This window comes from Lactuca serriola, chromosome 1, assembly GCF_051521515.1.
Source record: "Lactuca serriola cultivar US96UC23 chromosome 1, Lser_US96UC23_V15, whole genome shotgun sequence".
Taxonomy (NCBI): Eukaryota; Viridiplantae; Streptophyta; class Magnoliopsida; order Asterales; family Asteraceae; genus Lactuca; species Lactuca serriola.
Genome location: NC_136408.1, coordinates 114,587,576 through 114,659,664, shown reverse-complemented (window position 1 = coordinate 114,659,664; position 72,089 = coordinate 114,587,576). Strand labels below are relative to the sequence as shown.

General features: G+C 36.0%; 4 protein-coding genes and 1 long non-coding RNA gene across 5 annotated transcripts; 1 reads left to right on the top strand and 4 right to left on the bottom strand.

The window, feature by feature from the left end:
- Positions 1-18,609: 18,609 nt before the first annotated feature.
- LOC145097520 (uncharacterized) lies at positions 18,610-34,354 on the bottom strand. The gene is made up of 5 exons (XM_079035098.1): positions 33,370-34,354; positions 33,229-33,270; positions 22,254-23,245; positions 20,459-21,361; positions 18,610-19,706 (listed from the first exon to the last, which is right to left on the bottom strand). The coding sequence occupies exons 3-5, from the start codon at positions 22,995-22,997 to the stop codon at positions 19,026-19,028; spliced, it is 2,328 nt and encodes a 775-aa protein (XP_078891224.1). The 5' UTR covers positions 22,998-23,245; positions 33,229-33,270; positions 33,370-34,354; the 3' UTR covers positions 18,610-19,025.
- LOC145060308 (putative receptor-like protein kinase At5g39000) lies at positions 32,901-34,274 on the bottom strand. The gene is made up of 4 exons (XM_079008003.1): positions 33,885-34,274; positions 33,370-33,837; positions 33,229-33,270; positions 32,901-32,966 (listed from the first exon to the last, which is right to left on the bottom strand). Exons 1-4 carry the CDS (start codon positions 34,272-34,274, stop codon positions 32,901-32,903), a joined length of 966 nt encoding a protein of 321 aa, XP_078864129.1.
- A 2,788-nt stretch (positions 34,355-37,142) lies between the features above and the next one.
- On the bottom strand, positions 37,143-38,570 carry LOC145060300 (uncharacterized). The gene is made up of 2 exons (XM_079007995.1): positions 37,976-38,570; positions 37,143-37,837 (listed from the first exon to the last, which is right to left on the bottom strand). The coding sequence occupies exons 1-2, from the start codon at positions 38,568-38,570 to the stop codon at positions 37,143-37,145; spliced, it is 1,290 nt and encodes a 429-aa protein (XP_078864121.1).
- Positions 38,571-38,945: 375 nt separating this feature from the next.
- Positions 38,946-40,372, top strand: LOC145060293 (uncharacterized). The gene is made up of 3 exons (XM_079007986.1): positions 38,946-39,540; positions 39,679-39,940; positions 40,057-40,372. Exons 1-3 carry the CDS (start codon positions 38,946-38,948, stop codon positions 40,370-40,372), a joined length of 1,173 nt encoding a protein of 390 aa, XP_078864112.1.
- Positions 40,373-44,116: 3,744 nt separating this feature from the next.
- Positions 44,117-44,582, bottom strand: LOC145070552 (uncharacterized). Its single transcript, XR_013689989.1, has 3 exons — positions 44,541-44,582; positions 44,338-44,439; positions 44,117-44,161 (listed from the first exon to the last, which is right to left on the bottom strand). It is a non-coding gene; the product is annotated as an uncharacterized LOC145070552 (long non-coding RNA).
- Between the last annotated feature and the right edge of the window lie 27,507 nt (positions 44,583-72,089).

Here is a 72,089-nt window from a genome sequence, read left to right as displayed (position 1 = left end):
GACCCGTACTTTCCAAATGAAGGAAACACAGGATGGCTCGAAGCAGAGTCCGATGATGAACACCAAATTCTGTTGGATGATCATCAAGCTGAAGGCTTCTCGGATGGATCGGACTCTGAGCCCGAAGTCAACAACCTACCTCCAGTAGGTCAAGCCCCGAACAACAACCCTCGACCAGCTTTTCCAGGTCCCACTCCCTTGTGGATAAATAACTTGAATCGCTGGAGTGACGAACAGGGTCAACCCTTACCATACATTGGGGACCGAAGCTTTTACAACGTCAGCGAAGGAGGTTCTGCTGACCGAGCTCTGCCCGTCATTATCCGCAGAATACCTCGTAATGTTGAGCAGGGTCGAGCAGCCATCGACCGGGTCGTGGAGATTGATGCCAATTCTGGCGTCAACATAGTCCGCATCCGCCGTCTTGAAGAAGACATGGAATGGACCCGAAGAACCAATGAAACCCTGCAGCAACATCTGGTTGCCTCTCAAGCAGAAGTCATGTAACTACGAGCTCGTCAAAGGGCTCATGAACGACACCTTCAAGAGGTGATCCGTCAAATGAGAGACCTTAGGGTTCTCCCGAGGAATACTCATCGCCGTTAGAAGATGTCTTGTACATCTTTATCTTTTGGGTTAAGGATTAGCCTTTAACATCTGTGCTCTAAGTAGCACTTGTCTGTAAAATATTCCTAACTTTCAGTACTCTAATTAGGAATCTAAGGACTGTCAAACTTTTCCGTCTGGTATGATGTAAGACCTACTATTAGGCCGATTTTCCCTGAACTTATTACATCGGTAATACCAGTACTATTGACATCTATCTAATCTGTGGGAAAAATCTTTACACTTGTGTTTTCCTACTAATATTCTTCGTTGTGATCTCAAACACTCATTCAACTGTTGGGCTATGGTTAGTTAGTCCATGTGTCACTCTCACCTTACTTACAAATTGATTCTTACCACTTTGCTTATCTTTATAAACTTATAGCTGAAAGATGCCTCCTCGCAAATCTCCCCGAAATAACCCTACACCTCCACCGCCTCCTCCACCTCCGGTCATCGATACAACAACCCTAAATACTGTCGTAGCTGCAGTAGTGTCAACTGCCATGGCACAGTATTACTCTACTGATGCCAGCAGAGGTGGAACCCCTGTTAACTCTATTCCGGTGGAAACTCCTGTGCGCTCGAGAGAGTGCTCCTACAAGGATTTCACCAACTGCAAGCCGAAGTCCTTCCATGGCACCGGCGGAGTCATTGTCCTCTCGCAATGGTTCGAGAAGACTGAATCAGTCTTCGAAATTTGTTCATGCCTTGCTGCGAGGAAAGTCAAATATGCCGCATGCACCTTTGAAGGAAAGGTCCTGACGTGGTGGAACGGCCACGTTAAAGCTCTAACCCTCGTCGTAGCCAACGACATAGGCTGGGAGACGATGAAAGACCTCATGATTGAGGAATACTGCCCAAGGGGCGAAATCCAGAAATTGGAGCAGGAGCTTTGGAGCCTGACCATGAAGGGCACCAACATTGTCGCTTATACCGCCAGATTCAGCGAACTGGTGGCCCTCTGCCCCAATATGGTTCCCACTGAAGGGAAAAAGATCGAAAGGTACATATGGGGGCTAGTGCCTCCGTATCAGGGGAATGTCCTATCATCAAACCCCGCTACCTTCGACAGTGCCAAGCGACTGGCACAGCGACTCAATGACCATGGAGTCAAAACCCCTGCAACAATAACCACCCTAGCCATCCCGGAACCCTCCAAACCCGCTGACACTAAGCGGAAGTTCTGGGAAGACAAGAAGAAACAACGAGCTGCTAAAAAGCAGCAAGTTGTGGTTGTTCATGCCGCGATAACCCCTGCTGCTGATACTGTTCCGGTGAGGCAGTATGCTGGAAGTTTGCCTAAGTGCAATAAATGCAACTTCCACCATAACGGCCCCTGCCGTGAAATGCTGTGCTCTAACTGCAAAAGGAAGGGACACACAGTCCATTTCTGTAAATCTCCGGCACAACCGATCACCCAAGTCCCCCACTCTGGCGCGAGCCCGACCTGCTATGGATGTGGTGAAGCAGGCCACTATAAGAGGGACTTCCCCAAAGCGAAGAATGTTGGCGGAGCAGGGAGGGTACTGGCAATAGGCCATGGGGAAGTAGTTGCTGACCCGACGGTGGTAACTGGTACGTTCCTCCTCGATAACTCCTATGCATGCATTCTGTTCGATAGTGGAGCGGAGCGAAGCTTCGTGAACCATAAATTTGCTCGCATGCTTAAACAACAACCACACGCACTTAAAGAACAATTCACAGTAGAAATGGCTAATGGAAAAACAGAAAACACCAATAGAATATACTTAGGATGTACCCTAACTCTAGATAACCATTCATTCCCAATCGACCTTATGCCGGTCTCGATTAAAAGCTTCGACGTTATCATCGGCATGGATTGGTTGAGTCTTCATCGCGCCGACATCATGTGCTTCGAGAAAGCAGTCCGTCTAAACCTCCCGTCTAACGAAACTCTTATCCTCTACGGCGACAAACCCGGTGCGATTCTTCGTATTATATCAAGTATTCAAGCACAGAAATATCTACATAAAGAATATCATGCATTCCTTGCTCACATCGTCGACACGAACCTCGAAACGAAAGAACTAAAGAACATTCCAGTAGTGAGCGACTTCCCCGACATTTTCCCAGAAGAGCTACCAGGATTACCTCCGCAACGACAGGTCGAGTTCAGAATCGACTTAGTTCCAGGAGCTACCCCAGTAGCCAAATCGCCCTACCGTTTAGCACCAGCAGAGATGCAGGAACTATCTGGTCAACTTAACGAACTGCTCAACAAGGGCTTCATAAGACCAAGCTTCTCACCTTGGGGAGCACCAGTTTTGTTTGTTAAGAAGAAAGACGGATCATTCCGTATGTCATTCGACTACAGGGAACTCAACAAACTGACGGTCAAGAATCGTTACCCTCTGCCGCGCATAGACGATCTATTTGACCAACTGCAAGGGGCGAGTAACTTCTCCAAAATTGATCTAAGATCTAGATATCACCAGTTACGAGTGCTAGAGGAGGATGTTCCGAAGACAACCTTCTGAACTCGTTACGGACACTACGAGTTCGTGGTGATGCCATTCGGATTGACCAATGCGTCCACAGTTTTCATGGATCTGATGAATAGAGTATGCCGACCTTACTTGGATCAGTTCGTCATCGTTTTCATTGACGACATCCTGATCTACTCCCGAAGTAAGGAAGCGCATGGCGATCACCTGCGACAAGTTCTAGGAACTATATGAACGGAGAAACTCTATGCGAAGTTCTCGAAATGTGAATTTTGGATCCGAAGAGTCGAATTCTTTGGACACGTGGTAAGCGAAGAGGGAATCCACGTGGACCCATCCAAAATTAAAGCCATTGAGAACTGGTCAGCACCGAAGACGCCTACTGAAATTCGTCAATTCCTAGGCCTCGCTGGCTACTACCGCAAACTCATACAGAACTTCTCCCGAATAGCGAAACCTCTTACAATCCTGACCCAGAAAGGCGTGGCCTTTGACTGGGAAGAGAAACAAGAAAGAGCGTTCCAAACGCTCAAGCGAGCCTTGTGCACCACACCAATACTATCTCTCCCCGAAGGGATAGAAGACTTCGTAGTCTATTGTGATGCATCGAACCAAGGGCTCGGGTGTGTTCTGATGCAGCGAGGTAAGGTCATCGCCTACGCCTCCAGACAATTGAAGACACACGAAGTTAACTACACGACCCACGACCTTGAACTAGGAGCAGTAGTGTTTGCTCTAAATATCTGGAGACATTACTGTTGGGTTTTGAGCATTCTAACACTCCTAAGTGTACATGCAACCCTAAATACCTTGGATCTATGTTTTCTCTATTATACATGCAAATAAGAACATCCAAGGTATTATCCTAATCTAGCATACAAAACAATGACTATAGCAAGATAGAATACATACCTCTTTGGTGTAGAAAGTCTTCATGAAGCTTGAGTGCCTAGTGCCCCAAGTGTGACACCTCAAATGGTTCACACAACACCAAATACAAATGGAATGACTTGAGAGAATTCTACACTTCATGAAAATCGGCTAGCCCTTTCTTACTCTCTCTAGTGGCCGATTTTTCCCAAGAATGTGATCTTTATATAGTGTTATAATTAGGGTAAACCCTTAATTGTCATGGCTTTCAATTTCCTTGGATCCATGGGTTCAAATACACCATGGAGCATCCATGGACCATCCTATGGATTTTAGCCCAACTTGATTATCCATGGAGCATTAGCCCACTATACAAGTATGGATGATTTACACAATCAACCCATATATTTAATTAGTCTTCTTTTGATCACTTAATTAATCCTAGATTAATTCTTGATCAATACTAATTAAATAATCTCATTATTCTTATTATTAATATACTAGAACTTATAATATATTAATAACCATAAGTGTCTTATTTCTCTCATTTAGTCTATCCAAGTGCATGATGCCATGCAACCCAAATGGACCATGCCGGGTCGGGTCAAGTCTTACCAATTATAGTTATGGACTTAGACATTAATCCAACAGTCTCCCACTTGGATAAGTCTAAAACTATTATTGCGTATGACTTCAGGAACCAACTGGCAATCGTAGCTCTCAAAAGCTTCTGTTGAACTCTGACCTTGTCGATGAACTCTGACCTTTGTCAATGACTTGTCCATTAGATAAGGGATCATATATTCCTCCATTCTAGATATCATATGGACTGAGACATGGATTATAATCATTCTCTCTGTCCATTTGTTGTTTCCCGATTTCCGATTTATGACGACTGACTAATTGAACAAATCAAATCAGTCCTGGCTCGGCCGAGCACTTCCATTTGTCATCATCAAATCATCAAGGGGCCCACAGATATCGCTTTTATCCCGAAGGTAAAAGGAATGGATAAACTTCGACTCATATGGCTTGTTCTACTACTTGTTGAATCATACACAAAGGCACATTTTATAGCACCGAGTTACCAAATGCATTTTCGTGCAATCAATGTACAACCAACTCATAGTAACAACTCATATCTCTAGGTTTGAAGAATATAAGATATTATCGTCTCATGATCACTCATGATAAATTCCATGAAGTGATTCCAATGAGCGCGGGTTAAATCCAATACTCAGAACTTATGAGCACTCATGAGTGTTGTAGCCCTTTGTCCAACACCTTAGACCTCTACAAGCCAACCCATGACAGTCTTAATTCATATCTACTTCCAACATATGACCGACTGTGGATGGTTTGAATAACTTAGTCATTCCGGAAGAATAACCAGGTTTATTCGGGAAGTCAAAACATGCAAAGTGAAACACAATAATAATTGAATCCAATATGGTATCAAAACCTATGAACATAAATAAAACACCTTTTATTTATCACCATATGATTACACATTAATCATTGTATACTGTTTCTGCTATCAACTTTATTCTTGAATTTAAAACAATAGTTGTCCCATACTCCAAGCATGTACATTATGTTTTCTAAACACTAGTCATGCCATACACCAAGTATACATACTATGTTTGTCTATGATCTTTACTTTGTGAACTAGATCAATTGAACATAACTTCAATGATTCTCTTTTCACACTCCCAAATCCTTACTGCAAATACAAGAATTCCAAATTCATGTCATTTACTGAAATCTGTTAGATTCTAAACTTATATGCATTGATCCTCTTGTAATGATTATGCACAAAGTCAGAAAGACTTGACAACAATCATTACAGAGTATTCCAAAGGAGATCAACTCCTTGGAAACATCCTTCTTGCATTAAGTTTCCTTAATCTTAAACAGATTGAAAAATCCTAACTTTGAAACATTTCCAGATTCCATTTTGACTATCACTTCTGAACAAGAGTTGCCTCCTTATAGATTATGTCAATATGGTCCTTCCAGAATTATCACTATACTTCCAACTGTCCTTGAGCAACCAATCTTTGGTACACCTTAGATTGTCATCGACAATTGTTTAATCCTTTTAGTCATATCTAGTTCTAACCCTTTTCCCTTCTTAATGCCCCAGGCATTTGGAAAATTTTAGAAAGGATGAATATAGCACAAGTAATCGATCCTATATCCGAAGCATATGGGACACGATTCATGATGTCTCACATAAAGACTAAACCAGTCTTTTGCTATAATGTTTCCATTTCAATTTGCCAAGTTCTCATAATTCAGATTATGAAAAGGGATGCCGTAATCATAATCAAATTTAAGAACGCAAATAATGGACCCATATACAGAATTTCCTTATGTTGAGCCATTCCAACATGAAATTCATATATATATCCTTGACTAAATGATTAAAACCTCACGATCTAAGCTTATAGATTTAAGATGAAGTATAATTTCCTCTCCCTTAATTATAGCAAAACAACTCTTTCCCAATTGAAACTTTTGTTTTCTATAATTAACATTGCTAGCTTGCAATACCTATCATAATTATCATGCTCCCACTAACATGATGATTATTAGCATAACACTTATGCTCCCACTAGGTTTGACATGTACTCAGAAATCAATTGGACTTCTAGAAATCAATAATTCATTGACTTTCTTACCAAAGTTTAGATTTATGATACTAGATTGTTTTGATAAGACTTTATCAAAATCATACACCTTCCCTTAGATAGCACACTTGTGTGTCTAAACAATTATGAAGAGATATGTCGTAATCATAATGGTTAGACCTTTTTGCCACTTCTCACAAGTCCAGGTTAGTGTGCCGGTAAACCACACACGCTCCACTAACGACTTTGAGAATGCAAATATCACAATTGCTATCTAGATAAAATCTACTTAGTGAAAGTGTTTCCTCACCATCATTTTCATGAATCGGAGAGAAACCTTATGACACTTAGATTTATATGGTGTATGAGTTCCTACCCATATGAATTTGTCAAAACCATAATCACAAGACAAAGATAATGACAAATCCAAAACCATATGGATTGAACTCAATCTTAATTTCTTGCCACCTGGCAGCTCAAGGGCCTGCCATTGCTTCCAAGTTGTTGTGCAACCAATTGAGAACTTAAAAACTCATATGCAAAGCCAACTTTAACTGGAATGGGCACAGAATATGTCAACACGATAGGTTATAAACCTCAAGTCGTGTACTAGTGAAGAACTTCAGGTTCTATTCTTGATTAGTTCTTGAGACTTTCAAGACCTTTAAGACTCCCACTATCCTCTTGACCTATAAGACTCCCTTGTCAAACATCCAAGAGATAGTGCGGATTCTAATCAAGACAAACACTTCACACAATTGGCCTAAGTTGGTCTTTGTTTTATCAAAAACATCACAACTTACCAATTTCAAATGTACAAGAGTAGAAAACTTTTACTCTTACATTTGACAAGTGTTTTAAACCTTCTTTAAGACATGTCACTCAAGTTACAATCTTGGAGTATGACTCTAAGACTTGTATTGGAACGAAGTATGACTCATCTTCTTGATTTAACCATTTCAACAATTCAAGTTCCTCTTCTTAGTCATAAGATGATTTCCTTAGAGAACTAATTGTGCTATGGTTTCTTAATCATTAAGATGAACACAAAACTGATACTAAAGTACTCTCCCATCTTTTCAGATTTGAGAAACTTTTATCCTTCTGCCTAATTTGATTCTTCTTATTCGCTCTGCCATACATTGGAACCTTTTCCAATGTCTCAGAGTTACACTTAAGCTTGTAAGTATAATCATATTTACTGAGCTTTAGTAAACTACGCCGAATAGTTTTATCAATCTTTTGTGGTGGACTAGACCAGTGCACAAGAATGTGTACTCGATCCCTTAGTCCTTTACTTGACTCACACATCCATGTGAACAAGTAATTAGTCTTAATTTCCAATACTTGAAAGTTCTCATTCATCATGCTATACACCTTGCATGATTCCAAGTCCCGGTCCAAATGAAACTTGGGTGATGAGAATCTTTCCTTATTTGGTAAATTTTGACATCACCACAAGTGAAAGAATCAATTTCATATTTCCACTCTTGCTATTAATGGAATCATATAAGCAACAATTTTCCTCAAATGCCATTGTAAGGATATTTTTAAAATAAATAAAATCAAAAATTTTCTTTTATTTTAAAACTTTGCGGAAAAACTTATCCTTACAATCCATATGAAAACTTGTTGTTATCTATTCCTAAGCAATATCTCATAACTCCTAAGAAGTAGCTCAGGAATCCGATCTTCAAACTACGCGATAGAAATCCATCTACGCGATCAGATTCAGCATATTCTTTCTTTAAGTTTCTTCACTTTTCTTTGATTCTTAAAACATCACCATGTGACCCAGTCACATCATGTATCAAGAATCTCAGAATAGAAACTTCACATAGTTAGATAGTGGACTTTACCTGAAGTAGAGTCAAACTTATTGACTTTAACATCCTTAGGTAAATCTGGCAGCTTCGCAACTAATGACCCTTTCCTTTGGCAATATAAACATATGGACCTTTTGATAATGGTACACAGGACTATCATAGACTTAGCTTTTCTCTTTACCATTTGGTCAACCGATTTGACTATGGCCGATCCCTTTCCATTAGGAAGAGAATGCTTTACTAGATATCCAATGTCATCATTGTCAATGTCCATCAAGTTTTAAGGAAGTTGATCTTAACAAATAGATAAGATCATTAAGGGTCTTGTCATAGTCTGTTTCATAGGTGTTCCAAAAGAACTCACTATGTGACTTAGAAAGTAGTTGAACCACCAACTTTCTCAAGACTTTGACACCCAACTCTCCCGGCTTGTCAATATGTGACTACATCTCCAAGATGTGATCACACCTAAACCTTGCCTTGCCAATAGGGCTTGAGTGACCTTAAACTTTTCAAGAACTTGTGGGTTAGGGAGAATAGTTGGAGGAGGTGAAAGAAGTATGATTTCCAAGGGACATCATCTTCATTTAGGAAACCTTGTTTCAAGAGATTTGGGAAGATCATAGGTGCCTAAACCAGACAACTTTTGGGAGATATTCAAGATAGTTGATTTAAAGTCCTTAATATGACACCCAATATGAAATATTAAGGCTAGGACCCAACAAACTATTTTATAACTTAGAAGAGGTATGCCGTAATCCAAGCTATAAAATATTTGAAGGTAGGTGAATGACGATTCACCAATTTCCACCAAGATAAACGAAATGTATTATTAGGTTTTAATTGGTTTTGAAACTCCTAGATCTTTGAGATTCATTGAACTTTTCAAAGGCATGTTTCAATCTCGAGTGTGCCCTTCAGGTTTTGTGACTGGGATGCCGAGGATCACAAAACAAGGTGTGAAGTAACCATGCAAATTTCTTGGTACCCTTAAGTGTTTACCCCTTAATCGATGTGCCGGTTAACCACACACGCTCCATCGATACTATGATAAACATTAAGTTACCCTTTGCCTACCTTGTTAAATACGCGTTAGTGTGCCGGTTAACCACACACGCTCCACTAACCGACTTAAACAAAGTGCAAAGTGTAATTTCATGGATTAGCACCTTATTCACATTTTTCCTAAGTAACTAAGATTGGGTATTATTAAGAGTTTAGTTACTTAGTATTTATCATTAATACTTTTAATGAAGGGAAAATTATAGTCCTGTCAAACCCGTTCGGCTAACGACCCTCCACCGGTCAAGCAAGCGGTGGGTGAGAGTGGACACCCATTAAGTTGCCATTTTATAGGCAACAACCTTATACCCACCTTATAGACCGGCTTCGTGAATGAGGCGTACTAGCGGTAAGACTGACTTTACTCTTATACATATATATATTATTAACTTATAATATTATAAAGTATAAGGGTTGAATTTTAACTTTTAAAATTCTAAGGGCTAACTTGGAATTAAAGTATTCATAAGGAAAACTTTTCAAATTCCAAAACTTGAGGGCAAGTTTTGAAACTATTCAAAACTAATTAATTCCATAACTTATGTGTTTAAAGTAGTTTTAATCCAAAAACTCTTCAAGTTCCATAACTTGAGGACAAGTTATGGAAGACTTTAAACTAATAAAAGAACTAACTTTTCTTTATTTTATAACTTATGGATTTAATTATGGTTACATATTTTTCTTTAATGAAGTGACTCTTGAACTTCCATAACTTGAGGACAAGTTATGGAGTCATAAAAAAAATATTCAATGACACAAGACCCTTCATTTTGTAACCATTGCCAACTTTTATGAATTTTATGAGTCTTTAATGTGACTCTTCATGTAATTTGAGGACAAGTTACACAAACACATTTTATACTCAACTCTTAGATTAAAATGGATTGAAAACAACTATTTCAATTAACTTTTCTATTAATCTAAGCAACTCATAAGTACAAGATAATTCAAATCAAACTTTTTCATGTAATTAGTCTAAACCATAAACTAATACAAAACATGAATCTATTGACAATTATCTTTGAAAATGGATTAGCATGAACATCACCACATCAAAAACACGTTTATAAGTTCAAAAACAACTTAGGGTAATGTTCCTAGTCCATTTCTAGCCAAAAAACTCGAAAATATGCTGTCTGGGGGTCCAACTCGTCGAGTGCATGAACCAACTCGGCAAGTTGGATCGAATTGATCACATTTTAGGCATGGACTCGCCGAGTCCTCTAATGGACTTGCCGAGTCCTCTAATGGACTCGCCGAGTCTGATGATCAGACAGCACCAAATTCGTTTTTTCAGCTTCTATTGCAGGTATAACAAGAAAACAAGCCTAGGCTCTGATACCACTGTTGGGTTTTGAGCATTCTAACACTCCTAAGTGTACATGCAACCTTAAATACCTTGGATCTATGTTTTCTCTATTATACATGCAAATAAGAACATCCAAGGTATTATCCTAATCTAGCATACAAAACAATGACTATAGCAAGATAGAATACATACCTCTTTGGTGTAGAAAGTCTTCATGAAGGTTGAGTGCCTAGTGCCCCAAGTGTGACACCTCAAATGGTTCACACAACACCAAATACAAATGGAATGACTTGAGAGAATTCTACACTTCATGAAAATCGGCTAGCCCTTTCTTACTCTCTCTAGTGGCCGATTTTTCCCAAGAATGTGATCTTTATATAGTGTTACAATTAGGGTAAACCCTTAATTGTCATGGCTTTCAATTTCCTTGGATCCATGGGTTCAAATACACCATGGAGCATCCATGGACCATCCTATGGATTTTAGCCCAACTTGATTATCCATGGAGCATTAGCCCACTATACAAGTATGGATGATTTACACAATCAACCCATATATTTAATTAGTCTTCTTTTGATCACTTAATTAATCCTAGATTAATTCTTGATCAATACTAATTAAATAATCTCATTATTCTTATTATTAATATACTAGAACTTATAATATATTAATAACCATAAGTGTCTTATTTCTCTCATTTAGTCTATCCAAGTGCATGATGCCATGCAACCCAAATGGACCATGCCGGGTCGGGTCAAGTCTTACCAATTATAGTTATGGACTAAGACATTAATCCAACAATTACTTGTACGGGACGAAAAGCATTATCTTTACCGACCACAAGAGTTTACAACACATATTCGATCAGAAGGAGCTCAACATGAGACAACGACGGTGGGTCGAGCTACTCAGTGACTACGAATGCGATATTCGTTATCATCCGGGTAAAGCCAACGTAGTAGCAGACGCCCTAAGTCGGAAGGAATATTCTGGTCGCAGGGTCAAGTCATTGTCAATAACCATCCATTCACACTTGTCTAAACAAATGCAGGCGGCCCAACTTGAAGCCATGAAACCTGAAAATGTGACGAGTGAATCCCTCAGAGGAATGGACAAGAATTTAGAAGCCAAGGGTGACGGAGCCTTATATTTCATGGACCGGATCTGGACACCGAAACACGGTGGTTTCTGAGACTTGGTCATGACCGAGGCGCACAACACTTGGTATTCCGTTCACCCAGGTTCAGATAAGATGTATCTAGATCTTAAAAAGCTATACTGGTGGCCTAATATGAAAGCAGAGATTGCTACGTTCGTAAGTAAATGCCTTACTTACGCAAAGGTTAAGGTCGAGTACCAGAAGCCCTCCGGTTTACTACAACAACCAGAGATTCCAGAATGGAAGTGGGAGCGGATCACTATGGATTTCATAACCAAGTTGCCCAAGACAACGGGTGGACTTGATACCATATGGGTCATCGTCGATAGATTGACCAAGTCTGCACACTTCCTGCCTATCAAAGAAACCGACAAGATGGAGAAACTTACGAGAACATACATTAGGGAAATCGTACGACTACATGGTGTGCCTATATCCATTATCTCCGATAGAGATAGTAGGTTCAACTCAATATTCTGGCAATCACTACAACATTCCCTGGGAACAAGGATGGACATGAGCACAGCCTACCATCGACAGACCGACGGACAAAGTGAGAGGACCATCCAAACACTGGAAGACATGTTGAGAGCCTATGTGATTGACTTTGGAAAGGCATGGGATACTCATTTACCCCTTGTTGAGTTTTCTTATAATAACAGTTGTCACACGAGCATCAAGGTTGCTCCATTTGAAGCCCTCTACGGCCGAAAGTGTAGATCCCCTCTGTGCTGGGCTGAGGTGGGTGATACCCAATTAGCCAGGGGGCAGGCTTCTGACAGTACTCTCACCGGTCCGGAGATCATTCGGGAAATGACAGAGAAAATCGTTTAGATCCGTGAACGATTGAAAGCCTCTAGAGACCGACAGAAGAGCTACGCTGATAAGCGAAGAAAACCTTTGGAATTTCAGGTGGGAGACCGAGTCCTTCTTAAAGTCTCACCCTGGAAAGGCTTGATACGCTTCGGTAAGCGTGGAAAGCTTAATCCGGGGTACATAGGGCCTTTCGAGATTCTCGCAAGAGTCGGCCCCGTAGCTTACAAACTCGACCTACCTGACACACTTCGTAACGTACATTCTACATTCCACGTATCTAACTTGAAAAAGTGTCTATCCGACGAGAATCTTGTAATCCCACTCGACGAGATCGAGATCAACGAGAGCCTCAACTTCGTGGAAGAACCTGTAGAGATCATGGACCGTGAGGTCAAGTAGACGAAACAAAGCTGTATGCCGATTGTGAAGGTTCGCTGGAACGCCAAGCGAGGACTGGAATTCACTTGGGAACGCGAGGATCAGATGAAACTGAAATACCCTCATCTTTTCTCTTAGTTATTTGTAACTTTTTATTTGCTTAATTTCTAATTTCGGGACGAAATTCCTTCTAACGGGGGGATGATGTGACAACCCGAAATTTCCATTCTATTCAAATAGTATCACTTCAATAGAAGTTATAATAGTCATAGTTGATTTTCAGACTTTTCATATAAGTTGGAGTAATTTAGGGTTTACACTTCAGTAAATATCAGGAGAGTGGATGCACTAGGGTTTTGTGCAACACTGTTATTCCAACACCCTGCTATATTAGAAATCATTTCAGGAATAAATATATTTTCTTACCAAGAACATGTTTTTAGTCTAAAATAGTAATTTCCTTCTTAACTAAATACTACCTCATGACTTTTGCTTTCATAACAAAGTTTTGATAAGAAAGACCAACTATTCTATTCCATGTTAAGGTTAGTTTTTGGTATTACTAAAAGTTTTTTTTTACATACTAATAAAATAATTGTCTCCTATGGACTAAGGTTGAAATGCAGAACCTGATGGTAACATGAAGTCAAGAACAGCCTTAGGAGTTTCTTAAAATCATCCTTTAAAGTATCTCGGATGTAAAACCAAACAACTCAAGAAACCTTCTTCAGGTAACTTCTCAAGAAACAAACAATTCACAAGATTGAGAGATTCCACTTGCTTCCAAATAGCAATGAAGTTCATTCATTCATTCCATCAAACACTTGTTATGCACATGTTTCGTAAAAAAAATCAAAGTTGTTACTTGTCACACCCCAAAACCGAGAATGGTGGAATACGTTCAGGGGTGAAGGACGTCATGTACAATATCATAACAATTGCATAATAGTAAAAACAAGCGACAACAACCATTGCATTAATATAGTGATTTTAAATACAAACGTGTTCTGTACAGTTGATAGACACCGAAAGTATAACAAAACTAAAAGATGAGTCTTGTATATGGTCCATCTTTCCAAAAGCTGCACCAGTACCTGTCTATCTTTGACCTGAGGATACAAGTTATTTTGAATATGAGTATCAGCATAAAGCTGGTGAGTTCATAAGATTTTAGTTTCATTTGTTGTATAAAAGTGTTTACAATTAGGTAATATAAAAGCTGAAATAAATGTTGAGAGTAGTAGAAATCCCTAGAAAATCCTATATTTTCCAGGATAGTATATTTGTAAGTTAAATCCTTTGAGTGTGTAAAAGTGTTTTCATTGAAACTTTCAGTGTTAAAAATAAAATAATAATTTCATACAAATAACGTAGATGAGTAAAAGTATTTCTGATTGACTGTAGTAGTGTTGCAACTTCAATATATGTTTATTTACTTCGGGAATTAGCTTAGACTTTAATTCTTAGTGTGTTAATTCGGATATGCATATGATTTCTCATGTAACCAAAATGAGTGATTATAGAGGGTCTGATGACCTTACCGGTCATCTGTAGTGTAGTGATGTAGTGCCATCACTGGGCCTAGTCGGCTCGGACTGTAAATAACAGTCGGGATGTAATAGCATCCATCCTGTATAGATCTATACATGTAGTGTTGCTTTCCTTTCGGGAAGCCCTGGTTACATGGTATTTACGTAGTAGAGTGTCGTATAGAGGGATAGTATGTTATATTCTGGATTAGTGTATTCTCTTGAATTATAGTATAGTAACTTTTAGTTATAGTATAGAGAGTGTTCTCTTAAACGTGTCTATACTCGTGATAATAGTAATTATAGCGGGTATCATAGTGATAGAGGTAACAAGCAGTAGTATTAACTATACCTATTATAGTTATATAGAGTGTAGAGTCGCATGCCTTTGATTTACAAAGGTATTATATAAGATGAAGACTTTCATATCTAACACAATATATATGATATATATGTAAGAAATCAACGACAGTCGGACGGATAACAATATACCCTAAGACCACAATCAAACAAGAACAGGAATAAGGTGAGCTATCGGTCCTAAGTCCTTCAAGTTTTATTTATATAAATATATTGATGTCGATATAGTTTAAAAGAAAAGTAATTTAAATACAATTTGAAAATAGTTTAACAACAATTTATTTTAGAAAATGCGTTTGATGAATATTTAAAACAGTTTTATTGACAAATAATTAAAAGTATAGAAAAATCCTTTTTAATTGCAAGATATAAATCACATATGAGTTGAAACTAGAACTTGTTTCATTTACTTGTATCCCCGCTAAAACATATGAAAACATTTAAAAAGGTTAATTAAGGGGTATGAACTCACCTGAAGCGAGTATATCGGGTGGAAGTGTCGGTTGAGCGTTTGGTGTCAAGTAAAGACTTGTACACACTTTATGATCCTAGTAACATATGAAGACATACGTTTACAAGTAATTAGTGATTTAACACTAATTGAACACATATAGACATCCTAATGTGAATAAAAGCTCTATGGTTAAGTGCTAGAAGGCTACTGGGTTGCACGGAAGGAGTGTAAGGCCTCACTATGGAGTTTACTCCTCAAATACTCACCTTTTGTGATTTTACGGTTGAGGGACCACTTCCCCCATGAGTTTACGGCTGTAAACTCATGGGAGGAGTGTATTTGTGTGCTTTTAAGCTTCATGGCTCACTAAGGAAGGTTCTAGGGTTGATTTCAAGGGTTTAGGAAGTGGTTAGGGCATGAATTGGCCACTTTTTGGAGTTTACGGTCCTCGGACCCTTTTTGGGGAGTTTACATTTGTAAACCCATGAGTTTACGACAGTAAACTCATGATTTATCCATACACTTCGAATTTTGAGGTTCCTAGATCATCCAAGCAAGTTCCTAGTCCATAAGTCATGCTAGATAGGGAGTTGGGTCATCAAAACACCCTTTTGGGGTGTTTACGGTTTTTGAATGTTTCTTGGGAGTTTACTACCATAAACTCATGAGTTTACGGCAGTAAACTCATGGCCATTCCATCCATTTCGTGATTTGGGGTCCTTAGGTCATTTAGGCAAGATTCTAGGTCAATATCCAAGCATTGGGAGGGTTTTGGGGCATCAAAAACCCCTTTGTTGGGTGTTTACAGTTCATGAATGTTCATGGACCATAAACTCATGTTTATCCCCTTAAAGACACGATTTTGGGCTTCTAATTTCATTCATGCAAGATTCCAAGTCATAGACAAGCATTAGAAGGGTTTTGGTGGGATTTTGGGGCCTTAAAACCCCATTATGGGAGTTTACGGTTTTGGGAGGTCTTCCCCAACCGTAAACTCTAGTTTGTGGGTATTTGGGTGATTAAATCCCTAATTTTCATGAATACTAAGCAAAACAATAAGCTAGGAGTGATTACTTACAGATTTGGAGCTTGAATGAGGTGTTCTTAGGCAAAAACCCACTTGTAGAGAGAGAGAGTAGAGAGAGTGACTAAGGTGGTAAAAAGTTTAAGTTGTTGACCACGCAACGCTTATATAGGGTTTGAGTTTGTGGCAAGATGGAAATCTACCCGATACCGACGTTAAACGGGGCTTATGGTAGTACCCGGCTTAGTCGCAAACTAAGATTTTTCCATAGACAAATTTGAGGGTGTTACACGTATATTTATTTCATTTCAACCCTTATGAAATAAAATAAAAACTTTAATTTATTTGTCTAACCCAAATCTTAACGAACATAATAAAATATTTTTATTAACGGAAATGGGTTACGGCGACGGTATAAATTTCAAGTTGTCACATTACTAGTATTAGAAATTGGATGACAAAGAAAAGAAAAAACTACATACCTTTGAAATGATATCTAATTTAGCTTGTTGTTGGTCTTGTAGTTCTCAGTCAAAATATTTCTTGAATCACGGGTTTGGAATTGACATCGAAAGATGTTAATTCCTCTAAACTCATATTAGGAGTAGCACTGTATACCATTGAGGAGTAGCACCTTGTATTATCTTCAACATCATCCCAAAAAATAGTTCTTAGACAAATTTGAGGGGTAGCATTGACTCTATGCTAGCTTTACCCTTGGGAATGAGGGTGGTGGATGCGATTCCATTGGCGGAGGGAAGTTGTATTCAAGCCACTACCATCTTGTCTCATGCTACATCATTCAAAGGGATGAAAAGAAAGGCCACATGATATGCACTCAAAACCAAATGCAAGCTCCTCTAGCCTTTTCATTTCAGTTCTTGTGGTTTTCATATATAGTAAGGATATATGTATGTGTGTGTGAATGTGTGTGTGTGTATATATATATATATATATATATATATATATATATATATATATATATATATATATATATATACCTTAATAAGCATTTAGCATTTTTTGCTGAATTTTAAGAGGTATAACCCTTAAAGCATGATATACAATAACTTTATGCATATATTTTATACACCTGAACAATTTGAAAAGTCAAATATGTAACTAATTCAAATCGCCATTTCCTTAACCATTGAAAAAGTCAAAGATAAGAAGGGGGATTCATTTATTCAAGCGTGTGCGATATTTTTTGGCAAAGATCTCGGCTTTTGACCTGGTATTCTCATTTGAATTCCCTGAAATATTGTCCAATGATAACAGGTAGTTTGAAATTCCCTTCCTATTTATGGCTCAAAGTACAGAAGTGGCATCCTCGATTTCTCCTTCTCCTCCCCTGTCCGTCCCCATCTCCCTTGATGGCTTATGAGCTTCAACTATTCTCCATCTGTTGATTTTTTATGATCTTAAATGGAATCTTCTCCATCACCAACGTCATCAAATCTAGAACCTGTTTGGGCAAGAAGAGGTCTTAGATGTTTTTCTTTTGTTTCCATATGTGAAGGGGTTTGTTAGGGTTTTTTGTTTGTCGATGTAATTTTAGTCGAAATGATTGGATAACATAGTGTTGTGTTGTTTTTTTTTTTTTTTTTAATTTCACAGGCAAGGTGAAGGATTGAAAGATTTACATTAAATAATTGGCCAATCCAGGTTTTTTTTCATGTCTTTTACTGTATCTAAACCTAACCCTGATCATTTGAATCTTCAAACAAACTATTTTAGTTAAAAATCATGGGTTTTGAATTGGATATGGTTCTTTTTCAGAGAAACTTCAAGTTTTATATATTTTTAATGATTTTTAATGTTTGATTCAGGTAGTTTTGGGAAATTAAGTGTCAAGAGACAATAACTGATTTCATGGCGATGATTTGCTACAAACGGGTCAAAATTGGCCACCATCACAACCTCTACTTACAACCACTATCAAATGCATCGATACTTTCTTCTTCTTCTTCTTCATTGACTATCGGTAAACATCTTTATTTAGTTCCCTTAACTCTTATCCACGTTGGATAACCACATCTAAGTATTACCGACACATCACGTCATGATGAAAACTTCTAAAACGTATAATTCGAAATGTTTGCCAAAAGCCAAGGATTTTATTCGAAAAAATATATATTTGAGGTTTTATACCGGAAAACATAGGGTTTTTTTTACATAATTACCCCTTGACAAATGATGGCATGACAATAAAGGTCTATACAACTCTCTCACATAAAACACATGAGGAGATTAATTACGAAATCATAAATACAAGGGCTGTTTTGGGCATATCTAGCGTGACACAGGTATAAGTGGTTCACTTCTCCGGTCTTCTTTCCCTTGGGCAACGTATATACTATCAACTCAAAGACTTGTGGCCAAATTGATCTAAATTGTAGCCTTTTCCTCCGAATTTCTTTTTCTAACTTTCCACCTTTAGAGTTTTGACCCAAGATTGAGCTTTACCTTTTTGTGCTAGCCATCTTTCAAATGTTGTCCCTCGAAGGTTGGTCAGGTTCGAAAACTTTAGCCTAATTAGCTACATCTGAAACATACCCTCTCTTTTCAGCCAACCTATTACCCTCAATTTGTAGCAGCACGATGAGGTCCTCCACACTCATTTCCTTTCTCTTATGTTTCAAATATTTCTTGAAATCCACCCAAGTAGGAGGCAACTTTTCAATAATCGCAGCTACTTGAAAAGTCTCGCTCAATGTCATTTCCTCAGCATGGATGTCATGCATGATTATTTGAAGTTCTTGCACCTGATCTACTACTCTTGTAGAATCCACCACTTTGTACTCCAGAAAATGTGCAACAACATCAGCATCCTCTGTATTGTATTCCTGCTCCAAAGATTCCCATAATTCTTTTGCTGTTTTAGTGGTACTATACTTGTTTGATAATGCCTCCAGTAAGCCGTTTAATATATGATTGCGACACAGGAAATCTGAGTTCTTCCAAGCATCGATGACAGTGGGTGATTGAATGTCTCCTACTTGGGCATTCAACTCGGGTGGATCCTTAGTCAGAAATCCATCAAAGTTGAGTGTTTTCAAGTAGCCAATCATTTCCTGTTGCCATCCTTTGAAATCCAAACCATTGAATTTCTCTGGTTTTTGTTGAGGCTCCAACATATTATGTGCTAAAGGTGGAACAAGTTCATTTGTTGCAGGAGCCGTGGCTCTGTTGTTGGCAGATGTGTTTTCCATCTGTAATGAATGTTTTAATTAGTGTAGTATATAATATGATAGTTAAAAAAAATGTTTCTTAAAATAATAATGCCTTATTGTCAGAACTCCAAAACTGGAAATGTTGATTAGAAACAGAAAACAAAATGATTCTGCTTTTGAAATTCTGGAAATAATAACTTCTTTTTTGAACAGTAACCTATGGAAACCATATTCTTTTAATTTAAGAGAAATTAAATATCATCTTACTTTTTGTTCCTACAAATCTTCCTACTCAGTTAAATGATAACATTTGTCACATTTAATGCTCATTTAATGAAATTTTAGTATACTAAAATGACTCATGTGATCATTTAAATGGGTAGGAGGATTTGAAGGAACAAAAGTAGGAGGATATTTAATTTCTCTTAATTTAAAGTTCTAAAGGGGGAAGCATATAAGTACGTTTCTGAAAATCCTAGAAACAAACAATTCTGGAAAGATCCAGTTTATTAAAAACCAGAATAACACCAGAAACAAAAAAAATAATAATAAAGTGTTCCTGTTTTCTTTCAATGAGTTGCAACAAAATCAGAGTATTTTTTATGAATTTTCAAAAAAAAAAAAAAAACAGCGGCAAGCTGGAAGCAAACTAACTGAATATGTTCAACTTTAACCTTGACCGGAGGCATGGGTCATACCCATAGTATTAGGAAAACAGAGAAAGCGTGTATAAGTTTTCAACTGTTCATTACTTGAGATGAAAATATTTTCCTGAGAATATGAATATTCACCTGGTATTCCAATGCCTTCTTAAGTTGCTGTACCACCTCACTAGATGTTGGTCGTTGTTCTCTTTCACGTTGTAAGCATTGATAGGCAATCTTTTGAAACATAGACAACGATTTTGGAACCATTTGTTCCTTTATGCCTTGAAACACCATCTCATTGACCGTTCCTTCTACATAGTGGTGTTTAAACAAAGTGATTAGGAATCGTGAAAGTTGGTCTTTGCTTTCTTCAAAACATAATCTCCCACACAAAATCTCCAATAAAACCACACCGAATGAGTATATATCAGATTTTTCTGTTAAGAAACCTAATTCCACGTACAGTGGGTCACCGTAGCCAAGTGTGCCCAAAGCATTGTCAATGATAAAGTCCATATCTTTATTTATTCGACTTATCAAGGAAACTCCAAAATCTGTAATTTTTGCTTTCCAATCATCATCTAGCAGAATGTTTAAACTTTTGATGTCCCTATGTATCACAACCTCTTGTGTTAATCCACCTCCATGAAGGAAATCCAACCCGCTTGCAATATCAATGCATATCTCAAGTCGTTTAATCCATGAAAGACCAATGTCTGACAAGCACCTATCAAGAGTTCCTCTAGATGCATACTCATAAACAATGATGCTTTCACCCAATTCGTTGCAATAACCCACAAGACCAATGATATTCTCATGTTTATACTCCAAAAGAATTTGCAGCTCCGACAAAAATTCTGGTTCTCCCTGACCGAACTGTCTGTCCAGCCGCTTTGCAGCAATGGCATTACATCCAGTAGCATGTGTGATTTGTCCTTTGTAGACATTCCCAAATCCACCCCTACCAATCAAGTGGTCATCACTGAAGTTTCGTGTGGCCGATTTTATGTCATCGAGAGAAATTTTGATGTTTTCTTTGGAGTTTTCCTGTGAATTAATAAACACTCGATTAACTTGAAAATTCAAAAATAACCTGAAATTTTTATCCGAAGCTACTTGGTTATGCTAATATATTAAAGAAAAGGTCGTTAAACTAAAGTATATAGAAAAGTTACGATGATAAAATTTCTATTTATTGATAACAAAAAACAAGATGTTTTGATAACTCATTTGTTTTTTTCTAGTCAACCAAATTTTGGAATTTAATGATACATTTATTACCCGGTTCATTCCATTATGTTGTTTATTTCATCATACCGAACATATCATAAGTTTTGAAAAAATTCTCCTTTCTATTTTATATCACGATCAAAATATGTCATATTAATTTCATTAATATCAATATCTTTTATATGTTCATTCAAAATAGTGATATATTTTTACAAGGCCTCAAATAGCAAGTACGTACTCACCTTTGATACATATATAAACATAGATATGTCTTAATAGGTTATAAATTTATATTATTTTTTTTGGAAAGGGAACTTCCGTAACAAGGGTTTCCGGACCAGCTTTCTCGCACCGACTAATCCCCGCTGCAAACGTTAGACTATTTCTCATACCCTAGAGTCACTGCACGCGAATCTCTATGGCTACAGAGGCCGAGTAGTCCAGGGTTTGAACATGTGTCAATATGTTATCTACCATATCTTCCACATGTCTTACCAAATCACCACAATCCAAGTGGTTAATTTATATTAAGTTAGTGATAAAAAGAAAATACTTATTACTGATGGAATTATACTAACCAGTGATAAAATTGGAAATGAAATTGTTTGCTAACTTTTTGTTATGAAAATGTACAACAGGTGAGGAAAACAACAAAGTGGTGATAAAATTTATAAAGGATTGGTGCCTAAACTGATTATATATAACTTACTTGAAAAGATAATGCTTCTTCAAGTTTCTTGACAATGACTTCCGCAGTTGGACGCTCAACTTGGGTTTCTGCCACACACTGGTAGGCTATTTTTGAAAATGCATCTAAGGAATCTTGATCTGGTCCTTTATTTGGATTGAAAATGTTTTCATGAGTTTCTTCCAATAACCTAGGATCAACCATTTCCTTTATTGTTCCCTCATTGAAGCGTCTACGTGCGACAGGTGCAATCCCGTTAATATCTTCCTTGGTGTAAATTGGATCATTTGCAAACCTCCCAGACAACATCTCAAATAAAACGACCCCAAAAGAGTAAATATCTGTTTCATTCTTCAACCTACCCGTTTTATCATATTCCGGATCCAGATACACTTTTGTGCCCGCAATATTTTCTGTATAGAGTGTGTTCAACTGTTGATTCTCCGGGCAGAATTTAGAAATGCCAAAATCAGCAATCTTCGCCTGCCAATTCTCTGTCAACAGAATGCTACCGCTTTTTATGTCACGGTGTATTATCCTTCGATCATCCTCTATCTTGTTGTGAATGTAATTCAACCCACGTGCAACATCAATGCATATCTTTATACGTTGCACCCAAGTAAGATTAGTCAAGCTACCGGTGTTTCCCAAATATTCATCAAGGCTTCCATTAGAAGCATGCTCATAGACAAGTATCATATGGCGACCTTCATTACAAAAGCCAAGAAGAGAGACTACGTTGGGATGCTTGCAACTAGTAAGCATTTCGATTTCTGCAAGGAACCCTTGTTCTCCTTGATTGTCTTCTCTAATCAATATCCGCTTTATAGCTACACTGCTTCGTTTCTTTGGATGTTTGCTTTTATTTTTCACTTCTAATGGCAAGAAATTTTTGCTATCAAAATGCTCAAGTTCTGCTTTGTAGACATCACCATATGTGCCTGACCCAATCAAGTATTTTTCAGAAAAATTCTCTGTTGCCTTTTCTATATCAAGTAGTGGTAGTTTTTCCCCTGCAAAAATGTGGTAGTAGGGCTTAAAATGTAGTTAAACAAATTCTGTTGACAGAACTTCTTTTTTATTCATCTCCATATAAATAAGAGCTAGCGTAATTATATATGTCAATTTTATATAAATAGTTTCAAAAAAATATAATAACAAGGGCTAAAACTAGTTCATCATTGCTTGTGTAATCTATCCAATACTAGCATTTCTAATATAATAGATTTATATGTTTATGTTTAAATTATTATTCTTATTTAACAAAAGTAATTTGAAATGATCTCTTAAAATCTTGTTTTGTTTCAAACAAAAAATTTATACGTAAAGGAATATGTTAAGTAAGTTAATCTTTTGGTACTAGTTTGTGTTAAGTTGTGGAGACTGATTCACCTTCAGTTTTGTCACGGGCCAATTTTTTGTTAACTCAGGGCTTGACCTCATTGGCAGTTTTAGATTAACTTACTGCTATTGAAGGCAAATCACCTTTTGACCCTAAGGTCGGGGGCATATTTATCTGTAAAATAGTATGTCATGTATGTTAATATTTGGTGGTATTTTGTGTTAAGTTCTAGAGTTTGATTCAACATTTGACCCTCTAACAGCACCCTATGCATAAATTTTTCATCGGCTATATATTTTCGATATCATATTCGCCTCCAATTTTGTCATGGGCCAGTTTTTTGTTAGAGTTTATGGGCTTGACCTCTTTGGCAATTTTAGGTCAACCTACTAGTGTTTATATACCTTGAATTCAGGTAACTTAATGCATCAATAAGCCACTTGACTGAAAATTATAAACTCTCTCTCTCTCTCTCTCTCTCTCTCTCTCTCTCTCTCTCTCTCTCTCTCTCTCTCTCTCTCGTGTTCGCGGTGGACGTAGCCAATTGATCTAATCGTGTCAACCACATAATTGTGTTCTTGTTTTCGTTTTGCATTTATTACTATGGGTGTAATCATTTATTGTTTGCTAAAGTGCTTAAAGACTAACAATATCGTTGCTGAACCATGACAACGGCCTAGTCGGGGACGCGGACCTTAAGTTGTGAATGATTTTTTTAAATAAATAAATATTACCAATATACAAGAAAAATAAGTAAACAACCATGAAAATTAGTTTTATTCAAGCGTTTAAATTTTTAAATGACGAATCATCATACCATAAGGTACATACCTCAAAGTTCAAGAACAAAGGTAAAAGGGGATCACTTGATCAAAAGGAGATTAGTTGATCAGGAGATGGAGACGAGAGCGAGACATGTGGTTGGAAGGGACATGTAGAAGAGGGTGAGGGAGACATATCTGGTGACGGAGGAGTGATGGAGAGGTGTCCTCCAAAGATGGATGAGATGGGAAGTAAAGGTGAGGCTAACATGGTGGCTGGGAACTCAAACCCAGAAGAAAGACAAAGGAAGGTATTGTATGTGATCGATTGCAAGCTATTGAGATTCTGATGAGAAAGCAATGATGTCAGAGGGAGGGAAAACCCTAATCTCTTTTTCTCTTTCCTTCAACTAAACCTTGAAGCGGTCAAGAAATAAGAGTTTTGTAGCTTTTGATTAGTGTTAAACCGCAACACCCACGACGGAATTAGTTGCGTATGTCTTAGAGACTAGGGATGAAAATCCTAACCCAAACCCATCAACCCTACACGATATATAGCAGGTTAGGAGGATATTTTCAACACATTTAATTAAAAAGGTCAACCCATCTAACCCATTTAATTAAATGTGTTAGGCTAGTATTGAAAATCCGAACATATTTACAACCCACCAACCCGTTTAAAGTTTTGTTTTAGTATTTTTAATTTATATTTATTTAGTATTATTATTTAATTCATTGCTATTTTTTGATTATTTTTATTTCTTACAAAAATTACGGGTTAGTTACCGTTATTGAAAGTCGAGCTGCTAGAATTTATAAATTAAACATTTAAAAGGTTTTATGGATGTAAGAACTAATTTTTTGTTTGTGTGATGAACTTATAGACTTATGGTTATTTTATTTTCAAAATTGAATAATTTTTGGAGTTTTTAAGTTTAATGTTATTTTATTAGAAGGATTACATGATTTTTAATGGTTCTTTTTTTTGGAAATTTAATTTGCTCTACTTGGGTTCAACATATTTATCAAATAGATTAGGTTGGAAAAACAATAAGCATGTTAACCTAATTTCATTTCATTTACAAAAAAGGTTGGGTCGCTTTGGAAATTCTTAACTGTTTACTTAAACAGATATGGTTGGTTAGAGATTTTCAACACATTTGATTAATGGGCCAAATCGTTTATGACCCAACCCGACCCACCCCTACCTGAGACAAAGACAACCCACCCCCACCGGAGACAAAGACAAGGGAGGCTCTAGCGGTGTATCCATTGAAGAAAATGATCGAAGGTGAGGTATAGAGCCACATCATATGAAAATGAAATCGGCGATGACAATAGAAGGAATGGAATGGTTGGTCTTGGGAGGAAGATGGTGACGAATGTGTCGATAGAGATGTCGGGATGGAGTTGTCTCAGTAGAAATGCCAAGACCGGGAGACGCTTGTGGTGTGAACCATTAGAGGCACTACACTTGTGGTGCTAGCTGCCAAAGGATTGGAATAAGAAATCAAGATTGTTTACAATAACAATCTTAAAGGTTAGTGTTTCTTGTTCTTATGAGTTAGTTAGTTCATAGGAAAAGTTTTGTAGACTAGGATTCATAGTATGTTGCTATACTTGAAAGACATAGATGAAACTTAGTTGCATGTGCCCTAATTATTTGAATTGTTTGAATAAATTTTCTCTTAGTGCATTGAACTGGTAAACTAAATTTTCCATCGGTGGTATCAAAGTCTAGGATGTTCTTTCATCTATTTGTACATTGGTAAATCAGAAAAGAAACTTGCTTTTGTTTAATAGTTGCTTACGACGTAGGCATATGAGGCTCATCACGTGAGCTCGTCCAGATCCGAAAATCTGGACCTAATATGCCTTAGCAACTTTTATATTATAAATCCATGCCATATTTTTATCCCTAAATCCAATTTTGGTGTATCTAGAATGATAAATTAAAAGCCAACACTTAAGGAGATTAGTATTTGACTTGATTAATTATTTTGTGACAAATATGATTGATTTTTTAAGTGTTTATATAGTTAATTGGTTATTAATTGAACATAATAACTGATGCCAAATTATATTTAGTTTATCTTAAATTTTTTTAATTTTGAAATTTATTATAAAGCCTAGTATTTAGAAAAGTTTAAAATACATCCATATAATATATGTAACATTAAGAACTTAATATTAGTATATGTAAAAGATTAAGTCAATCTTACCAATAGTAGGCCTCATTCACAAAGCCATATTATAAAGAGGGTATTAGGAAGTGGCCTATAAAATAGTCATTGAATGGGTGTCTACTCTCACCAACCGCTCTCCCATGTGGTAAAGGGTCATTAGCTGAACGGCTTTGATAAGACATGTTAATTCTCATTAATAACTATAATGAATATCAAAGTAACTAAACATTTTTTTTTATTAAATTCCCAATCTTAGTTACTTTAGGAAAAATGTGAAATCGTGTGCTAACCCATGAATTGCACATTGCACTTTATGATTCATTAGTCCAGCATATATGGTTAACCGGGACACTAATGTGGGACTAATAAAGAGTGGCAATGGGTAAATCGAAAATTATCATTGATTAATGGATCAGGTGTGGTTAACCGGGACATTAAAATGAGATGATAAATGACGTCGATAGTATCAAATTAATTTGCATGGTTATTCACAATTTGTTTGTTATCCTCAGTAGTATCCCAGGCACAAATGGTAGAGCATAATTGAGATTAAACATGCCATTGAAGAGTTTCAATGAATCTCAAAAGATCTTGGAATTTCATTAAAAACTTAAATTTGTTTTAATTTTGTTTTCTTGTGGTGGAATTGGTAAATTGTCATTTACCTACCTTTACATAATTTAAAATTAGATTACGGCATCCCTTTTCTAGGTTGGGAATTATTTAATTGGATCCAAGCCTCATTATTTCATTTTGGGTGTTGTATTGAGGATTATTCTTATCTAACTAAAAACTATCTTTCTTATACAAATTTCTACTCAAAAAGACGCTTTTGGTTCCTCCTACTCCTAAAACTTCTCTTTGCTATGTATTTTCTTCAAGATGACATTAGATGGCACAAATTACAATGATTAGATGTAAAATATCAAGATGGCTCTTCATTTTGAGGCCATGGAATATGTTCTTGAAAGAGAACTCGTTGAGATTGACAAAGAAAAAGCCACCCATAAAGAACTAGCTGATTACACGAAACATTGCAACGATGCGACAATGGTTGCTTACATCATGGTTGCAACGATGACTCCAGATTTGCAAAGGTTTTATGAGGATTACTGGCCATACGAGATGAACAAAGACCTCATGGAAAAGTACCACTTGCAAGCTCATCAAGAGAAGTGTGAAGTAGTGAAGTCCCTCAATATAAGCAAGATGAAAGAGGGAGAGTCTGTGAGCACTGACTTGCAGAGGATGCAACTATACATGGATCATCTCGTGAAGCTCAACGTGAATGTATTAACACAGTCTTGCATTCTCTTCCTACTTGTTATGATCAGTTCATCTTGACTTATCATTTGAACAACAAGGAAACCACTTTGGCTAAACTTTAGAGTCTCTTGCGAACAGCTGAAGCAAGAATGAAGGGAAAAGGTGTTGCCTCCACTCCTAATGCTACTCCAGTTTTGGTCATTGGGCAATGAAAGGGCAAAAAGAGGAAAGGTACTCCAAAGCAAAATTGTAAGGGAAAGTCCCAAGCTATATCATCTAGTGGATCCAAAGGAAAATCCAATTCTAAAGCCCCTCCTATATCTGATTCCAAGAGGCCACTTGCTTCTACTACAACGATAAAGGGCATTGGAAACAAAGTTGCCTAAAATACTTGCAGGATATCAAAGATGGCAAGGTGAAGCCAACTTAGAATGGTATTTATAATATCTTCTCTAATAACTCATCATATTTGCATTCTTGGGTCCTTGATACGGGGTGTGAATTTCACATTTGTTCTGATTTACAGGAACTAAGAAGAAGTAAGGATGTGGAGCATGGAAGGATGAACTTGATCATGGGGAATAGACGATCTTCACCTACCACCAAGATTGGAGTATATGACTTAGTGCTTAGTAGCGGGTTAGGATTAGATTCCATAAATTGTTCCTACTCGTCAGAAATGACACGAAACATTATTTCATTCCATACATTGCTTAAAAAAGGTATTAGAATGGTTCTATTTCTACTTATAAAATTGTGTTTTTTATTTTGAAGTTTTACCTTGTGATGGTGTATATGAAACTATGATGATTGTAGACAATTTAGGTAATAGTGTTTTTCAAATTAATTCGTCTAATGGCTTAGACAAAGCATGCTTGTAGCATTGTCGTTTTGGACACGATAACAAGAAGTGCATTGCCTAACTCCAAAAGGATTTAGTGTTAATGTCATTTGACTTAAGGTCAAATGATGTATGTGAATCTTGTTAATGAGAAAGATGACAAAATCACCTTTCACTGGTTCATGTGAAAGAGGTGAAAGTTTGTTGGATCTTATACACACAGATGTGTGTGGGCCTTTCGGATCATTCACAAGGGATGCTAATCGATTCTATGTGAGTTTTACTGATTATTATTGCAGATATGGCTATATCCACTTAATCAAACATATGTCAGAAACTTTTGAAAAGTTCAAAGAGTTCAAATAAGAAGTCGAGAATCTATTGTGCAAGAAGCTAAAGATGCTCTGATCTGATAGAGGCGGAGAGTATCTTAGAATCGAGTTCCACGACTATCTCAAGGAATGTGGAATAGTTTCACAATTAACCCCTCCTAGGACACCACAACTTAATGGTGTAGTTGAGAGGCGTAATCAGACCTTGTTGGACATGGTTCATTCCATAATGGGTCGAGCTTCACTTCCAATATCATTCTGGGGTATGCCCTAGAGACTGCCACCCACGTTCTTAATCTTGTCCCAACTAAGAAAGTTGCCAAAAACACCTCACAGGATGTGGAACAGAAAGGCTCCCTCGTTAGCTCATATCAAGGTTTGGGGTTGTGAAGCTTTCGTTAGATGAGAGACTCAAGACAAGCTTGAAATTTTTAGTAAGAGTTGTGTTTTCATTAGGTATCCCAAAAAGTTCTTTAGAAATTTGTTCTACAAACCTACTGAGAACGTGGTCTTTGTAGCACGAAGGGGAGTCTTTCGCGAGAGAAAACTCATATTTAAAGAAGACAGTGGGAGTATCATTGGTCTTGAGGAAATTCAAGAGTCAAAGGATGAAGGAGCTTCTCAAGACACTAGGGCTCAACTAAAGGAAGAAATTCCATTTGAATTAGTTGACAACTCATTACCTCTTAGGCGTTCAAGTAGAGTTAGCATGCCACCTGAGTTTTATAGTTTCCATATAACTAAAGAAGGTGATACATTTATTAGTGACAGTACACTGGTAAATTTGGATGAACCTGCTAAATACAAGGAAACAATGGCATGTCCTGAGGAAACCAAATGGAAAGAGTAAATGGACATCGAGATCAAGTCCATGTAAGATAATAAAGTTTGGAATTTGGTTGACAATGTACCTGGTCGTCAGACAGTTAGGTGCAAATGGATCTTCAAGAAGAAGACATACATGGATGGAAAGGTACACACTTTCAAAGCTTGGCTGCCTGCGAAGGGCTTTACTCAAACCTAGGTGGTTGAATATGATGAGACCTTCTCACCATTGGCCAAGATAAAATCTATTAGGGTAATGGTAGCCATAGCTTCATTTCATGATTATGAAATTTAGCAGATGGATGTTAAAACTGTTTTCCTTATTGAGAAGTTGGCTGAAGATGTTTACATGAATCAGCCAGAGAGTTTTTTAAATGCAGAGTACCCAAATAGAATGTGTAAGATTGAGAAATCAATCTAAGGATTGAAACAAGCTTCTCGCAGATGGAAACATTGCTTTGATGAGAAGGTCAAGGGGTTTGACTTCTCTAGAAGTGAGGATGAACCTTGTGAATATGTCAAAGCTAGTGGGAGTATAGTAACCTTCCTGGTATTGTATGTTGACGATATACTTCTTATAGGAAACGACGTTCCAACCTTACATGAGGTTAACGCTTGGCTTGGAAAGTGTTTCTCTATGAAGGATCTAGGAGAGGCTGGTAATATTCTAAGGATAAGATTTTTGAGAAATAGGAGTAAGAGACTAATTAGACTTAGTCAAAGTACTCATTTGGAAAAGGTGATAAAGCGTTTTAGTATGGAAAATTCCAAGAAAGGAGAGCTGCCTATCCAGAGTAATACCAAACTAAGTAAGACTCAAAATCTAAGTATGGATGCAAAGGTAGTAGATATGAGTAGAGTTCCATATGCTTATGCAGTTGTATCTATCATGTATGCTATGACATGTACTCGCCTTGATGTGGCTTTTGTTTTGAGCATGGTAAGTCGATATCAAGGGAATCCTGGTAGAGCTCATCGAATAGTAGTTAAGCCATACTCAAGTATCTGCGAAGGACTAAGTCCTGGGTCTTAGTGCTTGGTGGTAGTGATACGTCGAGAGTAACTAGGTATAGTGACTTCAACATTCCAACAGATAGGGACAACTTTCGTTCGCAATCTAGCTGTGTGCTACCTTGAATGGAGGAGCGGTTACTTGGATGAGTTCCAAGAAAGAGACATTGGTTGATTCTACCTGTGAATCAGTGTACATAATAACAAGTGAAACATCTAAGGAAGCAATATGTTTCAAGAACTTCATCGGAGATCTTGGAGTTGTATCAACCATCAAGGAACCAATGGAAATTTTCTATGACAATGAAGGTGTGGTTGCCTTGACAAAGGAACCAAGAGATCATGGCAGATCAAGACATATCAAAAGAAAATACCATTTCATCAGACATCGAGTAGAAGAAGGTAACCCGTTGTTAAGAGGGTATCATCTGAAGAGAATCTTGCAGATCCCCTCACAAAGGGTATGAGCAGAGTTAAGCATATTCAGCATGCTTGGAGCATTGGTGTAAGAGATGATATTAGTTTTAGTTGTTAGATAGTTAGTTTTGAAACTTGTAACAAAATAAATGTCATTGACTTTTGGTGATTAAATAATAGTGATTTATTTATGAGTATTGTTTACTACCTTTTGTCAATTGGTTATTATTTTGTTTCATTTTGCATGTTTTACTTCCAGAATAATTTGATTATTCAAACTCCACAGTCGTTCGTACTTTAGGAAGTAAGTAGTGAATTAAGACTACCATGAATTGATTTGTAGATTGTCTAAGGGTTTAGACATAGCAATAGATTGTTGCAACGTTCATGAGTACTTGAAAATTGGGATTTTAAGTATTGGATAAACCCACGTTCATAGAATTACTTCATGAGATTTATCACGAGTAATTATGACACGATGTTATCTTATAATCTTGAAACGGAGATATATGAGTTGTTGTTTACAAATCAGTTGTGCATTGATAATATGTAAACACATCAGTAACTTGATGTTGTAAAACATATTGTTGTGTAGGTTATGGTGAGTAGATGGCACAATCATATAAGTCAAAGTATATCTGTTCCTTTTTCCTTAACGGGAAAAGTGAAATTTGTGGGTCCCTCGATGATTTGGTGTTGACTTATAGTGTCGCGTCCGACAGGACTAAATTGATGCGTTCGATTAGTAGTTCTTTGTCATTACAAATCAAAAATCGGGAAACATTGAATTGGACAATGAGATTGATTCTATTCCATGCCTCATATCCTTATGATATCTTGTAGAACGGAGGATTATATGATCACTTATCTTAGGACATGTTACCGAAAAGGTCAAAGTTCGAAAACAACTTTTGGTAGCTATAACTTGCTAATCAGTTAGTAGTTATTTGTCATTACAAATCAAATATCAGGAAACATTGAATTGGATAATGAGATTGATTCTATTCCATGCCTCACATCCTTATGATATATTGCGGAACGGTAGATTATATGATCACTTATCTTAGGACATGTTGTCGACTAGGTGAAAATTCGACAACAGCTTTTGGTAGCTATAACTTGCTAATCAGTTTGGAAGTTATAATGGCAGTTATAGTTATTAGTTTATCCAAGTGGAGATTTTTGGATTAGGTGCCTCAAAGCTATCAATTGGACATGATTATATTATAGAGAGAGATAATTTATTATTGGATTAATAAATTGGAAAATATAATTTGTTAATATATTATGAGAATAATATATTAATTAGAAATTAAAATATTTAATTAATAATTAATCAGAAATTAATTGGAATTAATTTTGGGATTAATTTGATTAATTAAAAGTACATGGGTTGTTTGTCAATTTATTGAGAGATGAGGAAAAAAGCTCTAGAACCTCCTTGTAAGGTACGAAAACCTCTAGGAAGGACCTAGAATTTTCTCTCCTCTACAACTCGATCAACCTCTTTGACTCTTTTTTTCTCTTCCCTACACTCTAAGCAGCCTTTCTCGGCCCGTTATTTCCCACTCCTCGAAAATCATGTGGCTAGCAACCACTGAGGATTCCGATTTGGGTTTGCTATGTAGGTTCAATTTGGGATCTAGTTTTAGATTTAGGTTTAATTCGGGATTTCAATTAGTTTATTTTAGATTGTTGTGGTGGTGAAAAATGATGTTCGTGGTTGTGTATTGTAATTTACTATAATAATATTCTACCAAACAAGAAAAAATAAAATGAAAAAAATGAAAATGAGGGCATTTTAGTCATTTCGTGTGCACTTAACAGGAAAACATATACGGTAAGTGGGATAGGGATCAAATCCGATAGATTTGCCAACCATAAGATTCCGTAGTGTAAAATTTCCAAAACTCTAGCCAAACCAGCAAATTGATATATACTACGGGCACCAAAACAACAATTCATGTTTTAATTTATCTACGACAATTAACTCAAAAACAAAAGAAATCGATTACCTTTACGCTCTTGGATGTTGTGCCTTGAACATGGGAGTAGACCTTAAATACGAATTGCAATAATGAGAAATAATTAATAAAAAAACTAGGCATCATGACATAAAGGACGATGGGAAGAAAAGAAACAAAGAATTGTCTTACAGGATTTTCATGTTTCCATTGAGATTTCAATGCTTTCTCAAGTTTTATGACAATCTGATCTATGATTGGGCGTTGTGATCGCTGTTTCTTCAAGCAGTAATATGCTGTTTCTGAAAAGATTCTGAATGAAAGTGGGTCCATTTGTTTCCGCAGATCCGGATGGATAAGATCATCTAGTTTTCCTAGTTCATAATGGGATTTGACCAATGGAACTAAGAACCTACTATCATCCTCTGCCATTCCTGCTTTCTTTCCAGTAAGTACTTCAAACAATACAACTCCTAAAGAATATATGTCGGACTTGTGGCTCACACTTCCGCTTTGAAAATATTTTGGGTCAGAGTACCCAAACGTACCAACAGCGTTATCAAGGAAAAGACGGTGCCTTCGTGCTGCTTTTTGATTAATGGAAAGTTCAAAACCACACAATTTTGCTTTCCAGTTTTCATCTAGTAAAATCTTGGAGCTCTTGATATCACGATGTAATAATAAATGTAACTCAGTGCGTGGGTAACATCAACACATATCTGCAATCTTCGCATCCATCTTAGGGTCGGATCTCTTATAAATTTATCCAGACTTCCGTTCGCCTCAAGCTTTGATACGATGATCTTCTCATTCTTTTCATCACAGAAACCAACAAGGGTGACCAGATTTTCATGCTTGAGACTTGAAAGAATCAATATCTCCGTCCAGAACTCAGTGATTCCTTCCCCAAACTTACGATCTAACCTGTGTACAAATATATCAATTAATTGTTCAGACCGCAAGAGCTGTCCTTTGAAACCCCTTCCAGACATGGTTCTTTTAATGAAATTTGCTTCAGACAAATTGCTGGTTGCGGATGCTATCTCTTCGAGTGAGATTCGTAAGTGAGCAAACTTTTGGTTGGAAGATGAAGACATGATATTTGTGTTTATCAAGTACAGACAAGGACGAAAAAAAGGAGGGTGAATAAATGAATCGGAAAGGATCGATACACACAAATATATGAGTGATGCTTGTATACATATAATAAAGTATATAGTGGGGGCAACGTTAGCTTTAGAACGCTAGCAATAGTTAGTTTAGGTTGACATTTTGTTTTAATAAATTTGGAGAGAGAAATAAATTTTTAATAGGATTTGTTGTTTAATAGATGACGAAGCGTCATGGGTGACGAAATTAATTGAAGAATATAAACATTAGCTTTTCATTAAGTTCTTTTTCAATTATTATTCATTTCTCTCAAACAATTGTTTTTAGTGAAATTTATATTGCTCCCTCCTATTCCACCCGCCACAGACTTTTCTATAATTACAACTTATTAAATAATCTAAATTAATTTACATTAACAATAAATAATCTAAATTAATTTACATTAACAATAAATAATCTAAGGGCAGTAAAACGGGAGGGCCGTTGTGAAGTGCTACCGTCTGATCTCAAAGCAATTGGAGAGTTGGAAAGGAGCAATCGCGGAAGCATTAATTCTTGTTAGTGGTACCACCAAAATACCATGCTTATTTATCTTTATTTTTCTAACTTTTTCTAATTTTATAGCAATGAACTTTCAGTTATTTTAATCTTACAGCAATATATTTACAACTTTAAGCCATTCCCGGTCAAGATACCATGCTAGGGTTAAAATTAAAGGGGAATTGTATGGGGGAATTGGTATTAGAGTAAAACGTTGGTCATTGAAATGGACAACATATTCCTCCTTTCTCTCGAACAACATGAAGAAACGGAAAATATTGCAAGAGATTTGTATTTAGGTTTTAGAGGCCTTGGGTGTTTCTCAAAATCGTCCATCAAAGTACTCTAACAGTAGAGTAAAGGAGAACTCCACGTATCAGTACATTTTGCCTTCTTGTTCATAGGATTTTTATCTTGGATGTAAAACCAAAAGACTTAAGAAGTAGAGGTGAGCATAATGCAGTTTGGTGCGGTTTTTGGCTAAAACCGAACCAAAAACCGCATCTTCGGTTTTTTGAACTTTAGAAACCGCACCGTTCGGTTTTATGCGGTTCGGTTTTTGCAGTTTTTATTTGTGGTTTTTTGCGGTTCGGTTTTTTTTTGCGGTGTTTTGTCAATTTTTTATTTGGTTTTTGTTTTGCCTTTTTACTAAAACTCACTAACTCAACGAGTTACTTTGACTAGAATGAGGAGTGTTAATCATTTCTTCAGAAACTAGATGAGGAGCGTCAGATTGACTCTCTAATATGAAATGTGAGAATGGTGAAGATTTTATGTCAAAGGCGATCGGGGATACTTTTATAAGGTTGGCAAAACTAAAGCCCAAATGATATCTTGACGATGAACGGATACCACCACCTCTTGGTTTGAAATCAAATGACATAACCACCCATCCAACAAGCTCCTAATGTTTGGATATAATACGAATTAAATATAATATTTGTTTTACAGGTACATGTGATAATATCAATTAATCTATTCATAAAAATGATCATGTCATCATTAATATTCTTCATATTTAAATGTTAAAAATGTAATAAACATTATTTGTTCTTGTAAATATCACTATATGTAAACGTAAAAATATACAATCATACTATGATAAGATAAATATTTATATTTGTAGAAATTTTAATTGTCATTAGTTCTTCGTTCTTTTATATATATATATATATATATATATATATATATATATATATATATATATATATATATATATATATACTAGGTGTGACACCCATGTATTGCAAGATTAGAAACCACACCGCATCGAACATTTTCGGTTTTTGCAAAACTAAAAACCGCACCGTCGGTTTTCATTTCGGTTTCGGTTCATGTGGTTTTTTCGTTTTTTTCGGTTTGCGGTTCGGTTTTTGCTCACCCCTATTAAGAAGCCCTCCTCATATAACTTCTCAAGCACCAAACAATTCACTTTTTCACAAGAGTGAAAGATTCCAATTAGTTCAACATACAAATATTGTCCGAAAGATTCCATGCATCCAAATAGCAATGAAGTTCATTCATTTATTCTATCAAACACTTGATATGCACAGATTTAGTAAAAAATCTAAGTAGTTACCGGTATTGTAAATTGGATGGCAAAGATCTAAGTAATCACTTGACATACAATTACCCTAAAATTCATATAGATAATCTGTAAATATTTTTTTTTAGTTTCACTGACCCCAAGGAGATTGTAGCACTCTTACTCATGAACCCCACTAATGAATATGGTTGGATCCGCTAGTTTTGCCCATTGGAAGGAGGGTAGCGGATGCGATTACATTGGTGGAGGGAAGCTAGTATCCAACTCACTGTCATCTTCTCGTCTCCTGCTACATTAATGCATTAGCCTGAGGTATGAAAAACAGGCAAGAAAGAAAGGCTACGTGCTATGCGCCCAAAACAAAATGCAACCTCTCAGGCCTTTTCATTTCAATTCTTGTGCTTTTCATATATATATATATATATATATATATATATATATATATATATATATATATATATATATATATATATATATATATATATATCTATCAGGGCCGGTCCTAGACAATTTGGGGCCCGGGGCCAAAGCAAAATTCGGGGCCCTCATAATGTTTTTTTTTAATAAAAAAAAGAGGGCGGCACCTCCAAAAATTTTATTAATTAAAAAAAATAATACAATTGAAGGCTGGGGACTCCCCACCTATGGAAAAAAAGACTTCGGGACAGGCCCCGTAAGCCAAACAACCTAGCAACTATTAATACAAAACAATAAATAAAAAAACCAAAACATGCTCTAAACCAAAATACATAAACATATCAAAGAAAAACTAAAGAAATTTACATTTACGAGCTTTTTTAGATGCAAAGTCATCAATTATAGAATCAAGTTCAATATTATCCAACAAATCTTTTTCAATGCATAACATAGCCAAACCATTTAATCTTTCTTGTGACATTGATGATCTCAAATAATTTTTTAATAATTTTAGTTTTGAAAAATTTCTTTCTGCTGGTGCTACAGTAACTGGTACGGTTAATAAGATTCTATATGCAATACAAACATTTGGATAACAATCTTTACCTTTGACAAACTCTAAAATTTCAACCGATGACATAACAACATTTGGCAAAGTTTTTTGTAATACTTTAAGTTCCGTCAAAAATTCATTTAAATCCACATCACATAAGTTATTATGAGTAAACTTATTTACAAAAACAGCACAACTTTTTTTAAGTTCAATATCATCCAATGATTTTAACCTTTTTGAATCATATAAAAATCCAAAAATGTTTTCAAAGTTTGTTAATTGCTCAAATCTACTCTCTAATGATGCAATTGCCACATCAACAATATATATAAAATACTCGATTCTAAATGATTCTTCCGGTGATAGTAATTCATCTTCACAATTAATTTCATCAAATTGTTTTTTTCTAGTAACTTGGCGTTTTTTTGGGAATATAGGTTCAACTTCCATATCCAATGCAATGGCCTTAGCATTATCAATACTAATGGCATAACCTTCATTTCTATAATTTTTAAAAAATGTTATCATATTTTTTAATAGATCAATTGTGGCATCAATACATATAGTTTTGGTTTGCATTTTCTTACTAACTTTATTTATAGCAAATAAAATATCATACCAAATTACCATACCAAGTAAAAAGTCATAACTTTCAATAGCATTAACTAAACTTTCAGCTTCACTTTTAGACTTTGCATCATCACATGATGAACTTAATTCTATCAAGGCATCCCTTATATGAGGAGCTTGAAACCTTATGGCTTTTACACTTTTTATTCTACTCTCCCAACGTGTATTAGATAAAGATTTTACCGTTAAGTTAGGGACTTTATCAAGTAATATTGACCATCTTTTGGTTGAACTAGAAAATAATACAAAAATGCGTTGCAAAACTCCAAAAAAAGAAATCGCTTTGGCACAAGAATGAGCCATATCACTAACCGTGAGGTTAAGACTATGACAAGCACATGGCATAAACAATGCTTTTGGATTAATTTCAAGTAATCGTTTTTGAACACCTTGGTGTTTTCCTTTCATGTTAGAACCATTATCATAACCTTGTCCTCTTACATCATCAATATTAAGACCATAAGATTTAATTGCATTTAATAACTCATTAAAAAGTCCTAAACCCGATGTATTTTCTACCTTTAAAAATTCTAAAAAAAATTCTTCAACTTTTATTTTATTATTAGACATGTTCACACATCGAATAACAAGAGTCATTTGTTCTTGATGGCTAACATCGGGGGTGCAATCAAGAATAACAGAAAAATATTTTGATTCTTTTATAATAGTAATTATAGAATTTCTAACATCATTAGCTAAAATAGAAATGATTTCATTTTGAATTTTGTGTCCTAAATAATGAAGATGAGTTTGATGATTTTCTATGTGTCTAACATGATTTTCTAGCTAAAATTAGAACAATAGAACTTACAAATAAAATTGGGAGCAATTCAAATGATGGCAGAATTCAAAATGAAATCATTTCTATTTTAGCTAATGATGTTAGAAATTCTATAATTACTATTATAAAAGAATCAAAATATTTTTCCTGTTATTCTTGATTGCACCCCCGATGTTAGCCATCAAGAACAAATGACTCTTGTTATTCGATGTGTGAACATGTCTAATAATAAAATAAAAGTTGAAGAATTTTTTTTAGAATTTTTAAAGGTAGAAAATACATCGGGTTTAGGACTTTTTAATGAGTTATTAAATGCAATTAAATCTTATGGTCTTAATATTGATGATGTAAGAGGACAAGGTTATGATAATGGTTCTAACATGAAAGGAAAACACCAAGGTGTTCAAAAACGATTACTTGAAATTAATCCAAAAGCATTGTTTATGCCATGTGCTTGTCATAGTCTTAACCTCACGGTTAGTGATATGGCTCATTCTTGTGCCAAAGCGATTTCTTTTTTTGGAGTTTTGCAACGCATTTTTGTATTATTTTCTAGTTCAACCAAAAGATGGTCAATATTACTTGATAAAGTCCCTAACTTAACGGTAAAATCTTTATCTAATACACGTTGGGAGAGTAGAATAAAAAGTGTAAAAGCCATTAGGTTTCAAGCTCCTCATATAAGGGATGCCTTGATAGAATTAAGTTCATCATGTGATGATGCAAAGTCTAAAAGTGAAGCTGAAAGTTTAGTTAATGCTATTGAAAGTTATGACTTTTTACTTGGTATGGTAATTTGGTATGATATTTTATTTGCTATAAATAAAGTTAGTAAGAAAATGCAAACCAAAACTATATGTATTGATGCCACAATTGATCTATTAAAAAATATGATAACATTTTTTAAAAATTATAGAAATGAAGGTTATGCCATTAGTATTGATAATGCTAAGGCCATTGCATTGGATATGGAAGTTGAACCTATATTCCCAAAAAAACGCCAAGTTACTAGAAAAAAACAATTTGATGAAATTAATTGTGAAGATGAATTACTATCACCGGAAGAATCATTTAGAATCGAGTATTTTATATATATTGTTGATGTGGCAATTGCATCATTAGAGAGTAGATTTGAGCAATTAACAAACTTTGAAAACATTTTTGGATTTTTATATGATTCAAAAAGGTTAAAATCATTGGATGATATTGAACTTAAAAAAAGTTGTGCTGTTTTTGTAAATAAGTTTACTCATAATAACTTATGTGATGTGGATTTAAATGAATTTTTGACGGAACTTAAAGTATTACAAAAACTTTGCCAAATGTTGTTATGTCATCAGTTGAAATTTTAGAGTTTGTCAAAGGTAAAGATTGTTATCCAAATGTTTGTATTGCATATAGAATCTTATTAACCGTACCAGTTACTGTAGCATCAGCAGAAAGAAATTTTTCAAAACTAAAATTATTAAAAAATTATTTGAGATCATCAATGTCACAAGAAAGATTAAATGGTTTGGCTATGTTATGCATTGAAAAAGATTTGTTGGATAATATTGAACTTGATTCTATAATTGATGACTTTGCATCTAAAAAAGCTTGTAAATGTAAATTTCTTTAGTTTTTCTTTGATATGTTTATGTATTTTGGTTTAGAGCATGTTTTGGTTTTTTTATTTATTGTTTTGTATTAATAGTTGCTAGGTTGTTTGGCTTACGGGGCCTGTCCCGAAGTCTTTTTTTCCATAGGTGGGGAGTCCCCAGCCTTCAATTGTATTATTTTTTTTAATTAATAAAATTTTTGGAGGTGCCGCCCTCTTTTTTTTATTAAAAAAAAACATTATGAGGGCCCCGAATTTTGCTTTGGCCCCGGGCCCCAAATTGTCTAGGACCGGCCCTGCTTGCTGTTAGCACCTAATTACGCTAAATACAAAAAAAATAAAAATAGCAATATACATTTTATAGTTTAATCTCATACATCAAATATCATTCTTAATAGATTATACTTCATACATTTGAGAAAACCATGACGTCCGACTTTTTTTATATATGCAGGTAGCGATAGCCTTTAACTTTTATTACCAATGGTGATTTACATCTTTACTTTTTGGTTTTTAAACTTAGTGAAAGCTTTCTTTAAATTTCAACCAAAGTAATTATAAAAATTAAATATATATTTTTCACATCCAACTTAAGTAATTATAAAAAATTGTTTATCCGTTTTCTAATACTCCCACTAAATATTAAAAAAACTATGTTTATACCAATTTAACTTTTTATTAAATAATGCTCGTCTTTTTTCTTCATTTGAAGCAAAGACTATAAAAAAGATTAAAAAACGTTTTTGACTTTTCTTATTACATCATTGTGTGTTATGATTACACGTATATAATTTAGAATCAACTATTATCCCTTTTATATAGGGAACTGATTTTGCCACAAATACTTTTTATCCATCTACGAAAAATAAATGTATTGACAATAATACCCTTTATTTTAATTTAGAGAGATTTGTTTCCAATGACACATCAGTCATTCGTCCTTCGTTCTTCTTTCCCAACTTCTTCAGTTTTTTAGGTTGATATAATCTCAAGATCGATTTCTCTAAACCATGAAAAACAATATCATCTAAAAATCAATTTCTATATATATACCCCCATCTTCTTTTCTGTGGAGAACCTTATGTACAGGAATACAAGATACCGAGTTGCTCGAACTTGATAAAAGGGGATAGTTTTGCCCTCAGATTTATGTGTTTTTCTGTAGTCAACTGGCGGAAACCGTTAGTCACTTGTGCTTCAGGTATTCTTTCTCGACATAGATCTGGTATTGGTTTTGTTTATGGTGCAAGCCATTGTTGAAGCCTCTCTATTCCATGGCAGATTTTTCGGTTTTGTTGTGCATGTCTCCAAATAAAGGCTGAAAAGTTGATTATTGGGTTCTTTGTGTTATGCAATAATCTAATAATCTAGTATATATGCAATTGTGCCCTTTAATTTATTATACATAAGCAAATCTTCCATTCAAATTGGAAATCACTGGTCTCTCCATAATCATCATGGGTTTAAAGAAGAAGAGGAGACAACATCCGCCTGGGATCTGTCGAAGATAGTGCTTCAAGAGGACGATCAGCAAGTTGAGTAGATGAGGAAGGAGTCGATAGACGATAGCCGAAGAGTTTCGTCAAAAAGAATCGGAGATTACTTGATTACCATTTGTTCATTTGTTGGGTGAAGATTACAATTCCGGAGAATAAAGTGCCGGAGAAGGAACAGGCGAACAACGTAGGGGTATTTTTCTTTAGTGTGTAACTGTTTTGCTACAAATCAGCTCATATCATTGACTAACTAATTTATAATCTAAATATTAATGAGGGGCACATTTGTCATTTTCTTTTAAAAATCAGTGGGAGTATTAAAAAGATCCGTGGAAGTATCACCTCCCTTTTATATATCATCAATGAGTCATACCTCATTTAGGTTTCCAATAAATATTGTTCCAAAAAATAATCACTTATTAATCACTCCATTCCTTATTCATCCATTGGTACTTATATGGATGCAATTACTTGCATTGTAGTAAGTTGGAGGTTGGTGTTGTGTTGGAATTTTTAAATGACTTCCTTCTTCATTTTGCACCGGAAAGTTTGATAAATCTCTAAAGGGAAAATCTTGATCATCAGCAAACTTTATATCATGTATATGATAAGCCAGTGCTAATATATCAACATTGATGAGACATATACACCATCATATATATATCAACATTGATGAGACATATACACCATCATATACATATAAAAACACTGAGACACACACACACACACACACATATATATATATATATATATATATATATATATATATATATATATATATATATATATGCACAAACTCATATAATCACATATATACTCCATTTCACACACAGCACAGAAACAAACACATGGATGTATAGGCACCTACTACCACAAACAAAGATGAATACCAAAATGGATTTTTTTTAATGATAACGAAGACTCTACCAATAAATCTGGAAAATATCATTAATTTTTTATAGCATGTTACATATTTCCAAGAACCTCAACTAATATTTAATTTTCATTAAATTCTACCCCACAACAATCAATGCATTCATGTACTCAGGACAATTTGATTAAAAATAAAGGGGAAATCATAACCCACCGTGGCTATCTCCAACCAATTTCTTCCCCACAAAGAAACACACTTGCTAGAAAACCACTGTTCTAGCACCGTTAAAAACATGCTATCATCATCACCAAGCACCTCTATCGAGACCCACTCCTAGCCGGAACACCACCCACATCACACCATCATTAACCACCACAACCAACCGGTTCCATCATCACCATTAATACAACCTTAAAAAACCGAGAACAAACCACCTGCAAGTTCGAACCATTAAGAAAATTAAAAGAAGATAAGGGTTGTCGATTTCTTGGCTATAGAGGAAAACAAAAGGAAATAGGAAATAGGTTTTAAGGGGCAAAGATAAATGTGATGTCATTATTGTTTTCCTTTAATCAGTGTTTAAAACCATTAGCACCTACCATTGTTAAGACTTACACAACTCCAATGGAAAACTCAAACTTCGAATACCCTTATAGTTGTAAATACATCCAAGGGCATAAAGGTCATTACTCCAAAAAACTTTTAACATCAACAACAGCAACCAAGCAGATCAAGAAAGGGCATCATACCTGACATCGAACCATTTGGAAAAAAAAATACTCCATTGAATGGAATCGCAAATTCCAATTCTATTTAAACCCCAAGTCCTACTCCTGCATCAGACATGACATCAACAACAAAAATACATTACACTACTAGAAAAAGGTTAATAGAGTACGGTTGAAATTGTGAATATAATACGTACATAGAGGGTGTATTAGTAGAGGGGTGTATTAGATTACATGCATAATAGAGTACGGCTATTTGACTGTATTATATTATCCTATCTATTTTACACATACAATCATCAAATACGCCATATATACACATCTAAAACACCAATAAACAACCGTACTTGATGTCTCACATCCCCTTTGCATTCCAGAGCCTTATTAAATAGACAATTCCACTCCAGCCTTATTAAACAGTGAATTCCAGTCCATGGATGCTCTGGAACACATGGATCACCATTCCAACTGAAACAAACTTTTCAATTTCTGCAAAGCTACTATATGATTACCATGGATCAATCTCTACAAAATACAAACCTACTATATGATTCCATTCCAACCATAAGAAGTGGGACATCACTGATCATGTTTTCATTTTCAAAAATAGAAAAAAAAAATTACAATGAACTTAGTTCATTAAACAGAAAAAAATTTGTTAATGTCACATCTCTAACCTCTCTTTCCCCTTTGTGGTTGATTCATTGTATGCCTACAAAAATTAACAAGAAAACTTAGGATTCAAAATCTCAAATAACTTTTAATGAAGAAAACTCAAATTATAAGACCTTGGCCATTAACAACTTCATCTATAGCAATGCAAGGGTGAAAACTTCTCCAGAACATAAAAAATATGAGCAAATACAACATGAAATACAATTTGTGTACCTTACAAAAAGGCTTCACTTTATCACCAAAAGTTCTCATCCATGTTTTAACACGTTCCTCCAATTCCTCACTAGAAAATGGTTTTTTGTCCTTCCAAATGTTCTACAAACAAATTAAGATAAAAAATTTGTTATTTAACAAAGGTGAGCCTTTATTACAATAAACAAAAATGAAAAAAAAAATATATCAAACAATATACTTACTTTCGGAAATCCATGTTGTCGAAAAAGTACAAACTCATGCATCTAGTTCATAACGTAGTAACCACACTCCCAATCGGACAATTGTTGATTACACTAAAACAATTATATATGTATGAGAGTTTTCTTTTCGGATATATATATATATATATATATATTAGTTAATAAGATTAATTACCTTGGGGAAAATCCAAGTCATTGGACACAAACTGTTTGTTGGTTTTTGTTTTTTTAAACCTTGTAACAGCCCTAAAACAAAAATAAACAACAATGATTTGTTAAAATTTATAAAAAGATATATCATTTCGAATACTAAAATAATAAATTTCTTACTTATTCACATGTTCAACTATTGTGTAGTCTTTCAATGTCTTTGTCCCTCTGGCAGAATCCAAAATGTAGCTTTTATATTGATGAGGACAAATCACTATCAACATCCAATGTCTCCTAATAAAGATTAAACAAATTAAACATAAACAACTTTTGATTAAAAATATCATAACAGTAAAGACATTTAGAATATCATACCTTTCCCAATATGGTGCAAGAAAAAATTGTTTTTCCTCATGAAAATTCATCACATCAACAAGATCATTGATGACATGATCTGTTTCACCCCTATCATCGTATTCACATCTCGTAGACGTGATACATTGTGGGTTTATAAAACCACATTTGTTATCCATTCTTGATACAAGCATGAGTGAATGTAGCATTCTGAAAACACAATATATATTATAATGGTAAAATAATATGAAACATTAATATCATAAATGTTAAAGTACTTACATTTGATACCAGAGAATACAACTAATATCAAGTTGTTCTTTTTTCAACATCTCCATAATGGCCACTGAGCTAATCACAGTTTCAACACTCACAGCGTTGAAGATCCCGGGTTCAGACACAATAGGAAACGACTCCGGAATGTTGTGGCTCTTAAACAGTTTCTTTGGCATCATGGGTTCTTGCATCGTTTTGTATAAATTTTCCTTTTGTACCTACATTAAGAAACTAAATGATTATCATGAAAATTGTATTGCTATGAAAAAAATAACAATGAGAGAGAGAGAGAGACGTAGGTTTGTGCCATATACCCTATTTTCTGCTTCATCCCCAATCATCTCTTTAGATGCTTCCAGTTTCCTTCTTTTCTTTCTAGGAAGATTTTTCTGCCACCAAAAAATAGTAAAAAATACAGTATATTTCTATGGGCTAAATGCTAAAAATACAGTATACCTTTCCAAAATTGTAAGTTAGAGTGACTCCCTGGTCATGCAGAATAGGAGCAGCTTGGGTCGACATTGGTAATGGTTCAATGAGAGGTCTTTTATCTTTCTACATAATTGAAATCGAGCTTAGTAAATAGTCAATGATGCAGGTGATTAGATATTAATGTACCTTAATAAGAGTAATTGAATCTCGAGGCCATTGAATAAAACTATGAAGTGCCTGCCCTAGATTATATACACCTTCAATTGGCGAGATTGGAAGAAGGAAAGAATGATGATCTCCATAGATAATATCGACTGATACCCTCAAGTGCCCTGCTTCTAGAGAAACCGAATGAATTACACCATCTCCGAAAGGGAAGACGGTTTCTTTGGCTAATGATGGGCGTACTGTGCCATATGGTAGCATCAACTCGCAGTCGATGGCTTCCTACAAACAAATATACATTTTGTTTAATGCAAAGTTATATTATCAAACATGCAAACAAATATATATGTTAGAAAAAATAGATACCGTTATCTTATGCAAATCATCCAACAATGTCGTGGATGTCTTCGATCCAACACTTGTCGTCTTCACCCGAGAAAAATTTGTGTCTTCCGCCATATCAGTTGTCTTATCTTGCTTCAACGCAACAACCACTATCGGTACTAATTGTTCCGACATCTCAGTCATCAACCTATCTTTGATCTTGTCATAAAAGTTGTTATTCAACATCCTCGTCTCTAGCTTTTCTTGCATCTGTTCAACATCGGGTAACTCATGTTCTTTCTTTTTTCTTTTATAAATCATTGATTGCTTTAATCTGATATTATGACCAACTGCCCTCGTGCGACCGGAATGTTCCCGTCCTAGTACAACTGTAAGAGCAGTAGATCAGACTGAGGTCCAAGCTCCAACACTCCTTGAGATAACAGAATATCTTTTTGGATCTATAAAAATGCAAACAATACAACTGTAAGAGCAGTTTATTTAATAAAGAACTTTCAAAGGCCACTATCTTACAATCTTATCTGCTAGAGGTTCAGTCTCTGGCGTTATAACCAACTGCCCCGATGCATTGCGTTTTCTCCTGGCATAGAGAAAATTCCTTGCCCGCTTGCTTGATATATTGTGGCCTTTTATTGTTACACTAGATGTTGCCTCTTCATGCCATTTGCTTTCATTACCACGATACCCTCTTGGGCCCAACCGAGGATGGTTCTTGTTTTTATTTGCTGGCTCCCTTCCTTTTCTTCTTAATTCCTTTACAAATGAATTGTCCAATTAGAAATAGTAAAACATAATAATATTATAAACTCAAACAAACCTCAAATTCTTCCGTGGATTTTAGAACAATAAACTTTTTCCACATTGTTTTGTCAAGGTACGGGTATTCTTTTACTGGATTGACACCTTTTTCCCACAACTTAAGAAGTGCCGACTTGTAGGCCTTCCATTGCGTGTTGCAATCTCTAAGTACTTGTGCTTTATGATTATCATCTCGTATATGCCAATAATTCTGCTTTTTTAAATAAAAAATAAAGATAACAATTATTAGGTAAATGATATGATACAACTTGTATGATAGAAGAGAATAACATGGCAGGAAATTGTGATTGCTACTATTAAATGATATCAAAAGTGTGTTGAAATGATTTTTACCTTTATGTTCAACCACAATTGATCCTTGTCACATTGATCCACTAAATCCCAACTATCTATAAGGATAGAAATCATCTTCCTCATAGTCACTCCACGATAACTGGTGAACTTAAAGCGGTTAGGTCCAATAGCTCTACCGAATTGATCAAACTTAACTGTTAAATTTGATAGATATTCTTTGGAATGATCTCTAATCAATGTCACACTTCTCTTTTTCTTTTCTTTACGGTCCATTGTATGCCTACAAAAGCATAAACACTCGTATAATTAATTCTAAGAGTCTCGAACACCAAAAAAAACCCAAAATTGAAGATGCCCAAGGTAAGTTTATGCTCTTTTCAAAACAAATTCAATGCTTTATGTACTCTTGATTCATATATTAACTCAAATAATGTTTGTTAATATGTATACCTTGCTTCAAGATGTTTCGTTTTGGGTTTATCAACACTTTTTTTTTGGTTTTTCTTTCTACCATACGGATCCTCCTGCTCTTGGTTGTTTGCACTAGTACCTCATCCATATGTGATGGTAAATTTCCAATGTATAACCTCAGACCTGTTGATAAGAAAATGAGCATAAAAATGATCATAGAAAATAATGAGGGTAAAGATATGTTAAAGATTATGACTTAATCTAACTAATGAGAAGATGATGAAATAATAATCGATACCCCACAGCTAAAGGCACTTGAAGTGAAATTGAATCAGTCACATATGCAAAACTTGCTACACAATTATCTTTAGAACACACACCACACATACATTTGAAACATGATACATTTAAAGATGCCACATGGGTTTAGAGCCAATTGGGTGTTATCTTACTTGAAGTTTGCTGTGATGATGAAGTATCAGAAACCTTAGCTAATGAGCGATATTGGACTTTATAATAACACGATCAGCAACAGAAAATGGGAATTGAAGACCTTTGCCTCGTGGTGTCTCCATGAACATTGAATCACCATAATTAACCCTGTCCTGAATCCATACAATACAGGTTACTACTATTATGTCTGAAACTAAATTACCAAATTACCTCTTTAACATGGAGTTCCACAAAGAAGAATGGACAAACCTGATCTGATCTCTCTCTTCTTCTTTTAGATAAATGGTGAACTTGTGATTCTTCTTCCCTACGAAATGCTGATACTGCAGGTCTCACAGCTATAAGCATATATCTTGGTCAACATTTGATGAAAAATCTTGCTTTTCTAAATATTGGTTTCTATATAATTAAGCAATAAATGTGAACTTTAACAAAATTATAATGTGAAATCGAATAGTTATAGAAGAGGATGTGTGATCATTGAGTGGTTTTGAAATATTCTTAATATGAAATCTGCACTCAATGGATGCCTGATTATAGGAACATTGGATGGGGCTAATGTTGAAATCAGGAAAGAAGTTGGAGAGGACAATTTTTTCTTTTTGGAGCAACAACAGATGAAGTTCAAAACAGAGTCGATGATGCTTTCTAGGGTTATCAACCAGAAATATGAAGTAATATTTCGTACACAGAGAAGACATTGTCATAAACACAACATTAGTCAACGAATAAATCAACTACACCCAAAGTCCGAGCGTACCTGTAAACAACGTGAAAGAAGGAGGCAGAAGCGGCTGTAGGCCGGAGTAGGAGACTTCATCAGTCTCGTCGACTGGAGACCGGAGGTGGAGGCGTCGTTGGCTAGAGGCGGAGGCGTCGTCGACCGAAGGCTAAGGTTTCGTATAAACAACTCTAAGTAATAGAGCGAAAATGGCGATGAATTTGTTTGGTCATATGCCGGAAGCGTCTCAAAGGGAGAAAGCGTCTCAAAGAATGAATTCTGCTGCGGGGCTTAATCAAATGAACTTATTTAATTTTTTATTTCAAGTATTTTTACTCATAAAAATATCCTATTGAATTTAATTGCCTCATGGTATTTTCTTCCCTTGTACTCGACATGGAATAAAAGTTCATTAATTGTATTTAAAAATAATCTATAGAGTACACTGTAAAATATAAACTACAAAAGATTCATCCTTTTTACAATTATAATCTAAAATTTCTTATTCTAATTTAATTGGAAAAGTTATTTTGTTTATGACCTTTGGTTATAACAAACTTTCATTATGTTTAATACAGAAAATAAAACAAAAAATTTTAAAGAAAAATCATTTGAATGTAATCTATTCATTCCATTTGACCATTTTTATGGTCCAAACTTTGCATGTAATCTATTGAAACTTGAACCTCATCTGGTTATTGGTTTTTGATGTTTGGTAATTTTTTAAAATAAACTGATAACAAACCTAAAATAATAAAAAATAAAAATAAAAAAAGTCACTTGTGTTACCCCACAATTCTTCTTACAAAAAAGGATGAAAATACAGAAAATAAAAACGATAAAATACAGAAAATAGTCAAGTGGCTGAATCAATAAACTGAACAAGAACTGCTACAATTATTATTATTAAAAATTGAGGGGTAATATTGACCTTTTGGCACAGTTAGTCTACAAAACTGCAGCTTTCTGAAGGATGAGGGAAAAATGGGAATTCGATTATTGCTTGAACTGGTTGCCCAAACCTTGGGTCATTCCTAAGCTCTGTCCAAGATCGCCCATTTGTGCTTTCATGGCCTATAAAGGGGCAAAATGGTCAGATTAAAAATATATTACCCCAAGGGTAAAATTGTACTTTTATATCATCATACAAACCTGTACACTTTTTTGATGCACATCTTTATATGCTTCTGTTATGTACCTCTCTTTTCTTTTCTATGACAAGAATGGAATCAGTCATTCCATTCCCCTATCAATTCCATTCCTTTGAGAATAATGGTTTTATATCATCATACAAACCTGTACACTTGATTCAGTAATTGTAGTTTTTCCACTTAATCTGTCTTTAAGGAGTGTCTTCACTTGTTTGAGTGCAAATTCTGTGATTGGTTTTGCTTCTCTATCTCCTTGGTAGTCAACAGGAGGTTTTCCAGGGACAAATACTTTAATAGTTGAAAACAGGATCAAAGTTGTAGCAGCAAGGATAAAGGCATTAAAGTTGGATTTCTAACTAAAGAGGAAGTTGATCATGTTTATGTATTAGTCGTACTTAATCAAAATGGGGGCGTATTTTTTAGTTATTTGATTTTGTTTCTAGTACATCTCATTGACCGTATTAGATGCTGCAATTAACCGTATTAGATGCTGCAATTGTGTGTATTATATTTATTTATCCCTTTATAATACGGGTTTTTTTACAACCGTATTAGATGGGGGTGTACTCTATTACCAATTTTCCAGTAGTGTTAGAATCAGACCTTCAACATCAGACCTCAATTAAGTCCACAAACAATGACAAAAAAACATTAACCTTAAAACATTTTTAAAAACTGAATCAGACCTGACTCTTTTACTCGAGTTCCTAGACTAACTAACCAGTTTCACCTTAAAATAAGAAAACTCATCAGCTCCTCTTTGTATTTCAAACACATCATCAACCAGCAATTTCTGATGTCTTACTTCTCATCTGTTAAGAAGCCCATGATTGATTCCTAGACGGCCCTATACACAAAAAACCAAGGTTAGCACTAATTATGTTCTAGAATGGCCCTTTTACTCAAATAACAAAAACCTAAATAATTTTTTTTAGGGAATACATGTATGCCCTGTTTTTATGCTTTTTCACAACAACCAATGTCACACATACACACAATCGAGACTATTTCTCACATAAATAGTTAAACATACTAAAGAATTTTAAATTAGAGAGAAGATGAAGAGGAGAAATACCTTGAAGATCTTGGGTGAAGTCTTCGAATTACTTGTCATCTATGTATGTATCAAGTAAATATGGGTAGAAACCTGCAACAAAACCAAACCAAGAGCAAAATCAGTAGAAAGTGAAATCAACAATCCATTAGGGTAACAAAAGGAATTGCATTTACATCCTGGATGATCATGTAAGTACCTCTCATAGCTATTGGATGAAGTGCTCCAAAAAATTATTGCCCAACATTAAAAGTCTGAACATATTGTCAAATTCCTACAATTTCAGTATTTCACCACAATCATCACGGCCCAAAATCAAGGGAAGGAAGGACTCAAATAGAAAACAACCATAGCCTACTCGCATCTGAAAGAGGAAATGGAACATGTATAATGGAACAAATTTCAATGAGAAAATTCCAAATCAAACCAGAAGGTACATGGATGATATATTAAATAAGCTTAAACAGACTCATAAGTAAAAGAGAACATGAGGAGATAACTATTCAAAGCCTGAATTCAACTATATTATAGTATTCATTTAGAGGGGAAAATGAAACTAAATTTGCATTCACTCATCTTCAATATCTTTTTCAAATCAAAACACTAAATTAGAAAAACCACCATACATATCTAACTGAAAACAGCTTCAAAGAAACAATCATCTTTATTTACACTCAGCATTAACTTTTAGGGAAAAAAAACCCAGTTTAAGTCATGTATTACCTTTTTTTAGTGAAGAGCGTAGAAGGAGGCATAATGCTTATCCACCGGTTGCTGGAGGAGATGGGAGCAGCAACGATGGCAGTGTCGGTGACGATGAGTGGTGGTATGGTTTGATAGTGAGTCAAGGCAGAGGGAGAGATGCAGATATGGATTCCTTGTGGGGGTTCATTGCAAGAAAAGCGATGCAAAGGAATGTGGATTGTAGTAAAATCCATAAACATCCTTACACGAATCACGTTTGCTCTTATATTTTCCATCTATAATAAAGGGAAATTGTTAACACATGATGAGGAAAGATGTACAATAATTAGATATGTTACTTACAGGTCGGCGATAAGAGAAAGCAGTTGCAGTGGTCAACATCGATGAGTGGTGGTGAGATTGGGGGCGAGTTTAGGGTAAAGAGTGAGAGTGACGGATCGTGGTGGGTTATCGTTGCCGGAAAAAGTGATGCGAGAGCACATAATTGGTGGAGAAGGCGATCAGAAACGGCGAGTGGTGCAAGGTTGGAGAGCGGGGGTGAGTTTGTAATCACAGTAAGTACATACTTGGAAGGAAGATCTGTTATTGACAACCGCTTCATATTTACTGAAAACGAAGAGACAGTGAATGTATGAGAGATGTCGTTGTTGGATTAATGTCTAAGTCCATACTATAATTGGTAAGACTTGACCCGACCCGGCATGGTCCATTTGGGTTGCATGGCATCATGCATTTGGATAGACTATAATGAGAGAAATTAAACACTCATAGTTATTAATATATTATAAGTTCTAGTATATTAATAATAAGAATAATGAGATTATTTAATTAGTATTGATCAAGAATTAATCTAGGATTAATTAAGTGATCAAAAGCAGACTAATTAAATATATGGGTTGATTGTGTAAATCATCCATACTTGTATAGTGGGCTAAGCTCCATGGATAATCAAGTTGGGCTAAAACCCATAGGATGGTCCATGGATGCTCCATGGTGTATTTGTACCCATGGATCCAAGGAAATGGAAAGTCATGACAATTAAGGGTTTACCCTAATTGTAACACTATATAAAGATCTTATTCTTGACAAAATTGGCAACTAGTATTATTCTAGAGAGGGCTAGCCAATTTTGATGAAGTGTAGAATTCTCTCAAGTCATTCTAAGTGTATTTGGTGTTGTGTGATTCCACTTGAGGCTTCCACACTATTGGGGCTAAGCTCTTAAAGCTTAAAGACATCAAGCTACATCAAAAGGTATGTATTCTATCTTGCTATAGACAAGGATTTGTATGCTAGATTAGGATAATACCTTGGAAGTTCTTATTTGCATGTATAATAGAGAAAACATAGATCCAAGGTATTTAGGGTTGCATGTACACTTAGGAGTGTTAGAATGCTCAAAACCCAACAGTGGTATCAGAGCCTAGGTTTGTTTTCTTGTTATACCTGCAATCGAAGCTGGAAAAAAACGAATTTGTTGCTGTCTGATCATCAGACTCGGCGAGTCCATCAGGAGACTCGGTGAGTCCATGCCTAAAATGTGATCAATTCGATCCAACTCGCCGAGTTGGTTCATGCACTCGACGAGTTGGACCCCCAGACAGCATATTTTCGAGGTTTTTGGCTAGAAATGGACTAGGAACATTACCCTAAGTTGTTTTTGAACTTATAAACTTCTTTTTGATGTGGTAATGTTCATGCTAATCCATTTTCAAAGATAATTGTCAATAGATTCATGTTTTGTATTAGTTTAAGGTTTAGACTAATTACATGAAAAAGTTTGATTTGAATTATCTTGTTCATATGAGTTGCTTAGATTAATAGAAATGTTGAGTGAAATAGTTGTTTTCAATCCAAATTAATCTAAGAGTTGATTATAAAATGTGTTTTTGTAACTTGTCCTCAAGTTATTTGAAAAGTCACATTTAAGTTTCATAAAACTCATAAAAGTTGGCAATGGTTACAAAATATGAAGAGTCTTGTCCTTAAGTTATGGAGGTTCAAGAGTCACTTCATTAAGTAATAAAATATGTAACCATAATTAAATCCATAAGTTATAAAATAAAGAAAAGTTAATTCTTTTATTACTTTAAAGTCTTCCATAACTTGTCCTCAAGTTATGGAACTTGAAGAGTTTTTGGATTAAAACTACTTTAAACACATAAGTTATGGAATTAATTAGTTTTGAATAGTTTCAAAACTTGCCCTCAAGTTTTGGAATTTGAAAAGTTTTCAAGTATGAATACTTTAATTCCAAGTTAGCCCTTAGAATTTTAAAGAGTTAAAATTCAACCCTTATACTTTATAATATTATAAGTTAATAATATATATATGTATAAGAGTAAAGTCAGTCTTACCGCTAGTACGCCTCATTCACGAAGCCGATCTATAAGGTGAGTATAAGGTTGTTGCCTATAAAATGGCAACTTAATGGGTGTCCACTCTCACCCACCTCTTGCTTGACTGGTGGAGGGTCGTTAGCCGAACGGGTTTGACAGGACTATAATTCTCCCTTCATTAAAAGTATTAATGATAAATACTAAGTAACTAAACTCTTAATAATACCCAATCTTAGTTACTTAGGAAAAAATGTGAATAAGGTGATAATCCATGAAATTACACTTTACACTTTGTCTAAGTCGTTAGTGGAGCGTGTGTGGTTAACCGGCACACTAACTTGGACTTAACAAGGTAGGTAAAGGGTGACTTAATATTTATCATAGTATCGATGGAGCGTGTGTGGTTAACCGGCACATCGATTGAGGGGTAATTTATTAAGGGTACCAAGTGATTTGCATGGTTACTTCACACCTTGTTTTGTGATCCTCGGCATCCCAGTCACAAAACCTGAAGGGCACACTCGAGATTGAAACATGCCATTGAACAGTTCAATGAATCTCAAAAGATCTAGGAGTTTCAAATCCAATTAAAACCTAATAATATATTTCGTTTATCTTGGTGGAAATTGGTGAATCGTCATTCACCTACCTTCAAATATTTTATAGCTTGGATTACGGCATACCTCTTCTAAGTTATAAAATAGTTTGTTGGGTCCTAGCCTTAATATTTCATATTGGGTGTCATATTAAGGACTTAAGATCAACTATCTTGAATATCTCCCAAAACATGTCTGGTTTAGACATTTATGATCTTCCCAAATCTCTTGAAACAAGCTTTCCTAATGAAGATGATGTCCCATGGATATCATACTTCTTTCTCCTCCTCGAATTATTCTCCCTAACCCACAAGTTCTTGAAAATTTTAAGGTCACTCAAGCCCTATTGGCAAGGCAAGGTCTAGGTGTGATCACATCTTGGAGATGTAGTCACATATTGACAAGCCGGGAGAGTTGGGTGTCAAAGTCTTGAGAAAGTTGGTGGTTCAATCACTTTCTAAGTCACATAGTGAGTTCCTTTGGGACACCTATGAAACAGACTATGACAAGACCCTTAATGATCTTATCTATTTGCTAAGATCAACTTCCTAAGACTTTATGGACATTGACAATGATGACATTGGATATCTAGTAAAGCATTCTCTCTTCCCGGTGGAAAGGGATCGGCCATAGTCAACTCGGTTGACCAAATGGTAAAGAGAAAAGCTAAGTCTGTGATAGTACCGTGTACCATTATCAAAGGGTTCATATGTTTATATTGCCAAAGGAAGGGGCATTGGTTGCGAAGCTGCCAAATTTACCTAAGGATGTTAAAGTCAATAAGTTTGACTCTACTTCAGGTAAAGTCCACTACCTAACTCTTTTAAGTTTCTATTCTGAGATTCTTGATAAATGATGTGACTGGGTCACATGGTGATGTTTTAAGAATCAAAGAAAAGTGAAGAAACTTAAAGAAAGAATATGCTGAATCTGATCGCGTAGATGGATTTCTATCGCGTAGTTTGAAGATCGGATTCTTGAGCTACTTCTTAGGAGTTATGAGATATTGCTTAGGAATAGATAACAACAAGTTTTCATATGGATTGTAAGGATAAGTTTTTCCGCAAAGTTTTAAAATAAAAGAAAATTTTTGATTTTATTTATTTTAAAATATCCTTACAATGGCATTTGAGGAAAAATTGTTGCTTATAAGATTCCATTAAGAGCAAGAGTGGGAATATGAAATTGATTCTTTCATTTGTGGTAATGTCTAAATTTACCAAATAAGGAAAGATTCTCATCACCCAAGTTTCATTTGGACCGGAACTTGGAATCATGCAAGTCGTATGGCATGATGAATGAGAACTTTCAAGTATTGGAAAATTAAGACTAATTACTTGTTCACATGGATGTGTGAGTCAAGTGAAGGACTTAGGGATCGAGTACACATTCTTGTGCACTGGTCAAGTCCACCACAAAAGATCTATAAGACTATTCGTCATAGTTTACTAAAGCTCAGTAAATATGATTATACTTACAAGCTTAAGTGTAACTCTGAGACATTGGAAATAGGTTCTAATGTATGGCAGAGCAAATAAGAAGAATCAAATTAGGCAGAAGGATAAAAGTTTCTCAAATCTGAAAAGATGGGAGAGTACTTTAGTATCAGTTTTGTGATCATCTTAATGATTTAGAAACCATAGCACAATTAGTTCTCTAAGGAAGTCTTAGTGCATTCTTATGACTAAGAAGAGAGATCTTGAATTGTTGAAATGGTTAAATCAAGAAGATGAGTCATATTTCGTTCCAATACAAGTCTTAGAGTCATACTCCAAGATTGTAACGTGAGTGACATGTCTTAAAGAAGGTTTAAAACACTTGTCAATTGTAAGAGTAAAAGTTTCCTACTCTTGTACATTTGAAATTGGTAAGTTGTGATGTTTTGGATAAAACAAAGACCAACTAAGGCCAATTGTGTGAAGTGTTTGTCTTGATTAGAATCCACACTATCTCTTGGATATTTGACAAGGGAGTCTTATAGGTCAAGAGGACAGTGGGAGTCTTAAAGGTCTTGAAAGTCTCAAGAACTAATCAAGAATAAAACCATAAGTTCTTCTCTAGCACACGACTTAAGGTTTATAACCTATCGTGTTGACATATTCTGTGCCCATTCCAGTTAAAGTTGGCTTTGCATATGAGTTCTTAGAGTTCTCAATTTGTTGCACAACAACTTGGAAGCAATGGCAGGCCCTTGGGCTGCCAGGTGGCAAGAAATTAAGATTGAGTTTAGTCCATATGAGTTTGGATTTGTCATTATCCTTGTCTTGTGACTATGGTTTTGATAATTCACATGGATAAGAACACACACACCATTAAATCTAAATGTCATAAGGTTTCTCTCCGATTCATGAAAATGATGGTGAGGAAACACTTTCACTAAGTAGATTTTAGCTAGATAGCAATTGTGATATTTGCATTCTCAAAGTTGTTAGTGGAGCGTGTGTGGTTTACCGGCACACTAACCTGGACTTGTGAGAAGTGGCAAAAAGGTCTAACTATTATGATTACGGCATACCTCTTCATAATTGTTTAGACACACAAGTGTGCTATCTAAGGCAAGGTGTATGATTTTGATAAAGTTTTATCAAAGCAATCTAGTATCAGAAATCTGAACTTTGGTAAGAAAGTCAATAAAGTATTGATTTCTAGAAGTCGAGCTTTCTGAGTATATGTCCAAGCTAGTGGGAGCATAAGTGTTATGCTAATAATCATCATGTTAGTGGGAGCATGATAATTATGATAAGTATTGCAAGTTAGCAATGTTAATTATAGAAAACAAAAGGTTTCAATTGGGAAAAGTTGTTTTGCTATAATTAAGGGAGAGGAAATTATACTTCATCTCAAATCTATAAGCTTAGATCGTGAGGTTTTAATCATTTAGTCAAGGATATATATGAATTTCATGTTGGAATGGCTCAACATAAGGAAATTCTGTATATGGGTCCATTATTTGCGTTCTAAAATTCGATTATGATTACGACATCCCTTTTCATAATCTGAATTATGAGAACTTGGCAAATAGAAATGGAAATGTTATAGCAAAAGACTGGTTTAGTCTTTATGTAAGACATCATGAATCGTGTCCCATATGCTTCGGATATAGGATCGATTACATGTGCTATATTCGTCCTTTCTAAAATTTTCCAAATGCCTGGGGCATTAAGAAGGGAAAAGGTTTAGAACTGGATATGACTAAAAGGATTAAACAATTGTCGAGGACAATCTAAGGTTTACCAAAGATTGGTTGCTCAAGGACAATTGGAAGTATAGTGATAGTTCTGGAAAGACCATATTGACATAATCTGTAAGGAGGCAACTCTTGTTCAGAAGTGATAGTCAAAATGGAATCTGGAAATGTTTCAAAGTGAGAATTTTCAATTTGTGTAAGATTAAGGAAACTTAATGCAAGAAGGATGTTTCCAAGGAGTTGATCTCCTTTGGAATGCTCTGTAATGTTTGTTGTCAAGTCTTTATGACTTTGTGCATAATCATTACAAGAGGATCAACGCATATAAGTTTAGAATCTAACAGATTTCAGTAAATGGCATGAATTTGGAATTCTTGCATTTGCAGTAAGGATTTGGGAGTGTGAAAAGAGAATCATTGGAGTTATGTTCAATTGATCTAGTTCACAAAGTAAAGATCATAGACAAACATAGTATGCATACTTTGTGTATGGCATGACTAGTGTTTAAGAAAACATAGTGTACATGCTTGGAGCATGGGACAGCTATTGTTTTAGATTCAAGAATAAAGTTGATAGCTGAAACAGTATACAATGAATAATGTGTAATCATATGGTGATAAATAAAAGGTGTTTTATTTATATTCATAAGTTCTGAGACCATATTGGATTCTATTATTATTGTGTTTCATTTTGCATGTTTTGACTTCCCGAATAAACTAGGTTATTCTTCCAAAATGACTAAGTTATTCAAACCATCCATAGTCGGTCATATGTTGGAAGTAGATATGAATTAAGACTGTCATGGGTTGGCTTGTAGAGGTCTAAGGTGTTGGACAAAGGGCTACAACACTCATGAGTGCTCATAAGTTCTGAGTATTGGATTCAACCCGCGCTCATTGGAATCACTTCATGGATTTTATCATGAGTGATCATGAGACGATAATATCTTATATTCTTCAAACCTAGAGATATGAGTTGTTACTATGAGTTGGTTGTACATTGATTGCACGAAAACGCATTTGGTAACTCGGTGCTATAAAACGTGCCTTTGTGTATGATTCAACAAGTAGTAGAACAAGCCATATGAGTCGAAGTTTATCCATTCCTTTTACCTTTGGGATAAAAGCGATATCTGTGGGCCCCTCGATGATTTGATGATGACAAATGGAAGTGCTCGGCCGGGCCAGGACTGATTTGATTTGTTCAATTAGTCAGTCATCATAAATCGGAAATCGGGAAACAACAAATGGACAGAGAGAATGATTATAATCCATGTCTCAGTCCATATGATATCTAGAATGGAGGAATATATGATCCCTTATCTAATGGACAAGTCATTGACAAAGGTCAGATTTCATCGACAAGGTCAGAGTACGACAGAAGCTTTTGAGAGCTACGATTGCCAGTTGGTTCCTGAAGTCATACGCAATAATAGTTTTAGACTTATCCAAGTGGGAGACTGTTGGATTAATGTCTAAGTCCATAACTATAATTGGTAAGACTTGACCCGACCCGGCATGGTCCATTTGGGTTGCATGGCATCATGCATTTAGATAGACTATAATGAGAGAAATAAGACACTCATAGTTATTAATATATTATAAGTTCTAGTATATTAATAATAAGAATAATGAGATTATTTAATTAGTATTGATCAAGAATTAATCTAGGATTAATTAAGTGATCAAAAGAAGACTAATTAAATATATGGGTTGATTGTGTAAATCATCCATACTTGTATAGTGGGCTAAGCTCCATGGATAATCAAGTTGGGCTAAAACCCATAGGATGGTCCATGGATGCTCCATGGTGTATTTGTACCCATGGATCCAAGGAAATGGAAAGTCATGACAATTAAGGGTTTACCCTAATTGTAACACTATATAAAGATCTTATTCTTGACAAAATTGGCAACTAGTATTATTCTAGAGAGGGCTAGCCAATTTTGATGAAGTGTAGAATTCTCTCAAGTCATTCTAAGTGTATTTGGTGTTGTGTGATTCCACTTGAGGCTTCCACACTATTGGGGCTAAGCTCTTAAAGCTTGAAGACATCAAGCTACATCAAAAGGTATGTATTCTATCTTGCTATAGACAAGGATTTGTATGCTAGATTAGGATAATACCTTGGAAGTTCTTATTTGCATGTATAATAGAGAAAACATAGATCCAAGGTATTTAGGGTTGCATGTACACTTAGGAGTGTTAGAATGCTCAAAACCCAACAGTCGTAAGGTGTGTGAGTTTGTAATCACAGTAAACAGGGACATACCTCGCTGGAGGGATCTCGAATACACAGTATCTTAGGTTTATGGTGACTGCTATATTTGAAGGTGCGACCAGTCAGACAGGTCACGGATTCCAGAGTCCGAGGTCATCGACAATTTGAAATTAGGGTTTCCATTTCATTCTGATGGAGATCGAGAGAGAGAGAAAGAGAGGCGAGAGAGAGAGAGGGGGAGAAGTAAACCCATAGGCGTTGAGACATCTGTGTCATCTCTTTTAGGTCTCCGAAGAGGAATCTGTAGGACTTTCTTTTCAGGCCTTGAGCTCTTAAGATTTTTTGAACTTCTTTGGTTTGATGATGGGACGTCTTCGGTGGGGGAGGTCGGCAGCCATGGAACTTCGGTTGGAGACGTTGGTGGAGATCATTGCATCTTTGGTGGAGACTATGAGAACAGTGTAATATGTATTTGATCCGTGTAATGCTTAATATTATTGTATATGAGGAAATACATGTTGTACCTCTTAATTTTCAATTGATCTATTTCACAAAGAAAGGACCATAGGAAACATAGTGTGCATGCTTTGTGCATAGGACAGCTATTGTTGTAATTTGAGTAATAAGTTGATGTTCTAAAACAGTAAACGATGAATAATGAGTAATCAATATGGTGGTTAAATAGAAGTGTTTTATTTACTCTCACAAGTTTGGGGCCATATAGGATTAAGTATTATTATTGTTGCTTCAGTTTGCATTTTTTGACTTCCAAAATAACCGGGTTATTCGAACCTCTACAGTCGGTCATACGTTGGAAGTAAGTATGAAGGAAGACTGTCATGAAAAGTCTGTAGATTGTCTGAAGAGTTTACACATAGCACAAGTCTACTACAGTGTTCATGAGTGCTTTAATAAGATTAGAGTATTGGATGAAACCCAGGCTCACTTAGATCACTTCATGGATTTATCACGGGTGATTAGTGAGACGATAATATAGTATATTCTTGAAACCGAGACGTGTAAGTTGTTATTTGCTGGTCAGTTGCACATTGATGATAAGTAAACACAACAGTAACTTATTGTTGTGTGTGATTCGATCAGTGAATGCAAGCGAGCATTTGAGTCGAAGTTTATCCATCCCTTTTACCCAAAGTGGGATAAAAGCGATATCTTTGGGCCCCTCGATGATTTAGTGATGACACCTAAGCGCTTGGCCAAACCGGGACTAAGTTGATGTGTTCAATTGTAGTCTATTGTCAGTTGACATAAATCGGAAGTCGGGAAACAATATAGAGAGAATGATTAAAATTCATGTCTTATGTCTATATGATATCTTGAGAATGGAGGAATATATAATCCCTTATCTAAAGGACACGCTATCTGATAAGATCAGAGTTGACAACGACTTTTGAAAGCTACGATTGCTGATCAGGTTCTGAAGTCATATGGAAAATAGTTATTAGACTTATCCAAGTGGGAGACTGTTGGATTAGTGTCTAAGTCCATAACTATTTTGGTATGTACTTGACCCGATTATGAGCATGGTCCTTTTGGGTTGCCTTCACCATAGCAATATATAGGATGAATTAAGGAGTGAAAGGTTTAATTATGATTTATTAATATATTATGAGAATAATATATTAAAGGAGAAATCATATTGTTTAATTAATATTAGTCAAGAATTAATTGATAATTAATTTTGTGGCTAAAAGTGATTAATTAAATATAGGGGACTGGACTGCAATTATTGGATAATTGAGTTATTGGGCTAAGGAATGCTAAAGGAACAAGGGATGAATGAAATTATGATGTGAGCCCATCATATTTTCGTCCATGGCCTTATCCAGAAGGTTCCATGGGCTGCTTAGAGTTTAAGCTGTCCATTAGGGTTTTGACTGAAACCCTAGCAACCCATACAAGTATATAAAGGACCCCTTAGGCCCCAAAAACGGGGGTAACTGAATCCTTAGGGTTTCTAGATGGTTTTGAGTGCCTCCTCTCTTCTCCTTCTTCATCTAGTTGCTTAGAGGTGTTTGTGACTCCATTAGAGGTGCAACACTTGAGTCACTAAGATTTTGAAGCCAATCAAAGCAAGGAATTGATTGTTATTGCAATATAACAATCAAAGGTAATTAGTAAACCCTTATTTCAGTTCTTATATGATAGATCTAGGGTTTATAGCTTTGGATATTCAATTGCATGTTCATTAGACAAACTAGATCCATAAGGTATTAGGGTTTTCATGTACACCATAGGATTGATGTTTTGCTCAAAACCCATCATTTTCACCTTTAAAAGGGAGGCTAAGTCGATACCTAAAGAGTTAAGGGAAGCAGCAGACTTTACAAAAGGTATTAGGGTTTTCATGTACACCATAGAAAAAATATAAACCAATATTTTTGACCCAATAATCTCCCCCTTGGTTTATAGCTTTCTTTTCTAATTGACCCAACAAGCTCCCCCTAAAAAGTAGCTGGCTCTTCTTGTCAATCTTCATTACGAGCTTGACTTCAGCCTTAATCTTCAAATTTCTACACAACTTCAATATGAACATATGGATCTTCAATGAATGACTTCATCCTGAGCGGTTGGGAATTTCTTCAAGATTTGATTCTAAACGCACATTGGGTGAGCAGGCTTCTTGTAGAGATTCATGAAAGATGACACTTTCAGCTTGAGAATCTTCAGAGAGATCAGAGAGAATGAATCTTCTGGATCACTTCACCAGGTTTATAGATAGCAGCAGATTGATTGAGGAGGCTTCAATGCAATCAGTCACATAATCTTCAATTACAGCTTCACCTTGCTTCTGGGGTTGACAAATTGAATGTTGAAAGAATAATCTTCATTTCTTGCTCCTTCGAATGAGAATTCTTCGATGCTCACGAATGATGCTTCGGCTCAGAAATCTCGATACAGAGTCCATGAGTCTCATCTACATCTGAATTCATTTTTCCAGACAAAATAAAACTAAAAGAAAACTTTAGCACACAATATTTTTTTGGATTTTTGATTTTTTTGAACAAAAAATAAAACAGAAATAACACTATTTTTTTATTTTTAATTTTCTAATTTTTGTTTGAATTTTGAATTTTTCTGATTTTTTTGTTTGATTTTTGAATTTTTTTGATTTTTTGTTTGATTTTGATTTTTTTTTAATTCTCCCCTTAAATTTGTGCATAGAGGAAAACTATGAACAAATTTAACAAAAACAAAAATATTTGGGATCAAAGTTGTGAGACAGCCTTAACTTGTTTATCAGTACCTTCACCTTTATGAATAGATCTGGTCAATTGTTGGTATTGTGGTCCACTTAAACACGAAGAAAATTGACAAACTTTTCTAAATAAACCATTTAGCCGACGATGACCACAATTATTGTTGTCCACTTAAATTAAGCAGCAAGATCTACAGGCAACGTCTAAATGGTTCAATTTTAGTTGCACTAGAACGTGTTCCCCACTTTTGATTATTCATGAAGATGTCTTCTATTAATGATTGGTTTTGTTATTTCGTTAGAACTCTGGTACATTTCCCCTTTTGGGTAATGTTATGGGTTCCCTAAGGGTGTGTATTGTGGTAAGTACATTAGGTATTGTCGTGAGGGGTGTATGTGGGCTGGACAAGATAGGAATGGAGCACTTGGTTCAGATTATATGCATGGTTCTTATTTTGTGTTATAGCCTTTGAAATTGAAAAGGAGTACGACCGTATATCCCGTACTCGGGTCGTGTACGACCATGTTTTTATTGGATTTTTGCATTGGTAGCAGCTTGTACTATGAAAATAATTTTGCTTGGTAAAAGAGTATGACATTGCCCGGTTAGCGTCGAGGGGGACATGATTTGGTGTCTTCAAGGTAGTGGAATGAGGTATAGTATCTTTAGCCCCCCGTTGTGCAGGTTTTGAGTTTCCATGTGAATGATGGACTGTTGACAATATAGACATAATATCGAAAGCATTCCAGACATAGATTGTGGGCCCAGTGATCATGTTTTTTTTGTTTCCGCATGTAATTCGTTCGATGTTAGTGCATGGTTGGGAGTTAAGAGACTCAAATACCAGCTGGTTAGATCATGTGGACATAAAATTTGTTTGGTTGATGTATTGTTTGTGCATCAAAAGCCTCTTGATGAATTTTTGCTTTAGTACACTGCCATATGAGCTTCTGTATGGTCGGAGATCTCATACCAAGTAATTGGGGGGGGGGGGGAGGTTGGTCACCGAGTCATGGGGGAGACTGCGATAGTTCTCCAGACCATAGAGCTCATCCAATAGATTAGGCCGATTTTGTAGATAGCTCAAAGTCGACTGAAGAACTTTGCTGACCAGCGTTGATCGGAGTTGGAATTTTTGGTCAGTGATTTGGTTCTATAGAAGGTCTCACCCTAGATGGGTGTGTTACGTTTTAGGAAGAGGGGGAAATTGGGTCCCCGATATATTGGACCGTTTCGTGTGATAGCTAGGGTAGGAAGGGTGCCTTACCTGTTGGATTTTTCGAGTAAGCTTAGTCAGATCCAAAACACTTTCCATGTCTCTCAGTTGCGGAAGTGTGTGTTGGACGGTGAGGCAGTGGTCCCTCTGGATGATATCCAGGTCGATGAGCGCCTGAATTATATTGAGAAACTGATGCTATATTGGAAAGGAAGATGAAGGTCATGCACATCAAGGAGATACCTTTGATAAAGGTTCATTTTCAACATCGGAGGGCTCCGAGTGGACCTCGGAGTCGATGGATGAGATGCGGGAGCACTATCCTGAGTTATTCGTGATGGCCAACTTTGAGGGAGAAGCCTAATTTAAGTGGGGGAGAATTGTAACATACCGATGTCAAGGTAGTTTTCAATTTCAACTCTATATTTGAGTAATATTGCATTTTTACCCCTAAAGTTGAGAAGATAGCAAGAATGACCCATAGTGTCATTGTGGTAATTTTTAGGCATTGGGTTAGTACGCTGGTCATACGTTGTGTACACCTTTTACGCAAGGCGTATGTGCAAGAAGTCAAAACCCTAATTTTTAGGGTTTTGGCCATATATAAACACCATTATAACTTCATGTCTCATTTCCTCATCAGCCTCCCTCTGTGAAAAATGACCCCAAGTAAACCTTAAGTTAGAAGAGAGCATTTCGAACCATCAGAGTGTTTTTGTAGTGTTCTTGTCACAACTAGAAATTTTGGTGCCTTGTAACTACAACACTTATAACAACTAGGAATCAATAACATGAAAGCATGCATGATGCTTATTCTATAACAATAAAACTCCATCAAATACTTCATTCTAGCCCTACAAATGGTCAACAATGAATTGGAAACCCTTGAAATTCCAATTTGAGTTCATTGTGGACTAGGATTATTTAATGGGCCCTAATTGGACCCATATACATGAAACTTAACATTTTTGGTCCTTATGAACCCAAAATAAACTATAATAACTTTAATGGGTCTTATTGGACCAAAATAAATTTATATTAGCCCTAATAGGTCATAGAAATCATTCTTTGATTTTTATTGGGACAAAAATCACTTAACTTAACCATAAAATGGACTTAAGCATACAAGGCCCAATTCTTTCCTATTCCCCTCTCCATTCTCGGCCCAAGCCCAACCCAAGAAGAGGAGTTGACTCTTGGATGCCACCTCACAATTGTTCAAAGGATTTCCATGCAAAATGACTCATACTTCCATGCACCATCCAATCACTCACTCTATTTTATCTCCTCTCTTTCTTGCTCTCGGCCGAAACCAAACACACACACACACTTCACACGAAAATCCTCTCAAGAGAACACTCTCCACTCCTCTCCATACTTTCGAGATCTAGAAGGCTTTCAAGGAAATTTTCCACAAAACTCATCATCTAAGGTAAGATATTGCTTAGATCCATAATCTAGCTACTTCATTTCATCAAAAATCTCTTCTAAATCTATTCAAACTTGTGATCTTACATCATCTAAGCCACTAAACTCGAGATCTACCAAGAAGACTTGCTAGGATCAAAAATTAGCATCAAACTTCTTCTAGTCTTCTTCAAAACCAAAACTACAACTCAAGGTGAGTTTCATACCCCTCTATTTACGGTTTTCGTATGTTTTATGGGGGAGAATACAAGAAAATGTGTAGATATATGTGTATGTGTATGCTATGTGTGATTTTATGCATGTATGTGTGTGATATTATGTGTTTTTGAGATAAATATGTAACAAAAAGAGTGATAATTCGAGATCTATGATATGAGAAAGGAAAAAAACATAATCTAAGTTATTTTACACTAATCAAGTCAAGAAAAATAGCTTACAAGGTTATAAGGAACAAAGTTTAACATAAAACTCATTTTAGGGCTTAAAATGTTAAAAACGCAAAACTTGGGGTAAAAACTGCCAAGTCACGGTTTCTTGAGGATCAAATGAGTCAAAACAGTTTTTATAATCCCTTTTCTGAATATTAAAATTTACAAAGGACTTAAAATGCAAAAATTTGAGTTATTGGGCTAAATTGGACCATTGTGTAACGCCTGTAGATCCGGGCTAGTCAATTAGAGGCAATAGGGGTCGAAAACGACTTTTTGACAAAATATTATTTAGAATAAATAATCTTAACCAAGTTGTAGAGTATGTTACAAGGTTTTCGTACATATAAAGAACGCCGAAATCCGAGTTATAACGAAGAAGTTATGACCCGTTGAAGTTTCGCGACGGAACCGGCACGATACCGGGAAGCGTAAATAGTGAATTTATGATAGAGCGAGATTTAGCCTTAGCGATCTAAACGAAAGTCGTAGAATATGTTAAACTAAGAACATCGATAAAAAGAACGCCCAAATCTGACTTCGTATGAGGAAGTTATGATTTTTCTAAGATTTGGCATAGCAGTGCACAGCCCGAAATCTGAATTTTAGATCGGTCGATTTTTAGCCGACGGGATCTAAATGAAAGTTGTAGTACTCGTAAATACCAACGCGTGGATATAAAGAACGTCGATAATAGAGCTCGTATGCGAAAGATACGGACGAAGATTAGTCCTTACTTTTCGAGCGCGGCGAATTCGATACAGTTTTGTAAATCCGAGATAGAATGAGAATTAGCCAACGAGGTCTAAATGAAAGTTGAAGATCTCATTAATAGGAACTCAACGGTAAAAAGACAGACAAAAACGAAGCTCGTATGGAAAAGTTACGGACGAAGCTTAGAGACTACTTTACTATAAAACTCCTATGAATACAAAGGTGAACTCCTCATATTTTCTTCACACCATAAGCCTCTCTTTCTCTCTCTAACTTCTCTCTAGCCTCCCTAAGCCCCTCCCAAGTCTAGGGAACCTCCCTATCACGAGAAGAAAGCCCCGGAGCACCCGACGGCTCCGAGAAGCAAAACTTTCGGCTTGGAAACGCTACTCCAGCGAAGCCCGGTTTTTAATAAAAACCCGTTGTAAGTGAGTTACGCCTATATTATATTTAATATAGCTTTTATTTAATTATAGTAACATTATTAGGACCTTAAAACAATTATTTGGGATATTATTATGAGTTATATTAAGTGTTATTTAACGCTTATATAATAGTAATAATAGCTAGACTATTAATTAGTCGCGATTAACGTTAAAACTAAACTCTAGTGGTATTAATACTAGGTTTTGGTCAAGGAAAAATTGTTTTAAGAAGTAACGAAGAGCTGTCCGAGTGCCGAGTCACCACCTTACCAGGTGAGTGCATAGTCTCTATTATCTTACACATAGATATGAAGTATTTTATATAAACTACGTGCTATGTGTGCATATTATCTGAATACTTGCTGTCTATGCTGGTTGAAGGTTTTATACATGTTTTAAAGGACTTAAACTGTATACGTATCTTATATATACGAAAATGTTGGGTATGAGATGGGTAGATGAATGATGAGAGATAGAAGATGACGTGAGTATACATTGGCAGCTATAGACTTAGTGCCTATGGGACAAACACCGGTAGCCATGGACTTAGTACCTTTTAGACGTTGGTAGCTATGGATTTAGTACCTGTTGGGAATTGGTAGCTATGGACTTAGTACCTATTAGTTAGACGCTGGTAGCTAATGATTTAGTACCTGTAGGAATTGGTAGTTATGGACTTAGTAGCTGTTGAACATTGGTAGCTATGGACTTAGTAGCTATTAGATAAAGGCTAGTAGCTATGGATTTAGTACCCGATGAATAGACTATAGCAGCTATGGAATTAGTGCTTTATGAACGAACATTGGCATCTATGGATTTAGTGCCAGTCCTATAACCCTGGAAGTAAGGACTTCGGAATAAACGAATGCAGGATAGATGACTCTTAGGTTAAATCCTTAAAGAGTAAAGAAGATAATGGGGATGGGTAATTGGGTTGATTGTTTGATTGAACATAATAATTATATTATTGTGGGTTGAAAACCCTATGTACTCACCAGGTTTCCCAACCTGACCCACTCAGTTTATGTATATCACAGGTGACGAAGTAAAGTGACATTACACTAAGAGATTTAAAAGAGATTTAAAAGAGATGTAGATCACTAGTGTAAATCATTGTAAGTTCTGTTTATGCTTATGTTTCGGTATTAACGATGACATCCCAAACATTTTAAAATGAAATAAATACGTTTCTTCGAAAAGATTTTAATAACGTATTTACCATGTTTTTCTGGGAACAAATTTCGCAACCATTTTATAAAATGAAGTACTCTGATTTTTATAAAGCATAAACAAAATCGGTATTTTCTGGCCGTGATTTTGGGGATGTCACACATTGTGTCTTTCGCATCCACGAAAGCCTAAGTACTTACGATAGTAGTGGGACATAATGCCCCCTTCTCTCCAATTGTTAAGGCTTACGATAAATCGAAGTAGATAAAATTAGGACGATATACAATATGGATTAATTCAATACTCATTCATTAAGACAATACAAAAACCAGTAATTACGAATACATTTCAACATCTGGAAAAACATCGGGTTTTTCCGAGGAATTCAATACTACTTGTTCGAAATATTATAACCATAATACAAAATGCCCTTATATATATATATATATATATATATATATATATATATATATATATATATATATATATATAATCATTCATGCATCAACTTGTGGATCTCACGCTTTAATAAACAAAAGTCTTTTTAGAAAATATCGGATTTTCTGGGTTTTACAAAGTATAGAAATCATTTTTATCACAACATTGTTTATGAACTCACCAACATTTCATATGTTGACGTTTCTCCAAAATAACTTGTATTCTCAGGTAACAGGTAAGCGGAAAATTTATAAGAAGTAATGTTAGATGTCATGTTGTTAAATGCACTCAAACTATTTAGGTTATGGATGTGTAATATTAAAACAATGTACTTGATGTGAACAATTTCAGTTGTAATATATTGATGCATGGTGGCATTTATGTTATGATTCATGTGTATTCATTGTGATGGTATTCACTTAAAGTCATGCGAGCCCTCAGACGTTTCTGCCGTCTGGTTCGGGGGTGTGACAGGTTGGTATCAGAGCATTGTTTATAGTGAACTAGCATATCTAACCACACATTGATATGCAACTATAAGCCAAAAAGGGACTAACCCAACTCTGAACAAAACAAAACAATTAAAAACACAACTATAAAACATCTTTGCTTGTGCGAATTAGGAAACAGAACATAAAACCGAACCAAACAAGATAATGCTAGCATCTCGGTTAAGCCAGGACTGTTCATAGTCGTATCAAGGAGTGGATGTAGCCCGATCAACTACATTCCTCCAAGGTACAACTATCACATGTACCGAGGAGATCGTGATGACTAGGGAACCTAAAAGCATACCCCTTTAGCACCAAAAAGAGAACAGTCACTTAATATATACAGTAATAGAAGAGTCTTAGGAATGATATTAGCATGTTTATACACCCTCGCAGACAGCATGGCTGGTTTCCATCACCTTGGAGATCCTTATTTCCCTAGTCAGGGGAATAACAGATGGCTGGAAGAGTCAGAGGAGGAACCTGAAGAGGACCCCGAGGAGGAGTCGGAAGAGGAACCCGAGGAAGACCCCGAGGAGGAATCCGAGGGGGAACCCGAGGCGGAAGCCGAAGGCGGACCTGCCGAGCCAGTGGTGGACCAGGAGGGGGAGGAAGCCGAAGGAGATCTCGAGGAAGAACCCAACAAAGACGAAGATGGTGATTCGGACGCAGAGTTCGAAGCCATCAACCCCCCTTATCCGATTAGGGTGCCCGCTTATCGGGTAGGCCCCACTGGTCCTACACCCCCCTGGGGTATCGACCTTTGGAGATGGAGCAGGCAGCAGGGGCAGTGACCCCCGTTCAGCATGTCACGCGAATTCTTTGATCTAAGGGATGGAGGACCGACCGATCGTGCTCTCCCAGTCATGGTGAGACGATTGCGGAACACTGGGGGCCTAGCTCAGAGCACCGTCGATCAGATGCATCAGATGTGGGCTAGGGTCGAGCACGCAGAACAGGAAACACGAGAGGTTATCCGAGAGCTCCACATGAGACAGATGAGATGGGAGGCTCGACTCCGAGATGCGAAACGACAGGTGGCTCGTCTTCAGGGAGAATCCACTTCCTCAACACCACCCCCTGGAACATCCCACCACGACTAGGACTAGTCATACCCGTCTTTAGTACTATGTCACTAGGATCTATGCTATGTACCCTCGACTCTATGTTTAAGTGATTACACTACTCATAGAGCCATTATGCTGCCGAAATAGCACTACTTATGTATTGCTCTTTCGAGCAAAATTTTCATGTATCAAAAAATGCGGATAATAGTAATAAAAGGTTTTATGTGTTCCACTATGATGTTGTGATCTGCTATGTGTTATATGTATCCATGATTATATGCTAAACTAGGAAATTGCTTAAGTTCGTGCCACACACCTAGACTATAGGATCACCATCTCACGAAACCATAGGCACTCAACATCTTTCCGTTCCATGACAGAAAGATGCCTCGACGACCAACCCGCGGTAACCCTGGACCAACCCCTTCAGAGGTTGACTCAGCTGCATTCCAAGCAGCTGTGTCTGCCGCGGTCACTGTAGCTATGGCACAAATTCACCAAGGGAACAATGGAGGAGTCAATGGACAAGGGGCAGGAAGTTCGAACAACGGGATCAATCAAGGACCGACCAAAATGTGCTCCTACAAGGATTTCACCAATGCCAAGCCGCGAACCTTTAATGGCACAGGTGGTGTCATAGCCCTGAAAAGGTGGATAGAGAAGGTGGAATCAGTGTTCGAAATATGTGAATGCCCCGAGGAATTGAAAGTGAAGTTTGCCGCGTGCACCTTTGTCGACCAGGCTCTCACCTGGTGGAATGGGCATATAAAGGCCATGACTCTCCCTGTAGCTAACTCGATGCCATGGACGGAGCTAAAGGAAATGCTGATGGCTGAGTATTGCCCTCGCGGCGAAATTGAGAAGATGGAGCAAGAGTTGTGGGATCTCACCGTCCGAAACTTTGATATAGACGCGTATATATCAAAGTTTAGCGAGCTGTCATTATTGTGCCCTGACATGATTTCGTCTGAAGGAAAGAATATTGAACGATTCATCTGGAGATTGACCTCCCCGATTCAAGGAAATGTGATCGCTGCAAAACCTGAGACGTTCGACAGTGCCAAGAGGTTGGCCAAGAAACTGTATGACCACAACAACAAAAAGGGCGGGAAGCCAGCGGAAGTTGAAGGCAAGAAAGAGGATGACAACAAGAATGGGAAGAACAGTAAGAGAAAAGGGCGAAAAGGCTCGGAATCAGCAACGAAGCAACAAATGGTGGCGATCAATGCTGCAACCACTCAAGTACCCTTCACACCACATGCTACAGCCTCAGCTAATCCAA

Bases quoted from the DNA above. Each gene is read 5' to 3' on its own strand.
- LOC145097520 (XM_079035098.1), bottom strand. From the start codon at position 22,997: ATGCTTACTAGTTGCAAGCATCCCAACGTAGTCTCTCTTCTTGGCTTT. The intron at 21,362-22,253 runs GTAAGTTATATA...ATTAATTCACAG, and splicing joins AAGAAGCATTATCTTTTCAA to GAAAACTCCAAAGAAAACAT. The intron at 19,707-20,458 runs GTGAATATTCAT...CATTCATTACAG, and splicing joins AGAAGGCATTGGAATACCAG to ATGGAAAACACATCTGCCAA.
- LOC145060308 (XM_079008003.1), bottom strand. From the start codon at position 34,274: ATGTCTTCATCTTCCAACCAAAAGTTTGCTCACTTACGAATCTCACTC. The intron at 33,838-33,884 runs GTTACCCACGCA...CGTGATATCAAG, and splicing joins GATTGCAGATATGTGTTGAT to AGCTCCAAGATTTTACTAGA. The intron at 33,271-33,369 runs GTAAGACAATTC...TTCGTATTTAAG, and splicing joins AATGGAAACATGAAAATCCT to GTCTACTCCCATGTTCAAGG.
- LOC145060300 (XM_079007995.1), bottom strand. From the start codon at position 38,570: ATGACTCTTGTTATTCGATGTGTGAACATGTCTAATAATAAAATAAAA. The intron at 37,838-37,975 runs GTATGGTAATTT...ATAGAAATGAAG, and splicing joins AAGTTATGACTTTTTACTTG to GTTATGCCATTAGTATTGAT.
- LOC145060293 (XM_079007986.1), top strand. From the start codon at position 38,946: ATGACTCTTGTTATTCGATGTGTGAACATGTCTAATAATAAAATAAAA. The intron at 39,541-39,678 runs GTATGGTAATTT...ATAGAAATGAAG, and splicing joins AAGTTATGACTTTTTACTTG to GTTATGCCATTAGTATTGAT. The intron at 39,941-40,056 runs GTTAAAATCATT...CGGAACTTAAAG, and splicing joins TTTTTATATGATTCAAAAAG to TATTACAAAAACTTTGCCAA.